The sequence below is a fragment of the Leucoraja erinacea genome, unplaced genomic scaffold (assembly GCF_028641065.1).
Source record: "Leucoraja erinacea ecotype New England unplaced genomic scaffold, Leri_hhj_1 Leri_264S, whole genome shotgun sequence".
Taxonomy (NCBI): Eukaryota; Metazoa; Chordata; class Chondrichthyes; order Rajiformes; family Rajidae; genus Leucoraja; species Leucoraja erinaceus.
The window spans coordinates 58,958-129,939 of NW_026576165.1; the positions used below are offsets into that span (position 1 = coordinate 58,958).

The 70,982-nt window shown below is 51.6% G+C and overlaps 2 protein-coding genes across 2 annotated transcripts in view; one reads left to right on the top strand and one right to left on the bottom strand.

Moving 5' to 3' along the window:
- Positions 1 to 5,693: 5,693 nt before the first annotated feature.
- On the bottom strand, positions 5,694 to 56,194 carry LOC129693332 (serine/threonine-protein kinase WNK3-like). The gene is given in 26 exon segments (XM_055630179.1): positions 5,694 to 5,759; positions 6,491 to 6,657; positions 7,364 to 7,568; positions 9,335 to 9,534; positions 10,750 to 10,949; positions 11,886 to 11,913; positions 11,916 to 12,192; positions 12,248 to 12,262; positions 13,347 to 13,465; positions 15,692 to 15,791; positions 16,395 to 16,909; positions 18,400 to 18,513; positions 19,837 to 19,888; positions 21,635 to 21,775; positions 22,852 to 22,968; positions 23,832 to 23,982; positions 25,980 to 26,041; positions 28,790 to 28,977; positions 30,161 to 30,452; positions 31,647 to 31,866; positions 32,819 to 32,907; positions 33,827 to 33,984; positions 34,652 to 34,872; positions 36,115 to 36,287; positions 47,472 to 48,204; positions 55,805 to 56,194. Coding segments are annotated over 25 exon segments (4,344 nt in total). The 5' UTR covers positions 47,946 to 48,204; positions 55,805 to 56,194.
- Positions 56,195 to 61,826: 5,632 nt separating this feature from the next.
- The window catches only part of tsr2 (TSR2 ribosome maturation factor), a 9,930-nt gene continuing 774 nt past the window's right edge, over positions 61,827 to 70,982 (top strand). Inside the window, exons 1-4 of the mRNA XM_055630177.1 lie at positions 61,827 to 61,983; positions 65,116 to 65,206; positions 67,875 to 67,966; positions 68,917 to 69,117. Of these exons, the coding sequence (XP_055486152.1) occupies positions 61,900 to 61,983; positions 65,116 to 65,206; positions 67,875 to 67,966; positions 68,917 to 69,117 (468 nt within the window). The 5' untranslated portion in view covers positions 61,827 to 61,899. The remainder of the gene's footprint in view (positions 61,984 to 65,115; positions 65,207 to 67,874; positions 67,967 to 68,916; positions 69,118 to 70,982) is intronic.

The following is a 70,982-nucleotide window of genomic DNA, read 5'->3' on the forward strand; positions in this document are numbered from 1 at the left end:
CTCTCAGTCTGGTATGGCAGTTGCTCTGCTGCTGACCAGAAGGCCTTACAGAGAGTGGTGAGGACAGCGGAGAAGATCACCAGATCACCCCAACCAGCAATCCAGGACCTATACCCATCTCGCTGTCGCAAGAGAACAAGCAATATCATCAAAGACACCACCCACCCAGCACACAAACTGTTCACCCTCCTACATTCCGGTAAGCGCTACCGCAGCATGCGGAGCAAAACCACCAGATTCAAAAACAGCTTTTTCCCTCAGGCCATCAGACTACTCAACACATTTAAGAAAATTCCATGAACAGTACCCAAACAAAGACAAACAAACTGTGAAAATAACTTTGGCTCAATGTCTCCAGTACGAAATTTGCACTTTTTCTATATTGCACCTTTCATTGTTGCACCCTTTTTAAAATACCTCAAAGTACCTCAAAGACCTGGGTGTCATGGTACACCAGTCATTGAAGGTAGGCATGCAGGTGCAGCAGGCAGTAAAGAAAGCGAATGGCATGTTGGCTTTCATAGCAAAAGGATTTGAGTATAGGAGCAGGGAGGTTCTACTGCAGTTGTACAGGGTCTTGGTGAGACCACACCTGGAGTATTGCGTACAGTTTTGGTCCCCTAATCTGAGGAAGGTCATTATTGCCATAGAGGCAGTGCAGCGAAGGTTCACCAGACTGATTCCTGGGATGTCAGGACTGTCTTATGAAGAAAGACTGGATAGACTTGGTTTATACTCTCTAGAGTTTAGGAGATTGAGAGGGGATCTTATAGAAACTTACAAAATTCTTAAGGGGTTGGACAGGCTAGATGCAGGAAGATTGTTTCCGATGTTGGGGAAGTCCAGGACAAGGGGTCACAGCTTAAGGATAAGGGGGAAATCCTTTAAAACAGAGATGAGAACTTTTTTCACACAGAGAGTGGTGAATCTCTGGAACTCTCTGCCACAGAGGGTTGTTGAGGCCAGTTCATTGGCTATATTTAAGAGGGAGTTAGATGTGGCCCTTGTGGCCAAGGGGATCAGAGGGTATGGAGAAAAGGCAGGTACGGGATACTGAGTTGGATGATCAGCCATGATCATATTAAATGGCGGTGCAGGCTCGAAGGGCCGAATGGCCTACTCCTGCACCTAATTTCTATGTTTCTATGTTGCTACATTTTGGCACACTGTGAATATTTTAATATTTTAAATAATGTAATGTCTATTGTCTATTTTTATTGGTATGTTGTCTGTCTGTGTTTTTAATATTACTTGCACATTTGGAGTATGGGGAAACGTAATTTCAATCCTCTGTGTAACTACTGTTGCATAATTGAATTGACAATAAAGTTTACTTTGAACTTTGATCTATGTTATTCCTGCACACAATTTACATTGATATCAAGCCAATTAACCTGCAAAAACCTGGTTTAAACCTTAAATGCTGGTGAAACACAGCAGAACATCTCTGGAGGGAAGGGATTGGGTGGCGCTGTGATAGTGGGAGCGAACGAGGGCCGCTCACCGGCGCCACCAGTGGCGTATGGCTGTCACTGCAGAGGGTCTTAGAGTTACATAGACATGAAAATGTCTAAGACTAGAGAGGAGGAGGAAATGTCCTCCTCTCTCTAGGGGAACAGGGGTTCCCCTCTGCCACCATAGATGAGGCTCGCAACACTGCTCTCTCTCCCCATACCCGCTCTCGCAACAAGGGCAGAGTCCCCCTGGTCCTCACCTTTCACCCCAAATACAACACATAATCCTCCACCATTTCCGCCACCTCCAACGTGACCCCACCACTCGTCACATCTTCCCATCTCCCCCCATGCCTGCCTTCCACAAAGACCGCTCCCTCCGCAACTCCCTTGTCAATTCCTCCCATACAACCCCCTCCCCAGGCACTTTCCGTTGCAACCGCAAGAAATGCAACACCTGTCCCTTCACCTCCTCCCCCCTCGACTCCATTCAAGGACCCAAGCAGTCGTTCCAGGTGCGACAGAGGTTCACCTGTATCTCCTCCAACCTCATCGACTGCATCCGCTGCTCTAGCTGTCAGCTGATTTACATCGGTGAGACCAAGCGGAGGCTGGGCGATCGTTTCGCCGAACAACTCGGCTCAGTCTGCAATAACCTACCTGAACTCCCGGCGGCTCAGCACTTCAACTCCCCCTCCCATTCCCAATCCGACCTCTCTGTCCTGGGCCTCCTCCATTGCTAGAGTGAGCAACACTTGAGGAACAGCACCTCATATTCCGCCTGGGTTGCTTGCATCCTGATGGCATGAACGTTGAATTCTCCCAATTTTGCTAGCCCTTGCTGTCTCCCCCCTTCCTTAACCCTCAAGCTGTCTCCTCCCATCCACCCGCCCTCGGGATCCTCCTCCTCCCTTTTTCCTTCCTTCTCCCCCCCCCCCCCCCCCATCAGTCTGAATAAGGGTTTCGGCCCGAACCGTCGCCTATTTCCTTCGCTCCATAGATGCTGCTGCACCCGCTGAGTTTCTCCAGCAATTTTGTGTACCTTCTAAGACTAGAGAGCATAGTTATAAGCAGAGGGGCAAAGTTTAAAGGGGATGCTCGGGGCAAGTTTATATTGACACAGAGAGTGGTGGGTGCCTGGAACATGCTGCAGGGGGTTGGTGGTGGAGGCAGATAGACCCGTGCTGTATAAGAGGCTGTTAGATGGGAATGGAGGGATATGGATCATGTACTTGCAGATGCATCTAGATTAGTTTTAATTTAGAGATACAGCACGGAAACAGGCCCACCGAGCCCACACCGACCAGCGATCCCCGCACACGAACACTATCCTACACACTGGGAACAATTTTTACCGAAGCCAATTTGCCCACATACCTGCACGTCTCTTTTTGTGGGATTTGAGTATAGGAGCAGGGAGGTTCTACTGCAGTTGTACAGGGTCTTGCTGAGACCACACCTGGAGTATTGCGTACAGTTTTGGTCTCCTAATCTGAGGAAAGACATTCTTGCCATAGAGGATTTGAGTCTAGGAGCAGGGAGGTTCTACTGCAGTTGTACAGGGTCTTGGTGAGACCACACCTGGAGTATTGCGTACAGTTTTGGTCTCCTAATCTGAGGAATGACATTCTTGCCATAGAGGGAGTACAGAGAAGGTTCACCAGACTGATTCCTGGGATGTCAGGACTTTCATATGAAGAAAGATTGGATAGACTCGGCTTGTACTCGCTAGAATTTAAAGATTGAGGGGGGGGGGGGGGGGGGGGGGGGGGATCTTAAAGAAACTTACAAAATTCTTAAGGGGGTGGACAGGCTAGATGCAGGAAGATTGTTCCCGATGTTGGGGAAGTCCAGGACGAGGGGTCACAGTTTAAGGATAAAGGGGAAATCCTTTAGGAGCGAGATGAGGAAAACATTTTTCACACAGAGAGTGGTGAATCTGCGGAATTCTCTGCCACAGAAGGTAGTTGAGGCCACACAGTTCATTGGCTATATTTGAGGGAGTTAGATGTGGCCCTTGTGGCTAAAGGGATCAGGGGGTATGGAGAGAAGGCAGGGATGGGATACTGAGTTGGATGATCAGCCATGATCATATTGAATGGCGGTGCAGGCTCGAAGGGCCGAACGGCCTCTACTCCTGCACCTATTGTCTATGTTTCTATGAAACCGGGGCAATCCCACACAGGTCACGGGGAGAACACGCAAACTCCGTACAGACAGCACCCATGGTCAGGATGGAACCCGGGTCTCTGGCGCTGTGAGGCATCAACTCTACCGCTGCGCCCACAGATTAGTTCTTGGCCCGAAGGGCGCGTTCTGTTGCATGGTCTGACTGCAGCAGCTGCTGATGTCCTCATCCACTCTTGTTCCCGCTGGTCTTGATGTGATTCAGAGCTGGATTCGAAGCAGGGGCTCCAGATTTCACTGAGCATGGTCTGATATACACCCTCCCCCCCCCCCCCCCCCCCCCCCCACCATGTTTGTCACGGAGCCAATGTTAGGAGCAGCAAAGTTTAGTTTAGTTTAGATACCACGTGGAAACAGGCCCTTTAGCCCACCGGGTCCGCTCCGACCAGCGACCATGGAGCAAAGAAGTCCTTCTGCAGTTGTACAGGGCCCTAGTGAGACCACACCTGGAGTATTGTGTGCAGTTTTGATCTCCATATTTGAGGAAGGACATTCTTGCTATTGAGGGAGCCCAGCGTAGGTTCACCAGGTTAATTCCCGGGATGGCGGGACTGTCAAATGCTGAGAGAATGGAGCAGCTGGGCTTGTATACTCTGGAGTTTAGAAGGATCAGAGGGTATCTTATTGAAACATATAGGATTATTAAGGGTTTGGACACGCTAGAGGCAGGAAACATGTTCCCGATGTTGGGGGAGTCCAGAACCAGGGGCCACACACACACACACAGTTTAAGAATAAGGGGTCGGCCATTTAGAACGGAGACGAGGAAACACTTTTTCTCACAGAGAGTTGTGAGTCTGTGGAATTCTCTGCCTCAGAGGGCGGTGGAGGCCGGTTCTCTGGATGCTTTCAAGAAAGAGCTAGATAGGGCTCTTAATGATAGTGGAGTCAGGGGATATGGGGAGAAGGCAGGAACGGGGTACTGATTGGGGTTGATCAGCCATGATCACAGTGAATGCCGGTGCTGGCTCCAAGAGTCGGTCACGGCCGAGGGGGGGGGGCTACTGATAGGAAACTATCCGCCTCTTTCCCCCCCCCCCCCCCCCCCCCCCCCCCCGAATATTACTTCCAGTGGCCAGATATCCACGCAGACCTCTCTGGTGCATCTTTACACCACCGTGCATCACCGCTTGCTCTCCCCCCCCCCCCCCCCCCGCAACTCCCCCTTCCCCAACCCCCCTCCCCCTCCCCCCTGTCCCTTCCCTTCCCCTCCCCTCTCTGCTCCCTTCCCCCCTCCCCTCCCCAGCTTCTCCGTTTCCTCCCCAGCCCCTCCCCTCCCCCCCTGGCCCTCCTTACTCCCCTCCCCACCCGCTCCCCTCCACCCCCACCTCCCACCCCGGTGGGAGAGTCTAGGACCAGAGGGCGCAGCCTCAGAATTAAAGGACATTCGTCTCCTCTCTTTTCCTCCACTCTCCTCCCCTCTCCTCCCCTCCTCCCCCCCTCGACCGAGAACAAGTACACAAATAAAACAAGAATCGAGAGAAGAATTAAATACAGATTACAATCAAAAACAGTACAACATGACAGGTGAGCAAGGTGTGGACCCGACTCTCCCTCTCCCGCGGCTGCAGAGTCCACAATGCTCGCTCGCAACAACCCGTTTACAATTATTCACAGTTTTGCTTTCGTTTTTTTGTTTCTTCTTGTTGTTAAAAAAAAATAAATGGAGAAAGGAAATAAAGTCAAGAGCTATTGCGGGAGGCAGAGCCGGGGGCAGGGTAGAGGTTAGGACAGGGCAGGGCAGAACTGGGCTGAGGGCAGGGTAGAGGGCAGAGCAGAGGCAGAGGGTAGGACAGGGCAGAGCTGGGCAGAGTGCAGGGTAGGGGGCAGGGGGTAGGACAGGGCAGAGCTGGGCAGAGGGCAGGGTAGAGGGCAGAGCTGGGCAGAGTGCAGGGTAGGGTGGCAGGGTTAAGGTAGGCAAGGGCAGGCAGGGCAGGGTAAAGGGGGTAAGACAGGGCAGGGCTGGGCAAGGCAAGGCTAGGCAGAGGGCAGGGTAGGGAATGGGGCAAAGCTGGGCAGGGTGGCAGGGTAGAGGTTAGGACAGTGGGTAGGCTAGGGCTGGGCAGGGTGGAGGGCAGAGCAGCGCAGTAGGGCTGGGCAGAACTGGGCTAGGCATGGCTGAGAAGAGGGCAGGGAAGGGTAGAGAGTGGGACAGGGTTGAGGGCTGGGCAGGTCAGGGTGGCAGGGATAAGATTGGCAAGGGCAGGACAGGGCTGGGCAGGTCTAGGCAGGGTGGCAGGATTAGGGCTGGGCAGGGCAGGGTTGAGGGCTACACAGGGACCGGTTGCAGGGCTGGGTAGGACAGGGCAGCTCACGGCAGAACAGGGTGGCAGGGTTAAGGCAGGACTAAGGCAGGCATTTTGTGGGCATGTTGCAGGGGTGGGGGCAGGGACTGGACGGGGGGGGGGGCTGTTATATCTGGTTGGGTGCTGAGTGTGGGAGGGGGTGAATACAGAGGGGTGTATGTACGTATGTAGGCAGGCAGGACAGGAACACGGCACAGACGGGGAGGGGAGGAGGAGAGGGGAGAAGGAGGAGAGAGGAGAGGAAGGGGGAGAGGGGAGTGGGGAGAGGAGAGGGGGGGGAGGGGAGGAGGAGAGGGGGGGAGAAAGAGAAGAGGATAGAATGGAAGAGGAGAGAAGAGGAGGAGAGGAGGGGGGAAGGGGGGAGAGGAGGGGAGGGGGGGGGAGAGAGGAGGAGGGAAGGGAGGAGTTGAGGGATGAAGGAAGGGGGAGAGGAGAGGAGAAGGGGGAGGAGAGGAGAGGAAGGAGGAGAGGAGAGGAAGGGGAAGAGAGGGGAGTGGTCTTGCAGCCCACTGTCGTTCCCCTCCCTCCCCGACCACCACGTACTCTTCCCGTCCCGTCCCGTCTCTGTTCCCTGGCCGTCCCCACCGCAGCTGGGGAGCCGTTCTCTGCCTGTGTATCGGTTTCCGGCCGAGGGCGGCGGCGGTGGCGATCCGAGTCCAGGAACGCTGGAGCGTCGAGCGGGAAGGGTGCGGGTGTCCCGCCGCTCCCGACTGCTCCAGGCAGGCACCCTCAGGGGTATCAAGAGAGGGGTAGAAGGGGGGGGAGGGGGTGGGGGAAACTAGGGGGTTATCCTTGGGGTCAGGACAGGGCAGTTGAGGAGGGGGTTTTACTTGGGGAGGTGGGGGGGGGGGGGGGGGGGGGGGCTTTATGTGAGGATGGGGGCGAGGGGTTTATGGGGGTTCTGGGATGGGGAGAGGGGATTAACTTGGGGGGCAAACTAGAGAGGGTGCATAAGAGGGGAGCCCTTGGGAGGGGGAAGGGCGAGAGGGAGGGGGGGGGGCCGAAGGAGGGGAGGGAAGTTACTTGGGGGCAGGGTCTGTACTATGGGAGGGGGGTTTACTTTGAGCCTGGAGCAGGGGGGGGGGTGGGGTGTGTTACTTGAGGCAGGGGTCTGTACTGTGGGGAAGGGGGTTTACTTTGAGCCTGGAGGCAGAGGCAGGGGGCTCTTGTGAGGAGGTGGGTGTTACTTGTGCGGGGGGGCCGGGGTTGGTCTGTGGGGAGGGGGTTTAATTTGAGCGCCGGGGGGGGGGGGGGGGCTGTATTACTTGAGGCTGGGTCTGTCCTGTGTGTGGGGGGGAGGAACGATTACTTGGGTCGGGCAAGGCCGCGCGTGGGGCGAACCCTGCAGAGAGGGGCCAGGGTAGGGCTGTTGGGGGGGATGGGGGGGGGGGGGTGTGGGTGGCGGGGGAGGAGGACGGGCGGCGGGGGCGGCGGGGGGGGCCAGCGTGAGGGCAGCAGCCGGCGGGCCCCGGGCAGGGGTGCCCGGTGCCGGAGCCGCAACGCCCCGTACTGGCAGGGGAGGGGGGTAGGGGGGCGGGCAGCGGGTTCCAGGGGGGGGCGGGTCGGGGGGGGTGGCAGGGAGGGGGGGCCCAGGCCGGGGCCGTACAGACTGGGACACTCGCTGTGGGAGAGAGAGAGGGGGGGGGGCAGAGAGGTGGAAGAGGGGGGGAGAGGGGTTAATCAGGGAAGTGTCATCATTTTGATCCACATTCCCCACCTCTCCCTTCCCCCCCCCTCCCCACCTCTCCCTTCCCCCCCTCCTCTCCCCACCCCCCCCCCCCCCACCCTCTCCCCAACCCCCCCCCATCACCTCTCCCCCCCCTCTTCCTCTCCCCACCCTGTCCCTCTCCCCCCATCTCCTCTCCCCTCCCCTCTCCCCCTACTAGTCTCCCCCTTGCCTGCTTTGGCCCATATCCCTCCAAACCTGTCCTATCCATGTACCTGTCCACCTGTTTCTTAAATGCCTCAACTACCTCCTCCGGCAGCTCGTTCCATACACCCACCACCCTCTGTGTGGAAAGGTTGCCCCTCAGATTCCTATTAAATCTTTTCCCCTTCACCTTGAACCCGTGTCCTCTGATCCTCGATTCCCCTACTCTGGGCAAGAGACCATGCCCGCCCGATCTATTCCTCTCGTGATTTTGTACGATCGCCCCTCATCCTCCTGCGCTCCAAGGAATAGAGACCCAGCCCGACCCAACCTCTGCCCCAGACAAAAATGCTGGAGAAACACAGTGGGTGAGGCAGCATCTATGGAGCAAAGGAATAGGTGATGTCTCGGGTCTAGACCCTCTCCCTCTCCCTGCAGCTCACACCCTCTAGTCCCAGCAACATCCTCGTAAATCTTCTCTGAACCCTTTCAAGCTTGACAACATCTTTCCTCTAACACGGTGCCCAGAACTGAACACAATACTCTAAATGCGGCCTCTCCAACGTCTTATACAACTGCAACGTGAACTCGCAACTTCTACACTCAATACTCTGACTGATGAAGGCCAAAGTGCCAAAAGCCTTTTTGATCACCGGTGGAGACCGGTTCACTGCATGCTTTCAAGAGAGAGCAAGATAGGGCTCTTAAAGATAGCGGAGTCAGGGGATATGGGGAGGAGGCAGGAACAGGGTACTGATTGGGGAAGATCAGCCGTGATCACATTGAATGGCGAATGGTGCTGGCTCGAAGGGCCGAATGGCCTCTACCCCTGCACCTATTGTCTATTCTTTTCTCCTCTCCTCTCCTCTCGAGCCGAAACATCACGCGACCCTTCCCTCCAGAGATGCTGCCTGTCCACGCCGAATAAACTCTCTTGACTTGACCACCTTTTCTACCTGCGACCCGACCTTCAAGGAACCATGCACCTGTCCTCCTAGATCCCTCTGCTCTACCAACACTACCCAGAGGCCGACTGTTCACCCTGGATGTCGTGCCCAAAGATCCCATAGCGGAGCAAGATAGACCACTCCATCTAAATACAATGGGCTGATGTATAGTATGCAACGGAGTGGAACGGGGGCTTTTTTTGCATCCATTTTAGTAACCCGGACCCGACCCGCAATGTAATCAACGTTGCGGGGGAACAGTTTGTGTTAATAAATTATAATTCTGAAAATGACGAGAAGATTTTTCCCAAATGTTTCCGTAACCGGCTTCCGTCTCCGCACTAGTATCCTGCGGGATCTTTGGCGCGGAGACGGAAGCCGGTTAAGGAAATGGGGTCGAAAATTACCCACGAATCTGCCCATGAACGTACTACGTCTGTTTCGGCGAGTGGACTATCTTGCTCGCTGTAGGATCTTTGGTCCTGCCCTTGTTCGACGTCCACTTCTCTTGACAGGCCCTGCACCCCTCCCACCTCCCCTCCCCTCCCCGAGGCGAGAGGACCTCCTTACGTCACAGAGCTGTTGCCACCCCTCCAGGTCCTGGCGGCACTGGATCTGTTTGATCTCGTTCAGGCTGGGCTTCAGGCAGGCTGCCCCGGCCCTCTCTTTGGCCCAATCATCCACCAGCCGGTGCAGGTCGTCCGTGAAGGTGCCCTTCTTGGCCCCCGCTCCCTGCTGGGGGCTGTGCGACTCCGGGCAGGAGACAGGGCCTGTGCAGGGGAGGGGAGAGGGGGAGAGAGAGGGAGAGAGAGAGAGAGAGAGAGCGAGAGAGAGAGGGAGAGAGAGAGAGAGAGGGAGAGAGAGAGAGAGGGAGAGACGGAGAGAGAGGGAGAGACGGAGAGAGAGGGAGAGAGGAGAGAGAGGGAGAGACGGAGAGAGAGAGAGAGAGAGAGAGAGAGAGAGAGAGGGAGGAGAGAGAGAGAGGGAGAGAGACGAGAGAGAGGAGAGAGGGAGAGAGAGGAGAGGCTCTCCTCTCTCATTCGCTTTCTCCTTCATCCTCTCTTCTTCCACATTCTCTCCCTCTCATTCCTTTTCATACTCTCTCTCTCATTCCCTCCCTCCCCTTCCCCCTCCCATCTTCTCCCCCTCTTTAATTCATCCTCCATTTCTCGTCCCCTACCTCCTCTCTTCCACTTTTCTTCCCTCTCATTCCTCCTCTCGTTCTCTCCTCCTCCTTCATCCCCTCTTCCTCTGCCTTCTCTCCACCTCTCTTGTTCCATCCTCCTCCTTCATTCTCTCTTCCTCCATCTTCTAACCATCTCTCATCCTCATTCTCTCCACCCTTCACCCTCTCTTCCCCCTTCATCCCCTCTTCCTCCACCACCTCATTCTTCCTCTCTTCCTCCATCCTCTCTACCTCCACCTTCTCCCAATCTTCCTTCTTTATCTCTACCTTCACCTTCCCTTTTCCTTCTCCTCTTCCTCTCTCGTTCCCTCTCTTCATCCTCCACCTTCTCTCCATCTCTCATTCTTCCTTTGTTCCTTCAACCTCTTTCTTCACCTCTCCACCTCCCATTCTTCCTCTCTCCCTTCTTCATCCTTTCTTCCTCCACCTTCTCCCAATCTTCCTTCTTTATCTCTACCATCACCTTCTCCTCTTCCTCTCGTTCCCTCCACCTTCTCTCCATATCTCATTCTTCCTTTGTTCCTTCATCCTTTCTTCACCTCTCCACCACCTCATTCTTCCTCTCTTCCCCCTTCATCCCCTCTTCTCTCCACCATCTCTCATCCTCTCTCGTTACCTCTCCCCTTCATCCCCTCTTCCTCCACCACCTCATTCTTCCTCTCTTCCCCCTTCATCCCCTCTTCTTCCACCATCTCTCATTACCTCTCCTCCTCCTTCATCCTCCCTTTCTCCACCACCTCTCATTCTTCCCTCCCTTCCACCCTCTTCTCCCCCCTTCTCTCTCCCCGCTGCCGCCTACCGGTGCTGGCGGGGGTGGTGCCGAGGGAGTGGGTCTTGCTGCCGCGGGCCTTGCTCTTGGCCGCCCTCGAGCGCCTGCCGGGCGGGGAGCAAGCCTGCAGCGGGTCCTCGGATGGAGCGCTGCACATCTGCAGCCTCTCGTACAGCTCCTGCAGCTCCTGCTTCTGCTGCGCCTGCAGATGCACCACCTCCTTAATGTGCCTGAGGCCGGGGGGGTCGGGACAGGGACGGGACGGGAGGAGGGGGGGGGGGAGAGAACAAGAACGTCAGAGGACGGGAGAAGACCACTGGAGTCAAACCCATCCTCCATTAAAACCTATCACCATTTTAAGCCAGGGTCTCGACCCGAAACGTCACCCATTCCTTCTCTCCAGAGATGCCGGCTGTTCCGCTCAGCTACTCCAGCATTTTGTGTCTACATTCGCTTTAAACCAGCATCTGCAGTTCCGTCCTGCACACAACAATGAAACATTGTGGGCTCCATTGTCCCCACAACTAGAGAACAATCCTGAACTACTATCTATCTCATTGGATCTTTGAGGGTGATCTTGCACTGAATGTCATTCACATTATTCTCTCAATCATGTTTTAGTTTTTAGTTTAGCTTCGAGATACAGCGCGGGGGAAACAGGCCCTTCGGCCCCACCGAGTCCGTGCTAGCCCGACCAGCGATCGCCCGTTCACACACTAGTTTAGTTTAGAGATACACAGCGCGGAAACAGGCCCTTCGGCCCCACCGAGTCCGTGCCGACCAGCGGTCCCCGCACATTAACACTGCCCCACGCACACTAGGGACTATTCACACTTATACCATGCCAATTAACATACGAACCTGCACGAACCTCCGCCCCACCCTCACTCACTTCTGCCGTAGTCTCTGCAGCTCCCTCTCTCCCCTCTTCCCTTTCCCTCCCGCCACATCCTCCCTCTCCCCCCTCCCTCCCCTCACCCCCTCTCCCTCAGTCACTTGTCGCAAAGTCTGTGCAGCTCTTCCCCTTCCTCTACCCCCCTCCTCCCCTCACCCTCTCTCCCCCTCCTTCCCCCCCCTCCTTCCCCCCCTCCCTGACCCCCAATCACTTGTCGCGGAGTCTCTGCAGCTCCCCCTCCCCCCCTCCTCCCTCCCACCCCCCCACTCACTTGTCACGTAGCTGCTGCAGTTCCTCTTCAGGTCCTCGTCCTCCACCTCGGACTCGTCATCTCCGCTCATGGGCGAGGAGAGGGAGGGGGAGTGGCACGTGGGGCGCTGGGCGGGGAGACCCTCGGTCTCGGGGGCGCGGTCTGGGACCGGTGCCGGAGCGGCGGGCTGGTGCCGGGGGCCGGGGGGGTCTCCTCCTGGTACCAGCCCGGGGGAGAGGGGGGAAGTGGGACCCTCTGGGCGGGGGGTGGCGGTCTCGGACAGGGGGGGGTCGTCCTTGGGGTCGCGGGGCGGGGCGGGGGAGACCCCCTCACCGGCGGCCCACGGGCTCGGCGGAGGCGGCACCTCATTCGGGGTGGGGGGGGGGTGCAGACGAGATCTGCCCAGTGGGGGGGGGGGGGGGGGAAGAGAGATATTTGTACTACAACTCTCCCTGCTCACTTTTCCGCGCCCCCCCCATCCATCCTCCCAGGTTCATACCCCCTCTCCCCCCCCACGGTTCAAACCCCACCTCCCCCCCCCCCCCCCACGGTTCAAACCCACCCTCCCCTCCCCCCCCCCTCCCTCACGACCTCCTGAGGTGGGGGGAGGATGGGGGAAGTGGAGGGAGGACATGAAAAATGGGGGGGGAGGAAAGGGCAAGGGGGAAAGGGTAGGAGAGGGAGGGAGAGGAGGGGAGGGGGAGGAGAGACTTATTGAAGCATATAAGATTTAGAAGGATGAGAGGGCATCTCAGTGAAACATATATTAAGATTATTAAGGGCTTGGACACACTAGAGGCAGGAAACATGTTCCCGATGTTGGGGGAGTCCAGAACCAGGGGCCACACACACACACAGTTTAAGAATAAGGAGCAAGCCATTTAGAATGGAGACAAGGAAACACTTTTTCTCACAGAGAGTGGTGAGTCTGTGGAATTCTCTGCCTCAGAGGGCGGTGGAGGCCGGTTCTATGGATGCTTTCAAGAGAGAGCTAGATAGGGTTCTTAAAATAATAGCTGGGTCAGGGGATATGGGGGGAAGGCAGGAACGGGGTACTGATTGGGGATGATCAGACATGATCACATTGAATGGCGGTGCTGGCTCGAAGGGCCGAATGGCCTCTACTCCTGCAACTATTGTCTATGGAGAGGGGAGGGAGAGGGGAAGGGGGAGGAGGAAAGGTCCCACTAACCCCCCCCCCCACCTCAACAGGGTGATGCATTCTCTCCCCCACTCTGTTGCCATCACCCTCCCCCTTTAACCCCAGGAGGATGCACGCATCGCGAATGCCCCCCTCTCCCCCCCCCACTTTACTGGCAGCACAAGAGCAGAGGCTTCTTTCTCTCTCTCGCCCCCTTTCCCCTCTCCCCCTTTAACCCGGACCAGGACAACAGCATCTTAACACCCTCTGTCCCCCGTCCTCTCCCCCCCCCCCCCCCCCCTCCACTCCCCACCCCCCCCCGTCCCCTGCCCCACGCATACCTGGAATCGCCCGGCCTGCACACGCACGGGGGACATGTCGTCGAGGAAGACCCCCACTGCTCCGCCCGGCTCCATCCGCGCGCCGTCCTTGCTGCCGTGGGTGGTTTGGCTGTCGCCAGCTGTCAGGGACCACAGACACACACATGCAGCCACAGGCGCACACATGCACAGACAGGTACGCACGCAGACAAGTTACGCGCACAGACATGTACGCACACAGACATACACACACATGCACACACGCACACAGACAAGCATACGCACACACACACACATATGCACACAATCACGTACACACACATGCACACGCACGTACACAGACATGCACACGCACACAATCACACACACGGGCGCACACACAGACATGTATACACACATGCATGCACGCGCATACACGCACGTGGACACGCATACAATCATGCATACGCACCCACACGGGCACACACATGCACGCATGCATGCGCACACACATGCACACAGACGTACGCACGCACACGCACACGCACAGACGCACACACACACACACACACAGACAGAGAGTGAAAAGGACAGGTTAGCATTGTCTCAGAACACACTGTTACCAGTTTGACCGCGTCCACATTCTACACACGCGGTGGCGCAGTTAGTAGAGCTGCTGCCTCACAGCGCTGGAGACCCGGGTTGGATGCTGACCCCGTGTGCTGTTTGTACGGAGTTTGTACGTTCACCCCGTGACCTGCGTGGGTTTTGGCCGTGCGGGTTTGTCGGCTAACTGGCCCCAATGTGTGGGTGTTGCCGGTGCTGATGTAGAGATGGAGTCAATATCACCAACTTCCACAGACGCACCGTGGAAAGCATTTTATAGCGATGCATCACAGTTTGGTTTGGGAACAGCTCCATCCAATAGACAATAGACAATAGGTGCAGGAGTAGAGGTCATTCGGCCCTTCGAGCCTGCACCATTCGCCATTCAATATGATCACGGCTGATCATCCAACTCAGTATCCAGTACCTGCCTTCTCTCCATACCCCCTGATCCCCTTAGCCACAAGGGCCACATCTAACACCCTCTTAAATATAGCCAATGAACTGTGTGGCCTCAACTACCTTCTGTGGCAGAGAATTCCACAGATTCACCACTCTCTGTGTGAAAAATGTTTTCCTCATCTCGGTCCTAAAAGATTTCCCCCTTATCCTTAAACTGTGATCCCTAGTTCTGGACTTCCCCAACATCGGGAACAATCTTCCTGCATCTAGCCTGTCCAACCCCTTAAGAATTTTGTAAGTTTCTATAAGATCCCCCCTCAATCTTCTAAATTCTAGCGAGTACAAACCGAGTCTATCCAGTCTTTCGTCATGTGAAAGTCCTGCCATCCCAGGAATCAGTCTGGTGAACCTTCTCTGTACTCCCTCTATGGCAAGAATTTCTTTCCTCAGATTAGGAGACCAAAACTGTACGCAATACTCCAGGTGTGGTCTCACCAAGACCCTGTAAAACTGCAGTAGACCCTCCCTGCTCCTATACTCAAATCCTCTTGTTATGAAGGCCAACAGGCCAAAACTGTACACAATACTCCAGGTGTGGTCTCACCAAGACCCTGTACAACTGCAGTAGAACCTCCCTGCTCCTATACTCAAATCCTTTTGCTATGAATGCTAACATACCATTTGCTTTCTTCACTGCCTGCTGCACCTGCATGCCTACATTTAATGACTGGTGTACCATAACACCCAGGTCTCCCCTTTTCCTAATCGGCCGCCATTCAGATAATCTGTACACTGTGGACGGCTCGATTGCAATCATGTATTGTCTTTCCGCTGACTGGTTTAGCAGGCAACAAAAGTTTTACACTGTACCTCGGTACATGGGACAATAAACTGAACTTTGTCCGTGCCAACCAGGGATCCCTACGCACTAACACTATCTTACACACTGGGGACAATTTACAATTCTTATCGAAGCCAATTAACCTACAAACCTTTACATCTTTGGAGTGTGGGAGGAAACAGGAGCACCCGGAGAAAACCCACGCAGGTCACGGGGAGAACGTACAAACTCCGTACACACAGCGCCCGTAGTCAGGATCGAACCCGGGTCTCTGGCGCTGTGAGGCAGCAACTCAACCGCTACGTCTTTGGAGAGCGGGAGGAAACCAGGGCACCCGGGGAAAACCCACGTGGTCACCCGTTCCTTCTCCCCAGAGATGCCGCCAGTCCCGCCGAGTTACTCCATGTATAGTCTTTCCGCTGACTGGTTAGCATGCAACAAAAGCTTTTCACTGTACCTCGGTACATGTAACATGTAAATAAACTAAACTGATCTGCGCTGGCGTGAGGGTGAGAATGAGAGAGGCAGTGATACCCACCTCCAGTCTGGTGCGAGGTGACCCCCCCCAGAGGCTGTGGCACCTGGGGCCCAGGTTCGGAGGGCTCCGAGATGTTCTTCTCCAGCTGCTGAGGGGATTGCTGAGAAAAACAAAGAGGGAGATAGATGGAACATCGCAGTACAGTGACGGGCCCTTCAGGCACAGTCTCCGTGCAGAGAGTGCGGGAGGGGAGGGGAGGGGGAGGGGGAGGGTAGGGGAGGGGAGGGGAGGGGAGGAGAGGAGAGGGGAGGGAGGGAGGAGAAGGGAGGGGGGGAAAAGAGGGGGGGGGAGGGGAGGGGAGGGGTGGAGGAGAGCGGTGGAGAGCGGTGGGAGAGCGGTGGAGAGCGGTGGAGTGGGGTCGGTGCGGTTCGGTGTGGTGAGACTCACCGTGCCGGCCAGCCCGGTGGAGGAGAGGCAGCCGATGCGGGGGTGGGGGGGGGGGGGGCGGTGTGGTGGGGTGGGGGACTCACCGTGCCAGCCAGCCCGGTGGAGGAGCAGGCCAGCCGATGCGGGGGGGGGAGTGGGAGGGTCGGTGTGGTGGGACTCACCGTGCCAGCCAGCCCGGTGGAGGAGCAGGCAGCCGATGCGGGGGTGGGAGTGGGAGGGTCGGTGTGGTGAGACTCACCGTGCCGGCCAGCCCGGTGGAGGAGCAGGGCAGCCGATGCGGGGGTGGGGGTGGGAGGGTCGGTGTGGTGGGACTCACCGTGCCAGCCAGCCCGGTGGAGGAGCAGGCAGCCGATGCAGGGGTGGGTGACTCGAGGCAGCGTTCCGGTGAGGCCGGGTCGGGTGCATCGGTGCAGCCGGGCTGCCCGCCGTGCTCCTGGTACAGCAGGGTGCGCAGCTTCTCGTCCAGCGTCTTGATGCGATTGTCAGCGTAGTCCACCTTGGGCGGGCCCTCCCCGTCGGACTCGGGCATGGAGGAGGGCTCGGGCTCCTGGGCGCCACCGCCGCGGCGGGCCGGCGTGCGTGGCGGTGAGCGGGGGGTCGCCGAGCCGCAGTCTTCGCCGCTGGACGACGTGCCGGCGGAGGAGGAGGAAGACGAGGACGAGGTGGAGGAGGAGGAGGAGCTGCGGGGAGTCAGGTCGGGAACGTCGGGAAGGTCCGGAACGTCGGGGAACGCCGCCCCGGATAGCGAGCTGTCCAGCGGGATCGGCTTCACATCTTCCAGGGAGTTGGAGGTGGTCAGGTGGATCGTCTCTTGGCTCTTATTTCCCACGTCTGCGGTGTTGGAAAGAGCAGACGTTCCGTTAGAACTGCAGACGCAGGCTCAAGTGACATTAACCATATAACCATATAACAATTACAGCACAGAAACAGGCCATCTCGGCCCTACAAGTCCATGCCGAACAAATTTTTTCCCCTAGGGAGCAGAATTAGGCCATTCGGCCCGTCAAGTCTACTCCGCCATTCAATCATGGCCGATCTATCTCTCCCTCTCTCAACCCATTTCTCCTGCCTCAGAGAATAGACAATAGGTGCAGGAGTAGGGGCCATTCAGCCCTTCAAGCCAGCACCACAAATCAATATAATCATCCACAATCAGTACCCCGTTCCTGCCTTCTCCCCATATCCCCTGACTCCGCTATCTTTAACATAGAAACATAGAAATTAGGTGCAGGAGTAGGCCATTCGGCCCTTCGAGCCCGCACCGCCATTCAATATGATCATGGCTGATCATCCAACTCAGTATCCCGTACCTGCCTTCTCTCCATACCCCCTGATCCCCTTAGCCACAAGGGCCACATCTAACTCCCTCTTAAATATAGCCAATGAACTGGCCTCGACTACCCTCTGTGGCAGAGAGTTCCAGACATTCACCACTCTGTGTGAAAAAAGTTCTCAAGTTCTTCTTAAGAGCCATATCTAGCTCTCCCTTCAAAGTATCCAGAGAACCGGCCTCCACCGCCCTCTGAGGCAGAGAATTCCACACTCACAACTCGTGTGAAGAAGGGTCTCTACCCGAAACGTTACCTAGTTCAGTCGCTCCATAGATGCTGCCTCAACTGCTGTGTTTCTCCAGCATTTTTGTCTAATTTTGTGTGAAAAAGTGTTTCCTCATCTCCGTTCTAAATGGCTTATCCCTTATTCTTAAACTGTGTGTGGCCCCTGGTTCTGGACTCCCTCAACATCGGGAACATGTTTCCTGCCTCTAGCGTGTCCAAACCCTTAATAATCTTAAACCCTTCTGAAGACCCGAAACGTCACCTAGTTCCTTCGCTCCATAGATGCTCCTCACCCGCTGAGTTTCTCCAGCATTTTTGTCTACCTTAATAATCTTATAGGTTTCAATAAGATGCCCTCTCATCCTTCTCCAGAGTGGGATGGGGGAGAGAGGTGTGGGGGAGGGGGGGGGGGAAGGAGGCAGAGGAGGGAGATGGGGTAGGGGAGGGAGGGGGAAGAGTGTGGAGGAGGGGGGGGGGGGGGGAGAGAGGGGAGAGAGTGGGGTAGGGGGAGAGGTGGAAGAGGGACAGAGGGGTAGGGGGAAGGGGGCGGAAGGAGAGAGGGAAGGGTGTGTGGGGGGAGAGAGGGAAGGGAATATTTTGGAGGACCAAGAAACCAAGAACCAAGAGAACCCTTGATGCCCGTATTAATCATGGACCAGTCTCAACCCCAGTCACTCCCTCTTCTATATTGAGAGTTTTGGCCAGTTTACAATGCTGGATCTCGGAGCTATTTGACAATACACCGATGATGGTGGGAGTCCTTACCCGCTTCGGAGCAGAGGTGCTGGTTGTTCTGCCCTTGCGCCTCGTGCGGCTTGACTTTCTGGTTGATGAAGAACCTCCATCTTCCCACGGATGAGGAGTTCGGGACAGCCTCACCTGAAAGGGCAAAGGGAAGCTTCAAGCACTGGGGACGGATGCAAAAAAGCTGGAGCAACTCGGCGGGGGGGGGCAGGCGGCATCTCTTGGAGAGAAGGAACGGGCGAGGCTTCAGAAGAACCGCTGAAGGGCCTCGACCTGAAACGTCACCCGTTCCTTCTCTCCAGAGATGCTGCCTGTCCCGCTGAGTTACTCCAGCATTTTGTACCTGTCCACGTTCTCCACAGAGATGCTGCCTGTCCCGCTGAGTTACTCCAGCACTCTGTACCTGTCCACGTTCTCCAGAGATGCTGCCTGACCCGTTTATACTGTCCCCGATGACCGTGGCTGACAAGGGACGTCAGGGACAGTATAAAAAGCGAAGAAGTACAACGTAGCAAAGACGAGCGGGAAGCAAGAGGATTGGGTAATGTTTAAAGAATGTTTAACAGAAGATAACCAAAAAGACAATACGGGGAGAAAAGATGAGGTACGAAAGTAAGCTAGCCAAGAATATAAAGCAGGATAGTAAAAGCTAAAAGGAGGGAGAGGGTAAAAGCTTCTTTAGGTATGTGAAGAGGAAAAAAATTAGTTAAGACCAAAGTTGGACCCTTGAAGACCGAAAAAGGTGAATTTATTATGGGGAACAAGGAAATGGCAGATGAGTTGAACAGGTACTTTGGATCTGTCTTCACTAAGGAGGACACAAACAATCTTCCTGATATAGTCGTGGCCAGACAGAGGGGTGACAGAGGAACTGCAGGAAATCCACATTAAGCAGGAAATGGTGTTGGATAGACTGATGGGAATGAAGGCTGGTTTTAAGTTTAAACCAGCATCTGCAGTTGCTTCTTACACTGAAAGCCCTGTCCCACTGTACGAGTTCATTCCAAGAGCTCTCCCGAGTTAAAAAAAAAAAAAAAAAAAATCAAACTCGCGGTAAGCATGTAGAATGTACGTAGCGGGTACGTCAGAGCTCGGGACGTCTCTTAGCGGCTCGTAACGCTAACGGCAGGCACTCGGGAAACGCGGTAAGCTTGTGAAGATTTTTCAACGTGTTGGAAAATGTCCACGAGAGCCCCGAGTACCTACGAGCGGCCATTACCGCATTACCGAGTTCGAATCAGGGCAAACTCGTACAGTGGGACAGGGCTTTTAATGCACTGGGAACGTGTGCGTTGAGACGGGGGTTAAAACTCAGCCAGTCGGCAGATTGAGCGGTGCATCCGAGGAGGGGGATTGTCGACGTTTCGGATTGGGACCCCTACATGGGGTGGAGGGGGGGGGGGGGGGGGGGTTGGAGGCAGATGGTGAGACGGTGAGACTACAACACACGGTACTCACCGCATGTCTGCGTGAGAACTTGGTTCATCTGGAACTGCTCTGCGCCCACGTGCTAAAACCCACAGAGAAGCCAAGATTAACACAAGATGAACACAAGAAGAATCAAGCCTCTTCTGTCAGGCCCCACATGGCCTCCTTCTCTCAAACAGGCAAACGTTTCACCCTATCCACTACTCCCTCCCGCCACGGGTTGTAACTGTGAATCCATTCCCCCTCCGCCACAGGGTGCGACAGTCAATCTATTCCCCTGCCGCCAAAGGGTGCGACGGTCAACCTATTCCCCTGCCGCCAAAGGGGGGGCAATGGTCAACCTTCCCCCAACCCAAGGGGTGTGACAGTCAATCTTCTCCACCCGCCCACCCAAGGGGCGCGACGCTCGACCTATTGGACCCGTTTGAGAAAACGAAAAGAGTCCGATTACGTTCATTAGTTCATCGGTGACTGTAGCAGAATCTGTCCATTCGGCCCATCGAGTCCACTCCGCCATTCAATCACAGCTGATCGATCTCGCCTTCCCAACCCCATTCTCCTGCCTTCTCCCCATAACCCCTGACACCCGCACTGATCAACAATCTATCTATCTCCGCCTTAAAAATATCCACGGACTTGTGGCCTCCACCGCCGTCTGTGTGGCAACAAATCCCACAGATTCACCCCCTCAGGCTAAATAAATTCCTCCTCATCTCCTTCCTAAAGCAACGTCCTTTAATTCTGAGGCTGTGCCCTCTGGTCCTAGACTCTCCCACTGGTGGAAACATCCTCCCCACATCCACTCTATCCGGGTTAATTAAACTATGGCACAAATTCCGATGGGGGAGGAGAGAGGGGGAGAGGGGAGGGAGGGGAGAGGGAGAGGGGGGCGGGGGAGGGAGAGGGGAGGGACGGAGGGGAGGGAGAGGGGGAGGGAGTGGAGGGGGAGAGGGAGAGGGAGGGAGAGGGGAGGGAGAGGGGAGGGAGAGGGGAGGAAAAGGGGGAGAGGGGAAGGGAGGACCAGGGGAGGGGAGAGGGGAGGGGAGAGGGGAGGGAGAGGGGGAGGGAGAGGGGGAGAAAAGGGAGAGGGGGAGGGAAGAGGGAGGAAGGAGGGAGGGCCAGGGGAGGGAGAGGGGAGGGTAGGAGGGGGAGGGAGAGAGGGAGGGAGAGAGATAGGGAGAGGGGGAGAGAGAGAGAGAGATAAAGAGAGAGGAGGGGAGAAAGAGGGAGAGGGAGAGAGATAGATAGAGAGAAAGAGGGAGAGGGAGGGAGAGGGGGAGAGGGGAGGGGAGAGAGGGGGGAGGAGAGGGGAGGGAGAGGGGGAGGGGAGAGGGGAGGGGAGAGGGGAGGGAGAGGGAGAGGAGGGGAGGGAGAGGGGAGGGAGAGGGGAGGGAGAGGGGAGGGAGAGGGGAGGGGAGAGGGGCGGGAGAGGGGAGGGAGAGGGGAGGGAAGGGGAGGGGAGAGGGTGGGATGGAGGGGAGGAGAGGGGAGGGGAGGGGAGGGAGAGGGAAGAGGGGAGGGGAGAGAGGGGAGGGAGAGGGGAGGGGAGGGGGGGAGAGGGGGGGAGAGGGGAGAGAGGGAGGGGAGGAGAGGGGAGGAGAGGGGAGGAGAGGGGAGGAGAGGGGAGAGGGGAGGGAGAGGGTGAGGGGGGGGAGAGAGGGAGGGAGAGGGGAGGGAGAGGAGAGGGGAGGGGAGGGAGGAGGGAGAGGGCGGTGAGAGGGCAGGGGAGTTACCAAGGCTGTGGTCAGGATGGCCGGGATGCTGGTCAGGGGGTGACCCAGATTCCCCTAGGCAGAGGAGGGAGGACGGGGCGGATGTCCGCCCACACGGTGTCGGCCTCCGAGAATTGTCCGACAGGATCTCCATTACGAGGAATCAGGGGACAATGAAGGGGTCCTTCATCCTCCCTCGATCGAATGAATTTCAGCTTCTGTCCATCCACGAGACGAGCATGAAGTTGTTTCTCACCCTAGGCAAACCGAAGGGGCAAGCCAGTTAGCGGGCACCAGAGTACGGAGCCGTATCGCCGCACGTGGCTGGTGGACGATCGCAACTTTTAAGAATCTGTTAGACAAGTACATGGATAGGACAGCTTTGGAGGGATATGGGCCAAACGCGGGCAAGTGGGACTAGGGTGTGTGTTTGTGGTCTCACCAGAGCCCTATACAACTCTGGACAACCCTATACAAAGCGCTGGAGACGGCAAGGGCTACCGGAAATGGGAGAATTCAATGTTTATGCCGCTAGGGTGCAGACTGCCCAAGGTGCTGCTCCTCCAATTTCCGGTGGTCCTCACTCTGACCATGGAGGAGGCCACGGACAGAAAGGTCGGATTGGGATTGCGAAAGGGGGGAGTTGAAGTGCTGAGCCACCGGGAGGATCAGGTATTCACATACAAGGAATTTGCCTTGGTGCTCCGCCCGCAAGTGAGAACATGACGTACAGTGACAGTTAGGAATGACACATAAAACATTAAACATTAATAGTAAAACTATGATTCTATGAAGAGGGGTGGGGGGGGCACCAAAAACGAAAAGGGGCCCAGCCTAGTGGCTGGTGAGAGCTAAGCGGGACTTTGCTGGGGTGGGGGGGGGCACCTGCGGCCAGGTGGGGCGGTTAGCCTGGCTCGCCGCTGCGAGATGACAAGACTGCACTAAGAACTTTGTTGGCAGCAGAGACCTGCCGACTCTTACTGGATTGTATGCATAAATAAAGAATTTCATTGCACAAAGTATTATTGAATTGAAACATTGAAAGGCCGGTGTTTGAAATGCGAGTCTGAAGAAGGATCCCGACCCGAAACATCACCTTGTCCACGTTCTCCACACAGAGACTCTGCCTGCCTGACCCGCTGAGTTACTCCAGCACGCTTGGGCACAGTAAGAGGAGGGAGATGGTCGCACATCGATGGCGATAGGTCCGAGCCTCAGCCCGACTCCCGAGACTTGACCACCCTCGATCCGGTCCTCCTCCCCCGTTCAGGCACGGGAGCGACTGGAGAGCTGGGATAGGAGGGTGCGGGGCATTGAGGAGGTGCGGACTCACCATGTAAACGGCGATGTCTTCAGGGTCGTCTCCGTCCACGTCGAACTTGAAGATCACCATCTTATTGTTGTGCGTCTCCAGCTGGCATTCCACCAGGTTGTCCCCGGTGCTGGACACCTAGACACGCGGAGGGGAGGGGAGGGGAGGGAATCACCGTCACGCAAAACCTTCCCCACACCACCGATCATTCTCCAAAACCTCCTCCGGCCCCATATCCGCCTTACAAGAATATCCACTGACTTGTGGCAAAGAATCCCAAAGTTCTTCCTCACCTCCTTTCTAAAAGTGCCATCAAACCCACTCAACCATTCGTCAACCATTCCGTTTCACCCTCCCTCCTCCCCCCCATCTCCTCATCCCTCTCCTCCCTCTCTCCGCTCCTCCCCCCTCTCCTCACCTCGTCCCTCTCACCTTCTTCACTCTCTCCCACCTCTTCCCTCCCTTCCCTCCCTTCCCTCACCTCTCCTCATCCCTCCCTCTCTGCTCTCTCTCCCCCCCCCCCCCACTCTCTCCTCTCCCTCTCCTCTCCTCCCCTCCCCCTCTTCCCTCCCCCCTCTTCCCTCCATCCCTCTCCTCCACTCCCCCACCTCTACCCTCCTTCCTCTCTTCTCCCCCTCTCTCCTCTCTCTCCTCCCCCCCTCTACCTCCTTCCCACACCCTATTCCCCTCCCACCCTCCTCTCCTCTTCCCACCTCTAACCCTCCCTCTCCTCTCCTCCTCGTTTCCTCTCTATAAGTTTCCTCTCCTCTCCCGGCTCCCCCTTCTACTCCCTCACCACCTCTTCCCTTTCCTCTCCTCTCCCTCTACTCCCTCTCTCCCACTCTCTCTCCTCTCCCACTCTCTCCTCTCCACACTCCCTCACCTCTGGTAGTCTCTGCAGCTTCCTCTTCATGTGCTTGTCCTCCACCTCCCACCTCCCTCCCCTTGTCACCCCGTGCCTCCGCCGGTCCCATCCAACACGTCTGGGTGACACGAATTACCTGCAGGACAGTCAGCTGGAACTTGGTGGGTTTATCCGGCCGCTCCCGGGCGTTGGACGGTCTCCGCTGCTGCGGCTTCAGCGGCTTCTCCGGCTTCCCGTTCCCCAGCTCGCTGCCGTTGGGGGGCTCCTTGGCCGCGTCGGGTGTCCCGCTGGGAAGAGAGGCAAAACCACTCGGTGGGACAAGGCGCCTCGCTGGGACAACGCTGCTCGCTGGCGGGGAGGGTTCAGGGTGACCTTCGGCCCATCCTGCCCATTATGACAGAGATGCCAAGCAGGTCCTACTGTAGTTGTACAGGGCCCTGGTGAGATCACACCTGGAGTATTGTGTGCATTTAAGGATAAGGGGGAAATCTTTTAGGGCCGAGATGAGAAAAACATTTTTTTTCACACACAGAGAGTGGTGAATCTGTGGAATTCTCTGCCACAGAAGGTAGTTGAGGCCACAGTTCCTTGGCTATATTTAAGAGGGAGTTAGATGTGGCCCTTGTGGCTAAAGGGATCAGGGGGTATGGAGAGAAGGCAGGTACAGGATGCGGAGTTGGATGATCAGCCATGATCAGATTGAATGGCGGTGCAGGCTCGAAGGGCCGAATGGCCTACTCCTGCACCTAATTTCTATGTTTCTATGTTTTAGGCAATAGGTGCAGGAGTAGGCCATTCGGCCCTTCGAGCCAGCACCGCCATTCAATGTGATCATGGCTGATCATCCACAATCAGACCTCGTTCCTGCCTTCTCCCCATATCCCCCGACTCTGCTATCTTTAAGAGCCTTATCTAGCTCTCTCTTGAAAGTATCCAGAGAACCGGCCTCCACCGCCCTCCGAGGCAGAGAATTCCACAGATTCGCAACACTCTGGGTGAAAAGGTTTTTCCTCATCTCCGTTCTAAATGGCTTAACCCTTATTCTTAAACTGTGGCCCCTGGTTCTGGACTCCCCCAACATTGGGACCATGTTTCCTGCCTCTAGCGTGTCCAATTTCTTAGTAATCATATATGTTCCCAATTTGAGGAAGGACATTCTTGCTATTGAGGGAGTGAAGCGTTGGTTCACCAGGTTAATTCCCGGGATGGCAGGACTGTCATATGCTGAGAGAATGGAGCGGCTGGGCTTGTACACTCTGGAGTTTAGAAGGATGAGAGGATATCTTAAAGAGAACATATAAAATTCTAGGACAGGCTAGAGGCAAGAAACATGTTCCCCATTTTGGGGGAGTCCAGAACCAGAGGTCACACAGTTTAAGAATGGGCCACTCATTTAGAATTGAGATGAGGAAAAACTTTTCCACCCAGAGTGTTCCGAATCTGTGGAATTCTCTGCCTCAGAGAGCGGTGGAGGCCGGTTCTCTGGATACTTTCAAGAGAGTTAGATAGAGCTCTTAAAGATAGCAGAGTCAGGGGATATGGGGAGAAGGCAGGAACGGGGTACTGATTGTGGATGATCACATTGTGAATCTGTGGAATTCTCTGCCACAGAAGGCAGTGGAGGCCTTCACTGGATGTTTTCAAGAGAGAGTTAGATAGAGCTAGCTCTGAGGGCTAACGGAATCAAGGAAAATGGGAAGAAGGCAGGAATGGGGTACTGAGTGTGACGACCATGATCATATTGAAAGTACCTAGGGAGGGGGTGGTTTTGGTGGGAAGGGGACGAATTGACCAGGGAGTTACGGAGGGAACGGTCTCTGCAGAAAGCAGAAAGGGGGGGAGATGGGAGGATGTGGCCGGTGGTGAGATCCCATTGGAGGTGGCGAAAATGTAGTAGGATTATCCGTCGTTAGCGACGGCTGATGGGGTGGAAGGTGAGGACAAGGGGAACTCTGTCCATGTTACGAATGCGGGGAGGGGGAGGGGAGAGAAAAGGTAGGATTGGGAATGGGAAGTGGGGCGGGGCGGGGGGGGGGGGGGGGGTAGTTGAAGTGCTGGGCACCAGAGTCATGGTTGGAGGTCAGATAGGCTTAAGACGGACTGAGCGGACGTTCAGATAGGTTGAGACGGCAGGCAGAGGAGATCAGTTTAAACTTGGCATTCATGCTCAGCACAGACATAGTGGGTCCCATTCCTACTCTGTGCTGTAGTGTGGTCTACTTGGAAGCGTTCAAATCGGGCAGTGTGATCTTGCCGTGGCATTTGAGATTTTTGGCAACCCTACCTCAAGGTATCGAGCGCCTGTCTTGTCCGCTGAGCATCAAGCACCCCGGGGTGGGACGGAGTCTGCAAATTGTCGGCAACAACGGGAAAAGTTAGCGCTCCAGGAGGAGACGGAGGGAAATCGTATCTTTGCCCCAATTTCAGGTAGTCCCTGCTTTCTCCCTCCTTCCCCTCCCCTTTCCCAGCTCCCTCAACCAGCCCACCGTCTCCGCCTATTCTCTCTCCTTCTTCTCCCCCCCCCCCCCCCCCAACCCCCCCCCCCCCTCATCAGTCTGTAGCAAAGATCCTGTCACAAGCAAGATAGATCACTCAACTAATTTTCTGCCCCATTTCCGTAACCGGCTTCCGTCTCCGCACCAAAGATCCCCTAGGTTACTAGTGCGGAGACCATATAACCATATAACAATTACAGCACGGAAACAGCCATCTCGATCCTTCTAGTCCGTGCCGAACACGTATTCTCCCCTCATATACCTGCGCTCAGACCATAACCCTCCATTCCTTTCTCGTCCATAAAACTATCCAATTTATTTTTAAATGATAAAATCGAACCTGCCTCCACCACCTTCACTGGAAGCTCATTCCACACAGCCACCACTCTCTGAGTAAAGAAGTCCCCCCTCATGTTACCCCTAAACTTCTGTCCCTTAATTCTCAAGTCATGTCCCCTTGTTTGCATCTTCCCTCGTCTCAGTGGGAAAAGCTTATCCACGTCAACTCTGTCTATCCCTCTCATCATTTTAAAGACCTCTATCAAGTCCCCCCCTTAACTTTCTGTGCTCCAAAGAATAAAGCTAACTTGTTCAACCTTTCTCTGTAACTTAGTTGCTGAAACCCAGGCAACATTCTAGTAAATCTCCTCTGTACTCTCTCTACAGACGGAAGCCAGTTACGGAAACATCCTTGTAAAAATAAAAGTTATTTATTAAAAATCTTCTCCTCATTTTCAGAATTATAATTTATTAACACAAACTGGTCCCTCGCAACGTTGATTACACTGCGAGTCGGTCGGGTTACTGAAATGGGCGAAATAGGCCCACGTTCCACGGTGCACGTCAGCCCATTGCATTTAGCAGGAGTGATCTGAAGAAGGGTCTCGACCCGAAACATCACCCATTCCTTCGCTCCATAGATGCTGCCTCACCCGCTGAGTTTCTCCAGCATTTTTGTCTGCCTTCGATTGTTCCAGCATCTGCAGTTCCTTCTTAAACACCGAATCTGGAGGTGTGCGTTTTCACACTTCAGTACCCTCAGTACCTCTTGTCTGACGGGGGGGGGGGGGGGGGGGGGGGGGGGGGGGGTGGCCATCACATATCCTTGTCCAGAGATTCTGCCTGACTTTCGAAGTGATTCCAGCACTTTGCTCCCCCCTAGCCCATGGTGGGCCAAAGGGCCTGTTTCTACCCCGATCTGAAACGTTGCTTGTTTGTTTCCCTCCACAGATGCTGCCTGACCCGCTGAGTTTACTTTACTTTGCTTTCAGGATACAGCATGGAAACAGGCCCTTCGGCCCATCGAGTCCACACCGACCAGCGATGGCCCGTACACTCGCACTATTCCACAACATAGGGACAATTTACAATTCTTTTTTCTGAAGCCAATTAACCTAATGAGTCTGAAGAAGGGTCTCGATCCGAAACGTAAGCAATTCCTCCTCTCCGTAGAGTTTCCCCGGCATTTGTTTGTCTAACCTACAAACCTGTACGTCTTTTGGAGTGTGGGAGGAAACCGGAGCGCCTGGAGAAAAACCCACGCAGTCACAGGGAGAACGGGCAAACTCCGTACAGACAGCATCCGTGGTCAGGGTCGAACCCGGGTTTCTAGCGCTGAGGTACCAACTCTACCGCTGCGCCACCGTGACACTCCATCTTTGGAGTATTGGGGTGCAGTGACGAAAGATAATGGATTGTTGGCCTTCATAACAAGAGGATTAACAAGAGGATTTCAGTATAGGAGTAAAGAGGTTCTTCTGCAGTTGTATAGGGCTCTGGTGAGACCACATCTGGAGTATTGTGTACAGTTTTGGTCTCCTAATTTGAGGAAGGACATCCTTGTGATTGAGGCAGTGCAGCGTAGGTTCACCAGATTGATCCCTGGGATGGCGGGACTGTCATATGAGGAAAGATTGAAAAGACTAGGCTTGGCGTCACTAGAAGGATGAGGGGTGGGATCTTATAGAAACATATAAAATTATAAAAGGACTGGACAAGCTAGATGCAGGAAAAATGTTCCCAATGTTGGGCGAGTCCAGAACCAGGGGCCACACACACAGTCTTAGAATAAAGGGGAGGCCATTTAAGACTGAGGTGAGAAAAAACTTTTTCACCCAGAGAGTTGTGAATCTGTGGAATTCCCTGCCACAGAGGGCAGTGGAGGCCAAGTCACTGGATGGATTTAAGAGAGAGTTAGATAGAGCTCTAGGGGGCTAGTGGAGTCAAGGGATATGGGGAGAAGGCAGGCACAGGTTATTGATTGGGGACGATCAGCCATGATCGTAATGAATGGCGGTGCGGGCTCGAAGGGCCGAATGGCCTCCTCCTGCACCTATTTTCTATGTTTCTATGCGCCACCATGACGCTCCGTATTTGGAGCGTGGGAGGAAGCCGGAGCACCCGGAGAAAACCCACGCTGTTCTCGGGAAGAAGGTACAAACTCCGTAAAGACGGCACCCGTAGTTAGGATTGTCTGGCGCTGTGAGGCGGGCAGCTCTACCCCCCCCCCCCCCCCCCCACCCCCCCCCCCCCCCCCCCCCCCCCCCCCCCCCCACCCCCCCCATCGACACTGACTGTGGCTCCTAGACTGTGTGCTTACCCCCATTGCCTGCTGCTGCTGCGTCGGCGGCTGATGGAGAACGCCCGAGTGGTGGTGGGACTCCACGCTGGAGCCCGAAGAGACTTGCGGCGCGCACGGGCTGGGCTCTGGGACCGCTGGAAAGACCGCTCCCCCCGGAGACTCGGAGCAGGCGGCAGAGGTCAGGCTGCTGTCCGAGACGCTGTCGACTGCGGAGAAGAGGAGGGAGACAGGAGGTTTTGTTTAGTTTCAGGTCAGAGATACAGCGTGGAAACAGGCCCTTCGGCCCACCGAGTCCGCGCCGACCAGCGATCGCCCGTTCACACACTAGTTTAGTTTAGAGATATAGCGCGGAAACAGGCCCTTCGGCCCCACCGAGTCTGCGCCGACCAGCGATCGCATGTTCACACACACTCTAACACACACTCTAACACACACACTCTAACACACACTCTAACACACACACTCTAACACACACACACTCTAACACACACACTCTAACACACACACTCTAACACACACTCTAACACACACACACACACACACACTAACACACACACACTAACACACACACACTAACACACACACACTAACACACACAAGGGACATTTTACATTTACACCAGGCCAATTAACCTACAAACCTGCACGTCTTTGGAGTGCGAGAGGAAACCGAAGATCTCGGTGAAAACCCACGCAGGTCACGGGGAGAACATGCCAACTCCATACAGACAGCACCCATAGTCGGGATGGAACCCGGGTCTCTACCCCGGGAACGTTGGTTATGGGGAGAAGGCAGCAGAATGGGGTTAGGAGGGAGAGATACATCAGCCATGAATGGGTCCCAAAGAATGGGTCGACTGGGCTTGTAGTCACGGGAATTTAGAAGGATGAGAGGGTATCTAATAGAAACATATAACATTCTTAAGGGATTGGACAGGCTAGAAGCAGGAAACATGTTCCCCATGTTTGGGGAGTCCAGAACCAGGGGCCACACACAGTTTAAGAATAAGTGGTCGGCCATTTATGAGTATTGAGGAAAAGCTTTTCCACCAGATATAGCTCTGAGGGCTAACGGATTTAAGGGATATGAGGAGAAAGCAGGGATACTGATTGTGGATGATCAGCCATGATCACAGTGAATGGCGGTGCTGGCTCAAAGGTCCCGGCTTACCCGATGCCCCGAGTACCTACGGCTGGCATTACGAGCCGCTAGGAAATATCCACGGACTCCTACGGACATTCTCAGAGTTTGAATCGAGGGGAAAACTCAGGGGAATTCGTGAGTGACTCGGAAAAGTGGGACAGGCCCTTTATGGTTGCAGTCGTGAGGCTGCCCGGCCAGTTACAAAGCCTCGGCAACGGCTGGATGTGACGAATGAGGGGGACTTACAGGACACAGCGTCGGTGAGCAGCTTGTTCTGCAGGACGTGCTGGTCCACTTCGGGTTCCTCGCTCTCGGTGGGGGGCTGCTGCCAGCTGGTGGTGCCGGCGGCGTTGCCGGCTGCGCTGGGGGGCACCGTGGGCGGGGGGGGCTGGTCCGCCTGCGAGCGCAGCCTCTCCTGCTCCTCCAGCTCCCGCAGCTGCTGCGTCCTCTGCCTCTTCCTCTTGATGAACAACACCCGGTCCCGGATGGACTTGCACAGCAGCTTGGAGTCGTTCTCGTGGAAGAAGCCCGATTTCACCTGGAACCGCGGGGAGCAAGGACAGGTTATTGTCAGCGACGCGCGCGAGTGTGTGCGTGAGCGTGTGCATGTGTGGAGTGCGTGTGAGAGGGTGTCTGTGTGTGTGTGCAACTGAGTGTGCGTACGTGTGTGTGTGTGCGCCCGTGTGTGAGTGTCCATCCATCCATCTATCTCTGAGTGCGAGTGTGTGGATGTGGAGAGAGTGGATGTGGAGAGTGTCTGAGTGTGAGCAACTGAGCGGGCGTGTGTGTCTGAGCGTGTCTGAGCGTGTGTGTGGGTGTGCGCGTGTGTGTGCGCGTGCGTGTGTGTGCGTCTGAGCGTGTGTGTGTGTGTGTGCGCCCGTGTGTGCGTCCGTGTGTAAGTGTCCATCCGTCCATCTATCTCTGAGTGTGTGGATGTGGAGAGTGGATGTGGAGTGTCTGAGTGTGCAACTGAGCGTGTGTGTGTGTGTGTGAGCGTGCGTGTGTGTGTGTGTGCGTGCGTGTGTGTGTGTGTCTGAGCGTGCGTGTGTGTGTGTGTGTCTGAGCGTGCGTGTGTGTGTGTGTGTGTGTGTGTGTGTCTGAGTGTGTGTGTGTGTGTGTGTGTGTGTGTGTGTGTGTGTCTGAGTGTGCGTGTGTGTGTGTGTGTCTGTGTCTGTGCGTGTGTGTGTGTGTGTCTGAGCGTGCGTGTGTGTGTGTGTGTCTGAGCGTGCGTGTGTGTGTGTGTGTCTGAGCGTGCGTGTGTGTGTGTGTGTGTGTCTGAGCGTGCGTGTGTGTGTGTGTGTGTGTGTCTGAGCGTGCGTGTGTGTGTGTCTGAGCGTGCGTGTGTGTGTGTGTGTCTGAGCGTGCGTGTGTGTGTGTGTGTCTGAGCGTGCGTGCGTGTGTGTGAGTCTGAGCGTGCGTGTGTGTGTGTGTGTGTGTGTGTGTGTCTGAGCGTGCGTGTGTGTGTGTGTGTGTCTGAGCGTGCGTGGGTATGTGCGCGTGTCCGCATAATAAACATGAAATTACCCGTAAAATTCCACAAGACTGTAAAACACCAGGGGGGGGGGGGGAGGAGGGAGGGGAGGAGGGAGGGGAGGAGGGAGGGGAGGAGGGAGGGGGAGGAGGGGAGGGGAGGAGGGAGGGGAGGAGGGAGGGGAGGGGAGGAGGGGGAGGAGGGAGGGGGAGGAGGGAGGGGAGAGGAGGGAGGGGGGAGCAGGGAGATGAGATGACTTGCCATTTCTTGGGCCACCTCTTCAGGAGTGTCTCGCTCCAAGTCGAAGCTGAACTCCAGCGCCTCGTTGTCTTTGTGCTTCCCCTTCAGCTTCTTGGGGTCTTCCACCCAGATGCGCAGCGCCAGTGAAGATTCCTGCCCGCTGTCCTCCTTGGCCAGCTCGATCCGTAGCCCCGTGTCCTCCGCGAAGAACGCGTAGCTCAGGAGGTCCTTTATGGCCAGCCTGTGTGTGTGGGGGGCGAGGGCAGAGGTCAGGAGGGGCACAAAATGGTGGAGTCACTCCGCGGGACAGGCAGCATCTCTGGAGAGAAGGAATGGGCGACGTTTCGGGTCGAGACCCTTCTTCAGACTGATGTCAGGGGAGGGGGGAGGGACAGAGATAGAATGTAGTCGGAGACAGTAAGACTGGTGGGAGAACTGGGAAGGGGAAGAGGATGGAGAGAGAAAGCTATCTGAAGTTGGAGAAGTCAATGTTCATACCGCTGGGGTCAAGCCAAGTCAGGTTTATTCGTCACATACACATAGGAGATGTGCAGTGAAATTAAAAGTGGCGATGCTTGGGGATTGTGCAAAAATAGTGTAAACTACACAAGCGAAATATGAGGTCCTGCTCCTCCAATTTGCGCTGGGCCTCACTCTGACAATGGAGGAGGCCCAGGACAGAAAGGTCGGATTGGGAATGGGAAAGGGAGTTGAAGTGCTGAGCCACCGGGAGATCAAGTAGGTTAATGCGGACCGAGCGGAGGTGTTGGGCGAAACGATCGCCGAGCCTGCGCTTGGCCTCACCGATATAGAGCAGCTGACACCTGGAACAGCGGATACAGTAGATGAGGCTGGAGGAGGTGCAGGTGAACCTCTGCCTCACCTGGAAAGACTGTTTGGCTCCTCGGTTGGAGTCGAGGGGGGGGGGGGGGGGGGGGGAGGCAAAGCGACAGGAGATGCAAAGGGCCGATTCAAGCCCCACGATTCGGGGGGGAAGGACGAAGCTGATGTCGCTGGAGTTCGGAGTCGGTCACCAACCGGGTCAGCTCCTGATGTTACCGTCCACAGGGGCCGATGGCCGAAGCCTTGCGTGTGTGCGCATACACGTGTGCTCAGCTGCCAAATAATTGTGGTTCCCCCCCCCCGATGTTATGATAGCGGTTTCCATGCCTGCCCCCCACCCTGACACCCACCTTTCCGTTTTGTTCTGCCGGATGCATCCTTCAATGATTTCCTTAATCTCGGGATCGCTCACTTTGTTGAAGCTGGCGGGTTTGATGCCCTAAGGACAAGACACAGATGAGCAGTCACGATGGAGCCGCGGTAGAGTTGCTGCCTTACCGCGCCGGAGACCCAGGTTCCATCCCGACTACGGGCGCTGTCTGTACGGAGTTTGTACGTCCCCCCCCCCCCCCCCCCCCCCCCCCGTGGGTTCTCTCCGAGATCTTCGGTTTCCTCCCACACTCCAAAGAGGAACAGGTACATAGGTTAATTGGCTTGGTAAATGTGAAAATTGTCCCGAGTGTAGGATAGCGTTAATGCGCGGGGATCACTGGCCGGCGCAGACCCGGTGGGCCGAAGGGCCTGTTTCCGCTCTGTATCTCTGAACTAAACACCCTACTGTGTTCCCAAAAATGTTCCCAATGTTGGGCGAGTCATTGATATTGATAGAAACATATAAAATTATAAAAGGACTGGACAAGCTAGGTGCAGGAAAAATGTTCCCAATGTTGGGCGAGTCCAGAGCCAGGGGCCACACACACAGTCTTAGAATAAAGGGGAGGTCATTTAAGACTGAGGTGAGAAAAAACTTTTTCACGCAGAGAGTTGTGAATTTGTGGAATTCCCTGCCACAGAGGGCAGTGGAGGCCAAGTCACTGGATGGATTTCAGAGAGAGTTAGATAAAACTCTAGGGGCTAGTGGAGTCAAGGGATATGGGGAGAAGGCAGGCACGGGTTATTGATAGGGGACGATAGGAACGGGGTACTGATTGGGGACGATCAGCCATGATCACATTGAATGGCGGTGCTGGCTCGAAAGGGCCAAATGGCCTACTCTTGCACCTATTGTCTATTGTTTATTGACTGAATGGCAGAGTAGACTCGATAGGCTGAATGGCCTAATTCTGCTCCTATGACTTGTGGCTTGTGTCCAAAATACAAAGAGTACTCGACAATCAATAGGAGTGGACCACACTTACACTAGTTACTTTGCGGTATATCTGGGCAGCGTTCTGGCATTCGGAGTAAGGGTATTCTGAGGTAGCCATCTCCAACATGCACATCCCAAAGGCATAGACGTCAACCGACTCGTCATAATGTTCTTCATACATTTCCGGAGCCATGAATTCTGGAGTTCCTGCGTGGGGGGGGGGGGAAGAAAGGTAGAATGTAGAACAGTACAGCACAGGAACAGACCCTACAGCCTGCAATGTCTGTGCTAAACATGACGCCAAGATGAACTAAAGGCCGAGACTTTTTCTAAATGGGGAGACTATTTTGAATCCAGAAATCGGACGTGCAAAGGGACTTTAAAAAAAAATATATACAAATACTTTTATTCAGAAAACAGATAAAAATACTAAAGGTAGACAAAAATGTGGAGAAACTCAGAGGGTGAGGCAGCATGTATGGAGCGAAGGAAATAGGCAACATTTCTGGCCAAAACCCTTCAGCAGATTTCAGTCTGAAGAGGGCAGTGGAGGCCAATGTCAGGGGAATTTGTGGAATTCCCTGCCACAGAGGGCAGTGGAGGCCAAGTCACTGGATGGATTTAAGAGAGAGTTAGATAGAGCTCTAGGGGCCAATGGAATCAAGGGATACGGGGAGAAGGCAGGCACGGGTTATTGATTGGGGACGATCAGCCATGATCGCAATGAATGGCGGTGCTGGCTCAAAGGGCCGAATGGCCTCCTCCTGCACCTATTTTCTATGTTTCTATGCTAATGCGGCATTCCAACATGGTTCCCCACCCCTGGTCTAAACTAATCTGCGTCAAAGCACAAAAGGGCAATTTTTAAAGTTACCTATCACACTCTTTGCGAAGGAAGTGCGCATCAGTGTCGCGAGTCCCAGGTCCCCGATCTTGACGGATCCGGTGGGGCCGGTGATGAAGATGTTGTCGCATTTGAGGTCGCGGTGGACGATGGGCGGCGTGCGGGTGTGCAGGAACTGCAGGCCCTTCAGGATCTGCCTGCACCAGCTGCGAAGGACCTTGGGTTTCATCACCTTGAACCGCTTCAAGTACCTGAGGAGGAGGCAAGTCCACGCTGGTGAACACGCGTCTTGCCCCGTCATAGTCGTAGAGTCGTGTGGCGCGGGCACAGGCCCTTCGGCCCACGCCGACCAGCATGCCCCGTCTACACCAGTCATAGAGTCGCATGGCCTACCTTGCCCAGGCCGACCAACATGCCCCGTCTACACCAGTCATAGAGTCGCATGGCACGGAAACAGGCCCTTCGCTCCCACATGCCCCGGTTTAGAAGAATGAGGGGGGAGTCATTGAAACGAGATTGATCCCTGGGATGGCGGGACTGACATATGGGGAAAGATTGAAAAGACTAGGCTTGTATTCACTGGAGTTTAGAAGGATGAGGGGATATCTTATAGAAACATATTAAATTATAAAAGGACTGGACAAGCTAGATGCAGGAAAAATGTTCCCAATGTTGGGCGAGTCCAGAACCAGGAGCCACGCACCGTCTTAGAATAAAAGGGAGGTCATTTAAGACTGAGGTGAGAAAAAACTTTTTCACCCAGAGAGTTGTGAATTTGTGGAATTCCCTGCCACAGAGGGCAGTGGTGGCCAGGTCACTGGATGGATTTAAGAGAGCTAGATAGAGCTCTCGGGGCTAGTGGAGTCAAGGGATATGGGGAGAAGGCAGGCACGGGTTATTGATAGGGGACAATCAGCCATGATCACAATGAATGGAGGTGCTGGCTCGAAGGGCCAAATGGCCTCCTCCTGCATCTATTGTCTATGTTTCTATGAAACCTACCGGATAATAAAAGGCCTGGATAGAGTAGATGTGGGGAGAATGTGGGAGAGTTTAGGTCCAGAGGCCATTGCCAGGCAACCCCCAACTGCGCAGGCGCGGCTGACGGGTCCCCTCTTGTGACGCCAGAGATTCCCGTTGCGACGCCACTCAAAATGGCGATCTGAAAATGGCGGCGGACCCGGCATCCCTCCCACAACTACGCAGGCGCTGCTGACGGGGCCGGTAAGTGGGAGCGCAGTGCCATTCACGGCATAAAGTTAATTAAAGTTTTTTAAAGGGAATTACTTTGTCAAATCGAATGAAACTTGCTACTGCACACCCCAGGCGAATGGCGAGTAAGGTGGGCCTGAAATTGTAGCGCTATCGTGTGCCGTTTTGGCTGTACGTCGGGAACATACATAGATACAAGATGAAACTTTTAGTTATATATAGATGGTGTGATGATCGCATAGCCATGAGAACGAGGTCCAGGAGGGAAGACTCTTACTCACGTCTTCAGGGTCCCGGACGTCATCAGTTCCGTCACCAGCACGATGCACTTCTTCCCCTTTAGCGTCGACTCCCACGAGTCGTAGAAGCGCACGATGTTGGGGTGCTGCAGGCCCTTCAGCATCTCCGCCTCCTCTTTGAAACGCTGCTGCTCTGCTTTGGTGAGCTTCCTGTCCTACAACACACAAAGTTCAGGTTCAGCTATGTTCATTTTTTCTCTTTTTTAATTAAACCTACATGTCTTTGGAATGTGAGGAACCTGAAGCACCCGGAGAAACATAGACAATAGGTGCAGGAGTAGGCCATTCGGCCCTTCGAGCCAGCACCACCATTCAATGTGATCATATTGAAAGCCTAATTTAATCAATAATGTTTTATTAATAATGTTTCATGTTTTATGTGTCTTTCCTAACTGTCACTGTATGTCGTTGACACTTGCGGGCGGAGCACTAAGGCAAATTCCTTGTATGTGAATATACTTGGCCAATAAACTTATTCATAAATGTAGTCATTCATTCATTCATTCATCATCCAGAATCAGCATCCCATTACTGATTTATCTCCATATCCTTTGATTCCGTCAGCCCAAAGAGCTAAATCCAACTCTCACTTGAAAACCAAGGCGTTATGGTTACATATTCTGTTGTGCTGCAGCAAGTAACAATTTCATTGTTCTATCTGGGACATATGACAATAAAACACTTGACTTCACGGGGAGAATGTATAAACTCTGTACAGACAGCACCTGAGGTCAGGATCGAACCTGGTTCTCTGGTGCGAAAGGGGGAGACAAATGGAAGAGGGGTTAATGCTGCCTGACCCGCTGAGTTACTACAGGACTTGGTGTGTTTTTTTAATAGGAATGGGTGCCACTAGTCAACACAAGGGGGCAGTGCTACTCTCTTCCTCTCTCTCTCTCTCACACACACACACACACACACACACACATGGACTAAGGTAGACAAAAATGCTGGAGAAACTCAGCGGGTGAGGCAGCATCTATGGAGCGAAGGAAATAGGCGACGTTTCTGGCCGAAACCCTTCTTCAGACTTAACAATGTTAAGTTTTCTTCAGACTCCAGTCTTCTTCAGACTTAACAATAAGTGTGAAACATAGAAGATAGGTGCAGGTGTAGGCCATTCGGCCCTTCGAGCCTGCACCGCCATTCAATATGATCATGGCTGATCATCCAACTCAGTATCCTGTACCTGCCTTCTCTCCATACCCCCCCCGATCCCTTTAGCCACAAGGGCCACATCTAACTCCCTTTTAAACATAGCCAATGAACCGGCCTCAACTAACTTCTGTGGCAGAGAATTCCACAGATTCACCACTCTCTGTGTGTGAAAAAAAAATGTTTTTCTCATCTCGGTCCTAAAAGACTTCCCCCTTATCCTTAAACTGTGTGGCCCCTTGTTCTGGACTTCCCCAACATCGGGAACAATCTTCCTGCATGTAGCCTGTCCAACCCCTTAAGAGTTTTGTAAGTTTCAATAAGATCCCCCCACCTCTAAATCTTCTAAATTCTAGCGCGTACAAGCCGAGTCTATCCAGTCTTTCTTCATATGGAAGTCCTGCCATCCCAGGAATCAGTCTGGTTAATCAGTTCAGACTTAACAAATAAGTCTGAAGAAGGGTCTCGACCCGAAACATCGCCCATTTCCTTCGCTCCATAGATGCCGTCTTACCCGCTGAGTTTCTCCAGCATTTTTGTCTACGCACACAGGGACTGAAGTCACTGGAGCCAGAATTTGAGGGGCTAACACACCAAGACTCTGCTTTATCAAACACCGATGTACATAGTAGGCATTTACTACAAAACCGGTAAGTGTGTCCATATACCATTATATAAATATATACACACACGAATAAATGAACTGATAAAGTGCAAATAACAGATTATGGGTTATTAATGTTCAGAGTTTTGTCCGAGCCAAGTTTAATAGCCTGATGGCTGTGGGGATGTAGCTATTCCTGAACATGGTCGTTGCAGTCTTCAGGCTCCTGTACCTTCTACCTGAAGGCAGCGGGGTGATGAGTGTGTGGCCAGGATGGTGTGGGTCCTTGATGATTTTGAGGCAGCGACTGCAATAAATCCCCTCAATGGAAGGGAGGTCAGAGCCGATGATGGACTGGGCAGTGTTTACTACTTTTTGTAGTCTTTTCGTGCGGATCTACATTAAATGGCCCTCTGTAAATTGCCCCGAGTTAGACGGATACAAACGGGGATGAACGGAGAACAAGTGTGAACGGGTGATCGATGGTCGGCGTGGACGAGCTGGGCCGAAGGGCTTGTTTTGTACGCTGTATCTCTCAACTAAACTAAACTAGTGAGGCGAGGGAGGCAAGGAAGAAGGAGATGCGTGTGTCTATATATACACACACACACACACACACACACACATAAACACACATACAAAAATAAACAAACAATAAGAGTGCAAAGGGACAAAACCAATACCCCTAATGTCCCACATAGGCGACTTTTAGGCGACTGCCGATGACGGTCATAGTCGTAGCAGGTCGCTGAAAAACCAGCGACGTTAGGCAATTTTTTAGGCGACTGCCGCCGAATACGACAATGGAATTCATCAAATTCAGCACCGGCGACAACCTACGTCAAGCTACGCTCGTTGGCGTCAAACCCACGGTCGCCACAGTCGTCGAAAGATTTTCAACATGTTGAAAATCCAGCGGCGGCCAGTAAGACGCTACGACTCTTTGGACGACTGATACAGGCGACACCCAGGCGATCATGTGGCAACAGCCCAGTCCGCCTGTAGTCGCCTAAATTTTTTTAAATCGCCTAAGTGGGACAGACCCATAAGTCTATGTAGTTTACCGAGATGAGAAGAATTAAAACCGAGATGAGAAGAACTTTTTTCACACAGAGAGTGGTGAATCTCTGGAATTCTCTGCCACAGAGGGTAGTTGAGGCCAGTTCATTGGCTATATTTAAGAGGGAGTTAGATGTGGCCCTTGTGGCTAAGGGGATCAGGGGGTATGGAGAGAAGGCAGGTACGGGATACTGAGTTGGGTGATCAGCCATGATCATATTGAATGGCGGTGCAGGCTCGAAGGGCCGAATGGCCTACTCCTGCACCTAATTTCTATGTTTCTATGTTTCTAGAAAGTAGTTGAGGCTATATTTAAGAGGCAGTTAGATGTGGCCCTTGTGGCTAAAGGGATCAGGGGGTATGGAGAGAAGGCAGGTACGGGATACTGAGTTGGATGATCAGCCATGATCATATTGAATGGCGGTGTAGCCTCGAAGGGCCGAATGGCCTACTCCTGCACCTATTTTTCTATGTTTCTATGTTTCTAGTTCAGAGCTTATTTAAGGTTGTTGTGTTTAATAACCCGATGGCTGTAGGGAAGAAGCTGTTCCTGAACCTGGACGTTACAGTTTTCAGGCTCCTGCACCTTCTTCCCGAAAGGCAGATGAGAATTTTTAAAAGCCGATTGTCGCACTAAGACATGACTCATGACACATGGGAGCGTGCCAAGGGTGAGACTGTAGAGACTTTCAAGGCAGCAGCAGAGTTAAGGGCCTGTCCCACTTGGCTGTCATTTGCGCCTCATTTACACGTCATATGTAAAATTGGTCGATTTCGTAGTGTAACAAAATCCTTGCCCGCCACCTGCGTGACATATCGCTGACGCATTGGCTACGCACGCTGGCATCCCGATGTCTAACGTATATCACGTGGTGACGCATGGTTACGTCACCATGTATCGACTCCCGTCACCGTGTGTCGCCGTGCGCCGCTGGGTATTCTAATGACCTCACGCGCACCAGGCGGCTGCGCTGACACGTGATTTGCACGCGACGTCGCACATCACGACGCGTCGACCTATTTTACATATGACACATAAATGAGGCGCAAATGACAGCCAAGTGGGACAGGCCCTTTAGTTTTGGACTGCTACCACACTATCAAACGAAGAAAGGTTTGTGTACACAGCCACAATGAAGCACCAATCAGCCGTAATCATAACCCGATATATACAAAGCATATATCATTAACTTCGCCGATAACAAGGCTATAAAAGTTAACACACATTAAGCTCGCTGTGACAAATTACAGACCCTGATAACGTGCTGGGGTAAACAACGGATTGTAATTTTATTATAGAACAGTGTTATACAATGACAGACCCGTCCCCACCGGTACTGTACCCCAGTGCTATACACACACCCCCGTGGCCCCTGGTTCTGGACTCCCCCAACATTGGGAACATGTTTCCTGCCTCTAGCGTGTCCAAACCCTTAACAATCTTATACGTTTCAATAAGATCCCCTCTCATCCTTCTAAACTCCAGAGTGTACAAGCCCAGCTGCTCCATTCTCTCAGCATATGACAGTCCCGCCATCCCGGGGATTAACCTGGTGAATTTACGCTGCACTCCCTCAATAGCAAGAATGTCCTTCCTCAAATTAGGGGACACAAGAGACTCAAAGTGCTGGAGTAACTCAACTGGTCAGGCAGCATCTCCGGAGAGAACGGGCAGGCGGGAGGGAGCCTTCTTCAGGCTGATCAAAACCCTTTCAAGTTCTGACCCCTGACGCAAACAACCTTGGAAGAGGTGAAAGCTGCCTTCAAATCCTTGTCAGTAATTCTCCCTCTAACCAGTGCAGCAGGTAGAGCTTGACTCATCACTCATCTCTTTGCTATTTGCAGCATCTTGATGAATGCGTTCCAGCTTTGCTTACGCAACAGCAGCCTCACTTTGAAAATAATTCTTTTAACGTCAGAACCTTTTTATTTTTTAAACAGATGCATCACGTTAAGGCACAAGGTGCACGCACAATTGTTGACAACGCGTTTATTGCGCGTGACTGGATTCCCACGTTTCACGAACGGACGATATATCACGTTCAAGAAGGAACTGCAGATGCTGGAAAATCAAAGGTAGACAAAATTGCTGGAGAAACTCAGCGAGTACGGCAGCATCTGTGGAGCGAAGGAAATAGGCAACGTTTCGGGCCGAAACCCTTCATAGAATGATACAGTGTGGAAACAGGCCCTTCAGCCCAACTCACCCACACCGACCAACAATGTCCCAGCTACCCTAGTCCCACTTGCCTGCGCTTGGTCCATAACCCTCCAAACCTGTCCTATCCCTGTACCTGTCCAACTGTTTCCTAAACGATGGGATAGTCTCAGACTCAACTACCTCCTCTGGCAGCTCGTTCCATACACCCACCACCCTCTGTGTGTGAAAATGTTACCCCTCGGATTCCTATTAAATCTTTTCCCCTTCACCTTGAACCTGTGTCCTCTGGTCCTCGATTCCCCTACTCTGGGCAAGCGACTCTGTGAGTCTACCCGATCTATTCCTCTCATGATTTTGTACACACCTATAGGATTGCCCCTCATCCTCCTACGCTTCGTGGAATAGAGACCCAGCCTACTCAACCCCTCCCTATAGCACACATATACTATACACGTCAACCCCTCCCTATAGCACACATATACTATACCCCTCCCTATAGCACTCTATACTATACACGAGGGACAATTTACAATCTTTACCAAATTAACCTACAAACCTGCACGTCTTTGGAGTGCGGGAGAAAACCAGAGATCACGGCAAAAATCAAACACGGGTGACAGGGAGCACATACAAACTCCGTTCAGACTGCACCCGTAGTCAGGATCGAACCTGGGTCTCTGGCGCTGTGAAGCAGCAACTCCACCGCTGTGGCATTACACTAAATTTTTAGATTTCCTGTTTTCGATGCCTCTCTCAAACTTCTACAGGTGCACAGTAGAGAGCATACCGACTGGTTGCATCGTGGCTTGGTTCGGCAACTTGGGCGTCCAGGAGCGGAAAAGGATGCAGAAAGTTGTAACCACTGCCCAGTCCATCATCGGCTCTGACCCCCCACCACCGAAGGGATCTATCGCAGTCGCTGCCTCAAAAAGGCTGACAGCATCATCAAGGACCCACACCATCCTGGCCACACACTCATCCCCCTGTTGCCATCGGGAAGATCTATGGTATATAGACACACTGAACTTTTATCTCCTGTTCCGTATTATGTTTTTTGTGCTGCAGCAAGCAAGAATTTCATTGTCCTATCTGGGACACATGACAATAAAACCCTTGACTCGACACCAGCAGAGAATAATACGCCTTCCATTGATCAGCTAGCCGACAGATGGGTTCAGAATTTTGCGTATCGATTAACGCAACTTTGTGAAGGGAAAAAACCCCCCCAAAAAAACAGGCCTCTCCCGACCCAACAATGGAAACTCCAAACAAGGAACTGAAGCCGTGTCATTCACCGCACTCTGAATAACAATAACATGGTGAACTTCCTACTCAAAGCCACACTTACTTATTTTGACAAACAATCATTGTGCTGGATTGGGGGGATTTGAGGGGAAAAGAGGGGGGAGGAGGGGGGGGTGAGTTCCCATTTCTTCAACCCACAAAAAGACTTCCCGATGTTTCTGACAAAGAGGAACTGGGGATTTCGAAGGGCCGAATGGCCTACTCCTGCACCTATTGTCTATTGGGACCAGAGGACATTGGTACAAGCTGAAGCGGAAAAAAGATTTAATAGGAATCAGAGTGGTACCTTTTTCCACAGAGGGTGGTGGGTGCATGGAACGAGCTGCCAGAGGAGGTCGTTCAGGCTGGGACTATCGCACCGTTTAAGAAGCATTTGGACAGGTAGGTGGATAGGACAGGTTTAGAGGGATATGGACCAAACGCAGGCAGGTGGGACTAGTGTAGCTGGGACATGTTGGTCGGCGTGGGCAAGTTGGGCCAAGGCTTTCCAAGCTGTATGACATGACTCCATTCCCTCCACAGATGCCGCCTGACCCGCAGTGTTCCTCCCTTTAGCTCTTTGAGGCATCCAGAAATTGAGTCATCCGAGAGGTAGCGGTAAAGCACGGCACACAGAAGGTTAATGCTTCTTGTGGGCGAGTGAGCAAACTTGAAATGGAAACAGGAAATAGAAGTGTCACACACAGCAAAAAAAAAAACAAAGTTCTCTTCACAAAGTTAGCTCATGCCCACGAGTGATCCGGCTTGGGCTGAGAAGTGGCAAGTAGAGTCACACAGCGTGGAACAGGCCCTATGGCCCAACTTGCCCATGCCGACCAACATGTCCCATCTACACTAGACCCACCAGCCACATCGCTCCAAGATCTTCCTAGCCACGTACCCGTCGAATTATGAGATGCTGCGTGACCCACTGAGTTAGTGCTAACTAATGCTCGTGCGCGGGGTGATCACAGTTCGGGACAGACTCAGTGGGCCGAAGGGCCCATTTCCACACCATCTCTGGAGTCTAAAGATCGAGCCAGCAGAGCAAATAGTTGAGGCAGGTGCCATAACAGTATTTAAAAGACATTTGGATAACAGACAATAGACAATAGGTGCAGGAGTAGGCCATTTGGCCCTTCGAGCCAGCACCGCCATTCAATGTGATCATGGCTGATCATCCCCAATCAGTCCCCGTTCCTGCCTTCTCCCCATATCCCCCGACTCCACTATTTTTAAGAGCCCTATCTAGCTCTCTCTTGGAAGCATCCAGAGAACCGGCCTCCACCGCCCTCCGAGGCAGAGATTTCCACAGATTCACCACTGTGAGAAAAAGTGTTTCCTTGTCTCCGTTCTAAATGGCTTACTCCTTATTCTTAAACTGTGGCCCCTGGTTCTGGACTCCCCAACATCGGGAACATGTTTCCTGCCTCTAGGGTGTCCAAGCCCTTAACAAGCTTATATGTTATATAATGGAGTAGGCAATTTGGCCCTTCAAGCCAGCACCGCCATTCAATATGATGACGGTTGATCATCTAAAATCAGTACCCCATCACTGCTTCCCCCCCCCCCCCCCATGTCCCTTGATTCCGTTAGCCGTGAGGTTAGGAAAGGTTCAGAGCGCTATTGGTCAAACGCGGACAGATGGGACTAGCTTAGATGGGGCACTTTGGTCTACATGGACAAGTTGTGCCCCAAGGGCTTGCTTCTGTGCAACTCGATAACATCATCAGTTTATCTTCTCGCCAGCTTCAGCGTGGAATTTCCCCAGGAACCTTCACGGCATTCCCCACATTCCAGATACCAGGGGTGTGGTACCAAACGCAAACTGCACTGGTTTGTCAGCTGCTCTGCAGGAGTTGTCCTCCCAACAGCAACAATGCAATCAGTGACCAAAAAAAACCTGTTGGACCAACTAGGGATACGGAAGGATATCTTCCTTTTGGTTCTAATTTGAGGAAGGACATTCTTGCTATTGAGGGGAGCCCAGCGTAGGCTCACCAGGTTAATTCCCGGGGTGGCAGGACTGTCATATGCTGAGAGAATGGAGCGGCTGGGCTTGTACACTCTGGAGTTTAGAAGGATGAGAGGGGATCTCATTGAAACATATGAGATTGTTAAAGGTTTGGACACGGGAGAGGCAGGAAACATGTTCCCAATATTGGGGGAGTCCAGAACCAGGGGCCATACACAGTTCAAGAATAAGTAGTAAGTCATTTAGAACGGAGACGAGGAAATACTTTTTCCTCACAGAGAGTGGCGAGTCTGTGGAATTCTCTGCCTCAGAGGGCGGTGGAGGCAGGTTCTCTGGATACTTTCAAGAGAGAGCTAGATGGGGCTCTTAAAAATAGCGGAGTCAGGGGATATGGGGAGAAGGCAGGAACGGGGTACTGATTGGGGATGATTAGCCATGATCACATTGAATGGCGGTGCTGGCTTGAAGGGCCGAATGGCCTACTCCTGCACGTATTGTCTATTGTTCTTCAAAGCTGGAGGAACCCAGCAGGGCACAGTGGCACAGCGGTAGAGTTGCTGCCTAACAGCGCCAGAGACCCGGTCTCAATCCTGATTACATGCGCTCTCTGAACTGAGTTTGTCCGGTCCAGCCAAGGCACGTGGGCACCAAGTGTCACTATCTGCTGAGGTTCTACCTGTCCCCGGTGTTGCGAAGGATGGGCCTGGCGCAGATGCCATACAATGTGCCAGTCAGCTGCACATTGCCGCACCATCTGTCATTTGTGGAAAGGTTCTTCCGGACCAACATCTTTAACGACATGTCCATCGGGCAGTGGTCAGCACGGAATGTCCTGCAGGGCAATGATCCGGTGGCGTGGTTCCCAGAGCAGACTGCCCAGTTTGTCTGGCAAAATGCCTCATTGCCAGAACTCACCAACAAGCACCAAGACCTGGCTTGGCTGGCGGCGAGGGGAGCCCTCCCAGTCAGATCCTTCCGACAGTCGGAACCTCAATACCAGCGCATGTTGCCCTCGGGATGGCTGCTATGGAGAGGAGACGGTTGCCCACCTCTTTGCAGAGTGTGGATTCGCAAAGAGAGTCTGGAGAGGTCTGCAGGGGTCCCTGTCACGGTTTATTCCGAACAGCTCCATCACAGAGGACTCTGTGATTTACAGACTGTTCCCAGGGACGCATTCAGAGACTGACATCGAGTGCTGCTGGAAGGTCAGCATTTTTATCTACCTTGAAAGATCAGGGAGGATTGTTTAAAAAAAACTAAAATTTATTTCCCAACCAGCACCTACTGCCTTCAGGATGCTGCAGGTAGCAGCGCGTGGAGAATGCAAAATGCGTAATATAAATGCAGGTCTGCCTTCATCGATCAATGCATGCCACACATGCAAACATTCTTGTCATCAGGTGTAGCAGGTGATAGCACCAGCTGCTTTTTGAGAGTCTGTTATCCAAGGGTAAAAATAAATTGTGTGCTAATCCAATTCATTTTTCCCCCTTCTTCGATTACTGCTTTGATTGATCAGGGATACATTTTCAATGTGGAACCTGATGAAGGGTCCAGACCCAGGCACGAAAAGGGTCTTCACCCCTTAGAAAGCGTCTGATAAAGTCCGGAGTACAAAACATAGGGGGGGGGCGGTAATTGTCCCCACCTCTCAAAGCATGGGTGGGACGTGAGGAATGGAGGGAGCCCAGCGTAGGTTCACCAGTTTAATTCCCGGGATGGCGGGACTGTCATATGCTGAGAGAATGGAGCGGCTGGGCTTGTAAACTCTGGAGTTTAGAAGGATGAGAGGGGATCTCATTGAAACATATAAGATTGTTGAGGGCTTGGACACACTAGAGGCAGGAAACATGTTCCTGATGTTGGGGGAGTCCAGAAACAGGGGCCACACACAGTTTAAGAATAAGGAGCAAGCCATTTAGAACGGATATGAGGAAACACTTTTTCTCAGAGAGTGGCGAGTCTGTGGAATTCCCTGCCTCAGAGGGCAGTGGAGGCTGGTTCTCTGGATGCTTTCAAGAGAGAGCTAGATAGGGCTCTTAAAAATAGCGGAGTCAGGGGATATGGGGAGGAGGCAGGAACGGGGTACTGATTGTGGATGATCAGCCGTGATCACATTGAATGGCGGTGCTGGCTCGAAGGGCCAAATGGCCTCTACTCCTGCACCGATTGTCTATTGTGTCCCCACCCCCACAGGATTTCCGCCCCATGAGGCAGCAGCTCTACCTGCTGCGCCACTGAATCACCTGGTTCGACCGTGTTCTACCCTCTGCTCTCAGAGCTATAACAATTAAACACTCCTGACTCATGCCAGACATTTCTGACGCAAGCTCTTTGAATTCCTTCTCTTTATTTAATTACCTCGAGTTGCCGTGATGGGATATGAACTAGTTTCTCTGAGCCGATAATCCCAAATTTATCGGAATGTTAATTAATCAACTAATTTACACAGTGCCCCTTTCCCTCCCCCCCCCACCCCCCCCCACCCCACCCCCCCACTCCCAAATGGTACAAAACTGAAAATCAAAACAATACTTGGATCAAAAGAGATTTAAAAAAAATGTAATCACAGGTAGATAGTGTGAAGGAGTCCCGACTAGAAACATAATCTATCCATGTTCTCCAGAGATGCTGCCTGACCCGACTTATACATGATTATAAGTTTAAGAAAGAACTGCAGATGCTGGAAAAAAATCGGAGGTAGACAAAAATGCTGGAGAAACTCAGCGGATGAGGCATCTTCTATGGAGCGAAGGAATAGGTGACATTTCGGGTCGAGATCCTGCGTTAGACGTGATTGTAATAAAGCCATTCACAGGGTACAGATAAAGAGAATAACGTTTAGTGAGTCAGAGTAAGAAATGCTGCTGTTGGAGTAGAGGTTTAAAAGAGTGTTGCGATTGTAATGAACGATTGCAGGTCCATTTATTGGGACCAACACACACACACACAGTCGCCTGGTTTGGGAGCCATTTTGGTGCTTGCTGAAGAAGGGTCCCAACCCAAAACGCCGCCTATGCACGTGCCCTAACCGTCCAGTTACTCCAGCGTTTTGCGTCTATCTGTATCGTTTTACGTCATATTAGCAAAGAGGTACTGACCTGCAGTTCGCACCAAGCAACTTCCACCCAGGTCTCGGTATCCAGCCCTTTGTAGACGGTTTTGAAGGCTCCCCTTCCAAGCTCAATGTCGAACTTCAAGAAGCGGCCTCCGGGCGAGGTCGCGACTGCCTTCATCTCGGCCTCCTCTTCGTTCTCCTTCTCGGTCCTGTCCTTGAGCGAGTCCCTGGCGCCGTCGGCGTTGCCGGGGGCCCTGGGGGCCGGCGCAGCCGGGTCGGTCTTGCCGTCGAACGCCGGCAGCCGTGCCGCCCCCTCCCGCTCCACCAGCTCCAGGCTGCGGCGGACGAAGCGGTGGTTCTCGGCGCCCTTGTCCCGGGGCTGGGACGGGGGAGGGGGCGAGGGGCTGCCCGCTTTCGCCGGCGAGGCGCTGGCTGGGGGCTGGCCGGCACCGGAGGACATGCCGCCTGGTTTGCTGGGGTCCCCCGGGGCCGCGGGCTCTCCTGGGTCCGTGGCCATCTTAGGGAGCGTGGGTGGTGGTGGGTGGGAGAACTTCCTATGCCCCCCACAGCTTCTCCATCACAGGGAGAAACAAACAAAAAACACTCCCTCTCTTCAGATCACCCAATCTTCAAAGCACCTAGGACATGATGAGCCGATGGTTCCTTTGGCACTCAGGCAGACAAATAGAAACCGTGCCCTTCACAGTGGAAGCCAAGTGCGGCTCCCCTCTTCAATTCTCAATCGGACGATGGACACCCACAGGACACCGGATCTTCTGCAAGAACAAAAAATATATAAATTAGGGAGGAAAAGCAAAAAAGGCAACTAAAACCAGTCTCGCAAACCTTCGTGCAACAGAGCAGCGTGAGACAGAGCAACAGATTGGTTCGTTAAGGAGACAAGGATTGATTTGTTAAGTAGACACACTCTCTGTGTGAAGAAGTGTTTCCTCACCATTTAGAACAGGAGGGGGGCGGGAAGTGGGATACTGGTACCACCCCATTGCTTGTTTTTTTTTTTTTAATTGCTGTTTTTTTTCCCCTTTTTCCTTCCGCCCACCATATTTAATATGAAAAGGAATATGTGATTCTGTTAAATTCTGTTTGTAGTTTGTTTGGTTGTTTGTTTGTTTGTCTTTTTGCACAAAGTCCGCGAGCATTGCCACTTTTCATTTCACTGCACATCTCGTATGTGTATGTGACAAATAAACTTGACTTGACTAACATCTGAGATGGTAAAACTGCTCAATTTTGTCCCATCTGATACCAATTCTAAAAGCCTTGTCATCATAAGTAAGTAAGTGTATTCACTTACAAGGAATTTGCCTTGGTGCTCTGCCCACAAGTAACAACATGACATATAGTGACAGTTACAAATTACTCAGAAAACACTAAACACTAATAATAATAAAACATTAATGATAAAACACCATTGATCAAGGATGTGAACCAACAAAATACCAGATCAAAGGGAGTTGGGACTTGGAATTTTGCCAACCTTTGCATCTCAGAGATCTTGAGCACCTCACTCCCTGCTGCCAGGCAAGGTGAAGAGTCACTCCCAAGGCTCTACAATGATCCCCCACAAGAACCTTTCCCCATTAGCACCAGCTCTCCCCAGTGCAACAAATGAAAACATTACTCTGCAAGGACCTATTTAAAAAAAAGAAGCCACAAGCCAAATGACAAGCCCAGACACATCACAAAACTAATCCAATCCAAAACCTAATTACCCAGGGTGTAATTGACATTCCCAAAATAGATAATTAGTGAATGACTAACTCAGACGTCTTTAACTATTTCATTAACAGGCTTCTAACATCGTAAAAGAGTTTAAGAAGGAACTGCAGATGCTGGAAAATCGTAGGTGGACAAAAGTGCTGGAGAAACTCAGCGGGTGCAGCAGCATCTATGGAGCGAAGGAAATAGGCAACGTTTCGGGCCGAAACGTTGTCCATTTCCTTCGCTCCATAGATGCTGCTCCACCCGCTGAGTTTCTCCAGCACTTTTGTCTACCTAACATCGTAAAAGATGTCGACACACGAGTTTTACAGACTTTCGAATATAGATACTACAGCAAAAAAAAAAGAAAAAAGAAAAACATTTTGCCCGTCTCTTCTCATATCACTCAATTCCCGATCATTTCATTTCAAATCCTTATTTAATTTTGTTATGAAGCAAATCATTCTTCCAGCCAAGGATCGGGACAGTGGCACAGCGGTAGAGTTGCTGCCTCACAAACCCAGGGAACGGAGTTTGATCTTGACTACGGGTGCAGAGTTTATACAGTCTCCCTGTAACCAGGGGGGTTTTCACCAGGTGCCCCCGTTTCCTCCGACACTCCGAGGACGTACAGCACACAAACAGGCCCTTCGGCCCACGATGTCACACCAAATATGGATTTAAGAGACAGTTAGATAGAGCTCTAGGGGCTAGTGGAGTCAAGGGATATGGGGAGAAGGCAGGCATGGGTTATTGATAGGGGACGATCAGCCATGATCACAATGAATGGCGGTGCTGGCTCGAAGGGTCGAATAGCCTCCTCCTGCACCTATTTTCTATATTTCTATGATACTGTTAAACTAAAGGGGCTGTCCCACTTTCACAACCTCTGCTGAGTTTGCCCTTGACTCATACTCGCAGCATGGTCGTCACGAGGTCGTAGGTAGGTCGTAGCAGGCCGTGATGCGAGTCGTAGATACTCGTGGCATCAAATAGGTCGGGCATTTTTTCTAGCACGAGTAAAAAAGGTAGGTTGTGAATTAGGTGGTGAAAGTGGGACAGGCCCTTAATAGCCTCTACCAGCAATGTGATCCACATCCATTGGCCTATCTAAGACGACTCAAACACCACTATCGTATCTGCCTCCACCACCACCAATGGCAGAAAAGTTCCGGGCACCCAGCATACTCGGTCTAAAAATATACTTCCCCGCATATCTCCTTTTAAAAAAATCACATGCAGTTAAAGTGCACATTGTCAGATTTTATTAAAGGGTATTTTTATACATTTTGATTTCACCATGTAGAAATTACGGCTGTGTTTATACATAGTACCCCCATTTCAGGGCACCATAATGTTTGGGGCACATGGCTTCACGGGCGTTTGTAATTGCTCAGGCGTGTTTAATTGTCTCCTTAATGCAGGTATAGGAGAGCTCTCAGCACCTAGTCTTTCCATCACCTTTGGAAACGTTTATTGCTGTTTATCAAAATGAGGACCAAAGTTGTGCCAATGAAAGTCAAAGAAGGCGTTACGAGACTGAGAAACAAGAATAAAACTGTTAGAGACATCAGCCAAACCTTAGGCTTACCAAAATCAACTGTTTGGAACACCATTAAGAAGAAAGAGAGCACTGATGAGCTTACAAATTACAAAGGGACTGACAGGCCAAGGAAGACCTCAACAGCTGAGGACAGAAGAATTCTCTCTAAAATAAAGAGAAAAACCCCAAACACCTGCCCGTTGAAGACTTCATGATCAGATATACAGAGGCTACACTGCAAGATGCAAACCACTGGTTAGCCGCTAAAATAGGATGGCCAGGTTACAGTTTACCAAGAGGTTCTGGAAAAAGGTCTTGTGGACAGATGAGATGAAGATTAACTTATATCAGATTGATGGCAAGAGCAAAGTATGGACCTCATCTGTGAAACACAGTGGTGGGGATGTTATGGCCTGGGCATGTATGGCTGCTGAAGGTACTGGCTCACTTCTTCATTGATGAAACAACTGTTGATGGTAGTTGCATAATGAATTCTGAAGTGCATAGACACATCCTATATGCTCAAGTTCAAACAAATGCCTCAAAACTCATTGGCTGGCGGTTCATTCTACAGCAAGACAATGATCCCAAACATACTGCTAAAGCAACAAAGCAGTTTTTCAAAGCTAAAAAATGGTTAATTCTTGAGTGGCCATGTCAGTCACCCGATCTGAACCTCGGTACACGAGACAATAAACTCAACTAACATTTCCACCATAGGGAAAAAGGTTCTGACTGTCCACCATCCATGGTAGAGAAAAATGCTGGAGAAACTCAGCAGGGTGAGGCAGCATCTATGGAGCGAAGGAAATAGGTGATGTTTCTGAAGAAGGGTCTTGACTGCACTCAATACTCCAAAATGCAGTCTGTCCAAAATCCTACAAAAGCTGCAATGTGACCTCCTGACTTGCAATCAATGACCCAATCGATGAAAGCAAGTTCAACTGGAAGCAATGCAAATAGAAACATAGAAAATAGGTGCAGGAGTAGGCCATTCGGCCCTTCGAGCCTGCACTGCCATTCAATATGATCATGGCTGATCATCCAACTCAGTATCCTGTACCTGCCTTCTCTCCATACCCCCTGATCCCTTTAGCCACAAGGGCCACATCTAACTCCCTCTTAAATATAGCCAATGAACTGTGTGGCCTCAACTACCTTCTGTGGCAGAGAATTCCACAGATTCACCACTCTCTGTGTGAAAAATGTTTTTCTCATCTCGGTCCTAAAAGACTTCTCCTTTATCCTTAAACTGTGACCCCTTGTTCTGGACTTCCGCAACATCGGGAACAATCTTCCTGCATCTAGCCTGTCCAACCCCTTAAGAATATTGTAAGTTTCTATAAGATCCCATCTCATTCTTCTAAATTCTAGCAAGTACAAGCCGAGTCTATCCAGTCTTTCTTCATATGAAAGTCCTGCCATCCCAGGAATCAGTCTGGTGAACCTTCTCTGTACTCCCTCTATGGCAAGAATGTCCTTCCTCAGATTAGGAGACCAAAACTGTACACAATACTCCAGGTGTGGTCTCACTAAGTGGTACAACTGATGCCAGGGAGTGGGGTTAACAAAAAACAGACAGTTATTGCTTTAAACACACAGCTCCAAAAGCACCTTCCCTCAATTAGTGTTAGGTCAGGCATCAGCAGCTGCTCCTTGTAAGCACCTTGCCGCTTCTTCATACAAGACCCAAAATATCCACCAGATATTTGCATTTAACCTCGTGGTTACTGCAATAACTAGTCATTCCAGTCCAGGAGGGAATCTGGCTACTTTAACAAACTATTCGGCTGCCCGTCCCTCTCTGCATTAGCCTTGAAGGCATTTGAGAAGCTTTAAAAAGCGATTTTAAAAGCACATTACCACTTGGTAATGGGGTGGCGCAGTGGGAGAGTTGCTGCCTTCCAGCACCAGAGGCCCGGGTTCGAGACTGGCCTCGGGTGCTTTTACTGTGGAGTCTGCAGGTTTTCTCCGGGTGCTCCGGTCTCCTCCCCACACTCCAAAGACATACAAGTTTGTAGGTTAATTCGCTTCTGTAATTTATGAGGATAGTATTAGTCTATGGGGTGATCACTGGACTCGGTGGGCCGAAGGGCCAGTTTTAATGCCGTATCTCTGAAGTAAAATACTAGAATAAATATTAAATACTGGCGGGAAAGGTTTTGAGGGATACAAGCCAATGAAGCTAGAAGATAGACTCAAAAAGCTGGAGTAACTCAGCAGGTCAGACAGCATCTCTGGAGAAAAGGAATAGGTGACATTTTGGGTCGAGACCCTGCTTCAGATGAAACTAGGCCAAAGGCGGAAAAAAAAGACAGTGTTGAAGTAACTTAACAAGTCAGGTAGCATCCCTGCAGAACATGGATAGGTGATGTTTCAGGTTGGGAATTTCTTTAGCCAACGGGTGGTGAGTCTGTGGAATTCACTGCCACAGACGGCAGTGGAGACCAAGTCATTGGGTTTTTTTTTTTTTTAAAGTGAAGATTGATAAGTTCTTGATTACTAAGGACTTCAAAGGTTACAGAGAGGAGAGAAGAAGGAGAATGGGGTGAAGAGGGGCAAAAATAGATCAGCCATGACCTAATGGCTTAATTCAGTTCCTATGTAGAAACAAGGAACTGCAAATGCTGGTTAATACACGAAAGGACACAAAATGCTCGAGTAACTCAGCAGGTCAGACAGCATCTCTGGAGAATTTGGATTGGTGATGTTTTGAGTCTGATGACGGGTCTTGACCCGACATGTCACCTATCCATGTTCTCCAGAGATGCTGCCTGGCCCACTCAGTTACTCAAGCATTTTACATCTCATTTTGTTAACCAGCATCTGTAGTTCCTGGTTTCCACATTGGGCCAAAGGACCCGTTTCTGTGCTGCAATTAATTAATTGCATTGAAATAATTAAGTCTGAAGAAGGGTCTCGACCTGAAGCATCACCTATTCCTTTGCTCTATAGGTGCTGCCTCAACCGCTGAGTTTCTCCAGCATTTTTTGTCTACTTACATTGAATTAACTGGTCAGTTACACAATGTCTGTGCATTGTGTAAAAGAGAATGAATGTTTTACACCAAAACCCTGTTTGGTTCCGCTGTTAACAGGAAGGCCAAAGCGAGAGGTTTCAGGTTCGAGTGTTTTAAAAATAGTTTAGTTTAGTGATACAGCGTGAAAACGGATCCTTTGGCCCACGGAGTCCACACCGACCAATAAGCACAATGTTATTGCAGTTTCACATCCTACACACCAAGGACAATTCATGGAAGCCAATTAGCCTACAAAGCTGCACGTCTTTGGAGGAAACCGGAGCACCTGGAGAAAACCCATGCAGGCATGACCTCCCAACTTCTATACTCAATAGGCCCAAAACGTTGCCTATTTCCTTCGCTCCATAGATGTTGCTGCACCAGCTGAGTTTCTCCAGAATTTTTGTGTACCTTCGATTTTCCAGCATCTGCAGTTCCTTCTTAAACATTCTATACTCAATACTCGGACTGATGCGCCGAAAGCCTTCTTGATCACCCTATCTACCTGTGACGACATGCAACGCTCTGGAGTTACTTGCTAGCAAGCAAGCAGCTTGTGGCTGTTGCACTGTTCGAAAGCCCATCGCTTCTCTGTGATCACAATATTGGGGAGATTCCAAAATGCCTTGCCACAACAGAGGTTTAGGGGTTCCACGTTCATGAGCAGCACACTAATTCAACAAAAGGCATTCGTTTAGACGAGAGGGGGAAAAAAATTCCTGTCACAAGTACTGCCAAGTAAAGTGGAAGGAAGCAATAGCAATGGTCTTAAATCAAACAAAAATAAACCATCAGAGAACAATGTAGAATGGATTACACAAGGCCAGGAGTACCATCTGTCTAAACTATATGGGACACACAAGGAAATGCAGATGTTGGTTTACAAAAAAAGAGAAAGTGCTGGAGTAACTCAGCAGGTCAACTCTGCCCCCCTCCACTACCCGTTCCAGCTTACTACTCTCCCTCCCCCACAACACAATCAGCCTGAAGGTGGTTTCAGCCGTGAAACATCGCCTATCCATGTTCTACAGTGATGCTGCCCGACCTACTGAGTTACTCGAACAATAAAAAGACAAAGTGCTGGAGTAACTCAGCGGGGTCAGGCAGCACCTTTGGGGAACATAGATAAGTGACGTTTCATGTCAGGACCCTACTTCAGACAATCAACATCTGTAGTTCCTTGTCATTATGAGTTACTCCAGCGCTTTTTGTTTTATTATCCAAACTAAATCTTTGCTCTATCATGAATCAGCAAAGGCCTTCAGCTAAACGACACTAAACACCGAGACTCTCTCATTCATTCATCATTTTGCCGGTACCAACTCCAACTTGACAGCTGCTCTTTTTTTTTTTAAAGACAGCCAACACACCACAGGGCAAATGCACGCATACACGCAAAAAAAGAGAAATAAAAATCGAGAGACAGCTTCAATTTGACATATACTTACAGCCTTACAAGACAACCTTGGCCATTCTATTAACCCAGCCATTGCTCTTGAGAACGGAGAAGGTTTAAAAGCAGAGGAGGCAAAGCACAAAAACGAAACCAGCACACTTAGAACAGCTCCTCTCCCTGCAGTTCGTGACATTGGTGCAACAAATCAGAATCCACATCCTCCTCTTTTGCAAACGCTCTTCCTCAAGCAAGACTACACTTCACTTACAAAGCAGACATTGCAAAAAAAAATATTTAAAGGAGAATAACGACCCTGTTGAGAAACACTTTTCAACTGCATTGCAAAATATCAAACATTAGAAATTTGGAAACATACAGAGAGGTCAGGGCAAAAAAAAAAAGCAAGATTGGAAGAAAGGTAAGACTACATTAAACTTTTCAATTGAGACTGAACACTAAAAACATGACTGCAAACCCAGAAGATGACATTTGTAGACCTTATATGCGACAGATTTTTAAAAAATGTTTAATTTACAAGAGAAAATATTAAATATACAGCCTCGTGACGTACAAGATGATCACAAACGATATATAGTCACTACACAACTGATGCACAGTGACAGAACTTAATCCCAACAGTACAAATAAAAGTGGAAAAAGACTCGAGAACGTATATATTTTTGTTGTTTTACTTACTAAAGGAGAGGACATGCTCAACCAGCTTTGGACTAGCAAGGAGGAGGCATCCTTGCCTGTATCCATGGTATTAAAAAAAAAAGAAACTGTAGACTGCAGGTTGAAGATCACCTAATTAAAAGTTTTTAAACACCCCTCTCTCCCTGGATTGAGCCCCTCTGAGCTATTAAACCATGGAAAAGACCCTCTTCACATCAGGATTTTAACAGGTTACGTTATTTTAAACCCTCCCTACCTAAAGACTTACACATCAAAGAAATTAAGGGGAAAAAAGATTTGTATCCCCAAATTTAAACCCTTCTTACCCCACTTGCCCGAGGGATTTCACTGGATTATTTTCTTTTAAACCCTCTCTATCTAAAGACATTCACATCAAAGAAATGAAGGGGGAAAAAAGTTAAACCCTCCTACTTCTTCTTACCCCACTTGCCTGAGGGATTTCACCGGGTTATTTTCCTTTAAACCCTCTCTACCGAAAAACATTCCCATCAAAGAGGGAAAAGAAAAATGATAAGTGTAGGTTTAAATAAAAAGATTTTAGCCCCAAAATTTAAAGACACTCCCAATTCTTCTTACCCCACTTGCCCGAGGGAATACACCAGGTTATATTCTTTCTATCCCTCTCTACCGAAAGACATTCACATCAAAGAGGGAAAAGAAAAATGATAAGTGTAGGTTTAAATAAAAAGATTTTAGCCCCAAAATTTAAAGACACTCCCAATTCTTCTTACCCCACTTGCCTGAGTTTTTCACCAAGTGATTTATTTGAAACACCCTCTGCTTAAAGACATTTCCACCAAAGAAAAAAAGAGAAATTAAGGTATATATTAACAAAAAGATGATTTCCCCCAAATTTAGACCCTTCCTCCCCACTTGCCTGAGGAATCTCACCAAGTTATTTTCCTTTTTATCTCTCTGCCTAAAGACATTTTCCACCACAGAAAAGAACAGAAAAGATAAATTATAAGGTAATATTTAAAAAAAAAGATGATTTTCCCCAAATTTAGACCCTCCCACCTCCTCTTACCCCCTTTTTCTCTGAGGATTTCAGCAGCTCATGCTTTTTAAAAGCTTCAAAATGCTCAATTGCGTGAGGGGAGAGAAAATAAAGGTGGATTAAAAGGTAAAAAATAAATTTTATCCCCAATTTTCTACAGAAAACCCCCTCAAAGGGGAGAAATTTAAATTTTTTTTTTTTTTTTGGGGGGGAGGGGGTCGGTTTTATAGATTATGTATTAATTGTCTCATCAAACAAGCTGCCCATTCTCTCCACTTCGTCCCATTTGGTCTGTTTTCTTGTATAATAAATATGATTTTTAAATCGGTTGCGAAGCCGCCGCCTCCTCCTGCGCGCTCGAGCTCAGAGCTCGCGGCTGCGCGCGCACCCGGAAGCTGGCCGCAAAGCCCGCCGGGATTTGTAGTCCTACCTCCCCATCCACTCACCCACACACATCCGGTTAGTCACTAAATCACTATTTCTAAAGCGCCCCCTTTTCAACATTTTTCTCGTTCAATCAAAATTTCTTTCAAGTTCAGATTTAAAATGACGCGTTGGGACACGATAAGAGGCTTTTTTTAAAGGTTTTAAGGAGAGACACAGTCACGTGGTCACACACAGGTCACGTGGGGAGGGCCGTTTGGGTCACATCCAGGTCACGTGGGGAGGGCCGTTTGGGTCACGTGGGGAGGGCCGTTTGGGTCACATCCAGGTCACGTGGGGAGGGCCGTTTGGGTCACGTGGGGAGGGCCGTTTGGGTCACGTGGGGAGGGCCGTTTGGCTTCGCTATAAGATCTTTCGTTTGGGTCACATTCCAGGTCACGTGGGGAGGGCCGTTTGGGTCACGTGGGGAGGGCCGTTTGGGTCACACTCAGGTCACGTGGGGAGGGCCGTTTGGGTCACACTCAGGTCACGTGGGGAGGGCCGTTTGGGTCAAAGATCCTACAGCTCTTTGGTTTGGGTTACACCCAGGTCACGTGGGGAGGGTCGTTTGGGTCACAACCTGGGCTCCAATTTACCACCATTTGTCATTTATATTGTTCTGGAGCAAGATTTGAAAGTTAATGCGGTGTCTAAATTAAAAAAATAAACGTGAAAGGAATAAATTCAGCAGAGGACTACATCTCCCAGGGTGCTCTGGTGTCTTCCCATGTCCCAAGGTTCAAGTCAAGTCAAGTTTATTTGTCACATACAAAGATTCAGATTCAGATTCAGATTCAATTTTAATTGTCATTGTCAGTGTATACAGTACAGAGACAACGAAATGCATTTAGCATCTCCCTGGAAGAGCGACATAGCAAATGATTTGATTCAGATTCAGATTCAGATTCAATTTTAATTGTCATTGTCAGTGTATACAGTACAGAGACAACGAAATGCATTTAGCATCTCCCTGGAAGAGCGACATAGCAAATGATTTGAATAAATAATAATAAGTGTCCGGGGGTGTGGTGATTGGCAGTCACCGAGGTACGTTGTTGTGGTACATTACAAACGCACCAAGGTACGTTACAAAGATCTTAGAGCTCTGCAGGGGGATGAACGAATAGCTGTACACATCTGTCTTTGTAGCTGGGATCACAAATTGGATCGTCTGCTCATAATTTGTTTGGGTTTGGTGTAGGTCTTGTAATCTATGTCGAGTTGACCATTTAACATTTTGTAAAAACAGGTCAAACGGTGAGCTTCACGTCTGTCTTGGAGAGGGTTCCACCCCAGAGAATTCAGAAGTTTGGTGACACTCGCTTCTCTCTCATAGGTGTTAGTAATTCTGTATTCATGCCTACTATGTTCTGTTGTGCTGAAGCAAAGCAAGAATTTCATTATCCTATCAGGGAGACATGACAATAAACTCTCTTGAACTTGAGTTCATAAGTGATAGGAGCAGACTTGGGCCATTCGGCCCATCAAGTCTACTCAGCCGGTCTGGTTCTGGTTCACCTCACAACTGGTTATCCCGCGCAGGTCGGAGTGAGTAGAGTAGCGATTACATTTTGAAGTGGGCCTTTTTGACCAAGTTGAGGAGATCTAGAGGTAGCTCGGTGGCTTAGGGGTAGAGTTGCTACCTTACAATGCGTACAGCGCCAGAGACCCGGGTTTGATCCTGACTGCAGGTGCTGTCTGTACGGGGTTTGTACATTCTCCCCGTGACCTGTGTGGGTTTTCAGGGGATAATGGGAGAAGGCAGGAACTGAGTGGGGATGTTCAGCAATGCTAACATTGAATGGCGGTGCTGGCTCGAAGGGCCGACTTAAAAATATCCATTGACTTATGCGGTTATGGGGTGCTTTCAAACTAGTAAAAAATCATGACAGCATTACAATAGACAATAGACAATAGGTGCAGGAGGAGGCCATTTGGCCCTTCGAGCCAGCACCTCCATTCAATGTGATCATGGCTGATCATCCACAATCAGTACCCCGTTCCTGCCTTCTCCCCATATCCCCTGACTCCGCTAGTTTTAAGAGCCCTATCTAGCTCTCTCTCTTGAAAGCATCCAGAGAACCGGCCTCCACTGCCGTCTGAGGCAGAGAATTCCACAGACTCACCACTCTCTGTGAGAAAAAGTGTTTCCTCGTCTGCGTTCTAAATGGCTTACTCCTTATTCTTAAAATGTGGCCCCTGGTTCTGGACTCCCCCAACATCGGGAACATGTTTCCTGCCTCTATTGTGACCAAGCCCTTAACAATCTTACATGTTACATTGAAAACTGATTGGTAAGTCGTAGAAACTCACACTAATCTTGCTTTCCCACTCCCAAACTTTTCCCTAATGGGAATTATGAAGAAATTAGGAAAGGGGAATTGTATGCTGTCATTTCTGTAATTTCTGCATGGTGAAACCAAAATGTATAAAAATGGCCTTTATTATAATCTGACAATGTGCACTTTAACCACATGTGATTTTTTTTTCTATTACAAGTCTCAAATTGTAGAGTGCAGAGTCAAATAAATAAATGATGGGTCTTTGTCCCAGACATTATGGAGGGTGCAGTATGACAATTCTCCAGAGAAGCTGTCGAACCTGCTGAGTTACTTCAGCTTTTTTTTCCTATCTGACAATAAAACTGGTTTGTTTATTGTCACGTGTACCGAGATACAGGGAGAAGTCGTTGGAGCGTGCTAAGTAGCCAGCAGAAAGGCAAAACACGATTACAATCGAGCCATTTACAGTGCATAGATACATGATCAGGGTATAACCTATAGTGAACCTTTAATAAAACAATTCCTCCAGTTTGATGACCTCGAAAAGATCATCTCATCTCCTCCCGCCTCGATTACTGCAACTCCCTCTACACTGGCATCAGCCAATCTTCCCTGTCCCGCCTGCAACTGGTCCAAAACGTCGCAGCGAGACTCCTGACGGGCACCCGAAAAAGGGACCACATCACCTCGATCTTGGCCTCTCTCCACTGGCTCCCTGTGCAGTTCCGAATAAATTTCAAGATGCTTCTTTATGTCTACAAAGGCCTTAACGGGCTTGCCCCCTCCTACATTAAAAGTCTTCTCACCCACCACTCCACCTCCAGGTCCCTCAGATCGGCCGACTTGGGGTTGCTGAATATCCCGCGTTCTAGGCATAAGCAAGGATTTTGAGCATAAGCTCAAGGGCGACCTCACCTTTGAGGTTGTAGCTCCTAGACTGTGGAACAGCCTCCCTATAATGTTCAGAGATTTGTTTGAATTGAGTTTAATAGCCTGATGGCTGTGGGGAAGTAGCTATTCCTGAACCTGGTCATTGCAGTCTTCAGGCTCCTGTACCTTCTACCTGAAGGTAGCGGGGAGATGAGTGTGTGGCCTGGATGGTGTGGGTCCTTAATGATGCTGCCAGCATTTTTGAGGCAGCTCCTCGACTAAAAATGTATCTATACTCCCAAGCCTTTCTTGATGTCCACTGAGCGAGGGCTATATGTATATATGTATGTAGTTTGTTTGTTTATACTATTCTTATAACAAATGTAAAGAACTTTGGCGAACAAGAGTTGTTTTTTAAATGTGCTTTAGAAATAAATGTGACTTGGCTCAGGAAGGCCGTCAGCATCCATAAAGACTCCTCACACCTTTGTAATGGACTGTTCGAACTACATCCCTCCGGCAGACGTTACAAGGCCTTCTACACCTGAACCTCCAGACTCAGGAACAGCTTCATTCCCAGATCTATTGCGGCTCTGAACCGGCCCTGCTGAGTGCCCCCCACCCCCCATGGACTGTCTCCCTCGGATGGTCATGTCGCACAGACACATCTGCACTTTGTTTAAGAAGGAACTGCAGATGCTGGAAAATCGCAGGTACACAAACAGGCCATTTGCTTTCTTCACTGCCTGCTGTACATGCATGCTTACTTTCATAGAAACATAGAAACATAGAAATTAGGTGCAGGAGTAGGCCATTCGGCCCTTCGAGCCTGCACCACCATTCAATATGATCATGGCTGATCATCCAACTCAGTATCCCGTACCTGCCTTCTCTCCATACCCCCTGATCCCCTTAGCCACAAGGGCCACATCTAACTCCCTCTTAAATATAGCCAATGAACTGGCCTCAACTACCCTCTGTGGCAGAGAGTTCCAGAGATTCACCACTCTGCGTGAAAAAAGTTCTTCTCATCTCGGTTTTAAAGGATTTCCCCTTTATCCTTAAGCTGTGACCCCTTGTCCTGGACTTCCCTAACATCGGGAACAATCTTCCTGCATCTAGCCTGTCCAACCCCTTAAGAATTTTGTAAGTTTCTATAAGATCCCCTCTCAATCTTCTAAATTCTAGAGAGTATAAACCAATTTCATTTTTGGAGGTCCAAGAGATAAAAATGTGATCAAGTGGACAGTCAGGCAGACTGGTGAGAGAAGTAGGAAGGGAGGGGGAAGAGAAATATAGGGTGGGTTTAAATTCTGCCCCTCTGACTGATGAGGAACAGCAGGGATGAGGCCACTTCCTGGTCGATTTGCCCCGCTCCCCAGTCGTCACTTCCGCGCGCTCCTTGCAGATGCTCCTCCGCGGCGCCAGGGGGCAGCAGAGGCCGGTCCTCCCAACCAGCCCATGGGGCTCCACCGCGCATGCTCACCCGAGGGAGTGAGTGAGGGAGGGGAAGACGAGCTGTCATGGCGGCGCCGAGGCCTCCAGCAGCCGGCGGGCTGTTCGCCGAGAGCGTCGCGGCTGCTCTGGGCTCATGGCCGGCCTTGCAGGTGAAGCGACGCCCGGGACCGCGCGTTTATTACCGGGTTGGGGGGGCCGGGAGGGCCCGGCGGGCGCGGTCGCAGGGGAAGAAGAGCCGGGGAGCGAGAGGCGGACAACATGGCGGCCTCCGGGACCGCGTTGCCAGGAAGTGACGCGTGCCCGCGGGCGGAAATGACGGCTGGGGAGCGGGGCAAATCGACTAGGAAGTGATGATATGATATGCCATTTATTGTCACTATACATGTACAGTGAAACTGAAAGCTGCTCGTACTCAGTGCATACATACAATTAGCACAAAAAACAAGAAACAGAAAAACAAAACAGAAGGGAGATGGGGGGGGGGGGGGGAATAGGTGCACAAATTCTACGGCGCTACATACATATATACATATATACAGATGGAAGTCCGTGTTGGGCGGTGTAGTCAGTGCATGTGTGGATTTGAATTTATGGTAGATATAATTCTCGGGAAGCAGCTATTCCTGAGTCTGTTTGTCCTGGATTTGATGCGCCTATAGCGCCTTCCAGAGGGCAGCAGGTCGAACAGTCCAAACGCAGGATGGGAGCTGTCTTTGGTGATCTTCTTTGCCCTGCTAAGGCAGCGGGAGGTGTAGATGTCCATCAGGGAGGGGAGAGGGCAACCAATGATCCTCTGCGCTGTCCTGGTTACCCTCTGAAGCCTCTCCCTGTCTGCCATGGTGCAGCTGCCATACCATGCTGTAATGCAGTATGTCAGCAGGCTCTCGATGGACGAGCGGTAGAAGGTCAGCAGCAGGTTAGAGTCCAGGTTGTGCTTCCTGAGGACCCTCAGGAAGTGCAGCCGCTGCTGAGCCTTCTTGATGACCGCCGTCGTGTTGTCCGTCCAGGAGATGTCAGCAGCGATATGGACGCCGAGAAGTGACCTCATCCCCTGCTGTTCCCCATCAGTCAGAGGGGCAGGATTTAAACCCACCCTATATTTCTCTTCCCTCTTCTCCCCCTCTACTCCCCCACTCTTCTCCCCCCCCCTCTTCTCCCCCCCCCTCTTCTCCCCCCCCCCTCTTCTCCCCCCCCCCTCTTCTCCCCCCCCCCCCCCTCTTCTCCCCCCCCTCTACTCCCCCCTCTCTTCTTCCCACCCCCCCTCTACTCCCCCTCTGCTTCCCACCAATGCCCCCCCCCCCCTCTCTCCCCCCCCCCTCTTCTCCCCCCCCTTTCTTCTCCCCCCTCTTCTCCCTCCCCCCCTCTTCTCCCCCCCCCCCCCCCCTTCTTCCCCCCCCCTCTTCTCTCCCCCCCCTCTTCTCCCCCCCTCTTCTCCTCCCCCCCCTCTTCTTCCCCCCCCTTCTCCCCCCCCCCCTCTTCTTCCCCCCCTTCTCTTCCCCCCCTCTTCTTCTCCCCCTTCTCTCCCCCCCTCTTATCCCCCCCTCTTCTCCCCCCCCTTCTCTTCCCCCCCTTCTCGTCCCCCCCCCCCCCCTTCTCCCCCCCCCTCTCTTCTCCCCCCCCTCTTCTTCTCCCCCTTCTCTCCCCCCCTCTTCTCCCCCCCCCTTCCCCCCCTTTCTCTTTCCCCCCCTTTTCTTTCCCCCCCTTTTCTTCCCCCCTTCTCTTCCCCCCCCCCTCTCTCCCCCCCCCCACTCTTCTCCCCCCCTCTCTTCTCCCCCTTCCCCCTCTTCTCCCCTCCACCTTTTCTCCCCCTCCACCTTTTCCCTCTTCTTCGCCCCCTCCCCCTTTTCCCCCCCCCCCCCCCCACTCCTAGTTCTCTCACCAGTCTGCCTATTATGTTCTGTGTGCTGAAGCAAAGCAAGAATTTAATTGTCCTATCTGGGACACATGACAATGAACTTGAACTTGACTGTCCACTTGATCACATTTTTGTCTCTTGGTCCTCCTAAAATGAAAGTAAGCATGCAGGTACAGCAGGCAGTGAAGAAAGCGAATGGCATGTTGGCCTTCATAATGAGAGGAGTTGAGTATAGAAACATAGAAAATAGGTGCAGGAGTAGGCCATTCGGCCCTTCGAGCCTGCACCGCCATTCAATATGATCATGGCTGATCATCCAACTCGGTATCCCATCCCTGTCTTCTCTCCATACCCCCTGATCCCATTAGCCACAAGGGCCACATCTAACTCCCTCTTAAATATAGCCAATGAACTGTGGCCTCAACTACCATCTGTGGCAGAGAATTCCAGAGATTCACCAGAGATTCATAACAAGAGGAGTTGAGTATAGGAGCAAAGAGGTCCTTCTGCAGTTGTACAGGGCCCTAGTGAGACCACACCTGGAGTATTATGTACAGTTTTGGTCTCCAAATTTGTGGAAGGACATTCTTGCTATTAGAAACATAGAAAATAGGAGCAGGAGGAGGCCATTCGGCCCTTCGAGCCGGCACCGCCATTCATTGTGATCATGGCTGATCGTCCCCAATCAATAACCCGTGCCTGCCTTCTCCCCATATCCCTTGACTACTTGCCCCTAGAGCTCTATCTAACTCTCTCTTCTCTAAATCCATCCAGTGACTGCCCTCTGTGGCCGGGAATTCCACAAATTCACAACTCTCTGGGTGAAAACGTTTTTTCTCACCTCAGTCTTAAATGGCCTCCCCTTTATTCTAAGACTGTGTGTGGCCCCTGGTTCTAGACTCGCCCAACATTGGGAACATTTTTCCTGCATCTAGCTTGTGTTGTTACTTGCGAGCAGAGCACCAAGGCAAATTCAGATTCAGATTCAGATTCAATTTTAATTGTCATTGTCAGTGTACAGTACAGAGACAACGAAATGCATTTAGCATCTCCCTTGAAGAGCGACATAGCAAACGATTTGAATAAAAAAAAAATAATAATAAGTGTCCGGGGGGGGGGGGGTGATTGGCAGTCAGTCACCGAGGTACGTTGTTTAGTAGAGTGACAGCGGCCGGAAAGAAGCTGTTCCTCGACCTGCTGGTTCGGCAACGGAGAGACCTGTAGCGCCTCCCAGATGGTAGGAGGGTAAACAGTCCATGGTTGGGGTGAGAGCAGTCCTTGGCGATGCTGAGCGCCCTCCGCAGACAGCGCTTGCTTTGGACAGACTCAATGGAGGGGAGCGTGGAACCGGTGATGCGTTGGGCAAATTCCTTGTATGTGCACGTATTTGGCCAATAAAATCTATTCAATTGTTCCCAATCCGCAGATCGCACTGGAGAACGGGTTTGGGGGAGTCTACGGGCAGCAGAAGGCGGACTGGATGGTGACGGCTGTGGAGCGGTACTTTCTGGACAACGGTGAGAAATGTCTGAAACGGTGCAGGCTCTTCGGCCCACGATACCCATGCCAAATCTAATGTCAAGTCGATCTCATGGATATACATTCAAGCTGAAGAAGGGGGTACTGTCCGAGGGGGTACTGCATTAGCATTGTTAGCATTCATAGCAAAAGGATTTGAATATAGGAGCAGGGAGGTTCTACTGCAGTTGTACAGGGTCTTGGTGAGACCACACCTGGAGTATTGCGTGCAGTTTTGGTCCCCAAATCTGAGGAAAGACATTCTTGCCATAGAGGGAGTACAGAGAAGGTTCACCAGACTGATTCCTGGGATGTCAGGACTTTCATATGAAGAAAGACTGGATAGACTCGGCTTGTACTCGCTGGAATTTAGAAGATTGAGGGGGGAATCTTATAGAAACTTACAAAATTCTTCAGGGGTTGGACAGGCTAGATGCAGGAAGATTGTTCCCGATGTTGGGGAAGTCCAGGACAAGGGGTCACAGCTTAAGGATAAGGGGGAAATCCTTTAAAACCGAGATGAGAAGAACTTTTTTCACACAGAGAGTGGTGAATCTCTGGAACTCTCTGCCACAGAGGGTAGTTGAGGCCAGTTCATTGGCTATATTTAAGAGGGAGTTAGATGTGGCCCTTGTGGCTAAAGGGATCAGGGGGTATGGAGAGAAGGCAGCTACAGGATACTGAGTTGGATGATCAGCCGTGATCATATTGAATGGCGGTGCAGGCTCAAAGGGCCGAAGGGCCTACTCCTGCACCTATTTTCTATGTTTCTACCTTCCTTCCATCGAGTGGATTTATCGCAGTCGCTGCCTCAAAAAGACTGGCAGTATCATCAAAGACCCACACACCATCCTGGCCACACACTCATCTCCCTGCTACCTTCAGGTAGAAGGTACAGGAGCCTGAAGACTGCAACGTCCAGGTTCAGGAATAGCTACTTCCCCACAGCCATCAGGCTATTAAACCTGGCTCGGACAAAACTCTGATTATTAATAACCACTTTCTGTTATTTGCACTTTATCAGTTTATTTATTTATTCATGTGTGTATATCTTTATATCATGGTATATGGACACACTGATCTGTTCTGTAGTAAATGCCTACTATGTTCTGTGTGCTGAAGCAAAGCAAGAATTTCATTGTCCTATACAGGGACACATGACAATAAACTCACGTGAACTTGAACTTATTTACTATCGCCCGCCGGGGGCTTTGACTCTGACATCGGGAGGAGAACGAGGAGTGCAGGGGAGAGATAAGACTTTGCCTTCCATCACAGTGAGGCGGAGATTCACTGTGATGCATGTCTGTGTAAATTGTGTTGTGTCTTGGTTCTTCTTCTTGTTTGTATGACTGCGGAAACCAAATTTCGTTTGAACCTCTGCGTTCAAATGACAACAAATAAATTGTATTGTATTGTATTGAGATGCGTTTTTATGTTGTTGATCATCTTTCACCCGTATCTGAAACATTTAATTTTTAAGATACTGTTGCACATTATGTTAGGGAGTTAAAACGGGAGTTGCACATTGTGTTAGGGAGTAAAACAGCTGTTATGACGAGAGGTACCATTGTCTGATACCACAGGATATTAGCCCCGATCATTGGTATGTCTATTCTTTGATTAAGAACTGAAAAACAAGTTCTTATCTGTGTTTCTCTCGTATCATGACGGCTGATCTGCAACGCCTGTTTTTAATAGCGCATTGTGCCTTAAAATGTCTGCCATGGGTAAAATAAAATGTCTACTACAGCGTTAACCGGAAGTGTTGGAGCTAGAGGCGGTCACAGACAATAGACGATAGGTGCAGGAATAGAGGCCATTCGGCCCTTTGAGCCAGCACCGCCATTCAATGTGATCACGGCTGATCATCCCCAATCAGTCCCCCTTCCTGCCTTCTCCCCATATCCCCTGACTCCGCTATTTTTAAGAGCCCTATCCAGCTCTCTCATGAAAGCATCCAGAGAACTGGCCTCCACCGCCCTCTGAGGCAGAGGATTCCACACTCACAACTCTGTGTGTGGAAAAAGTGTTTCCTCGTCTCCGTTCTAAATGGCCAACCCCTTATTCTTAAACTGTGTGTGTGTGTGTGTGTGTGTGTGGCCCCTGGTTTTGGAGTCCCCCAACATCGGGAACATGTTTCCTGCCTCTAGCGTGTCCAAATCCTTAATAATCTTATATATGTTTCAATGAGATATCCTCTCATTCTTCCAAGAGTGAGTGTACAAGCCCAGCCGCTCCATTCTCTCAGTATATGACAGTCCCGCCATCCCGGGAATTAACCTGGTGAACCTATGCTGCACTCCCTCAATAGCACGAATGTTATTCCCCAAATTAGGGGATCAAAACTAACAACAATACTCCAGGTGTGGTCTCACCAGGGCCCTGTACAACTGCAGAAGGACCTCTTTGCTCCTATACTCAATTCCTCTTGTTATAAAGGCCAACATGACATTGGCTTTCTTCACTGCCTGCTGTACCTGCATGCTTACTTTCATAGACTGATGAACAAGGACCCCCAGATCCCGTTGTACTTCCCCTTTTCCCAACGACGCCATTTAGACAGGGAGGGGTGTGGGAATGGCGCACTCTCCTGCCGAGCCAGTCCCCAGCTGGACCCCACGCTTCAGCCATGCTCACCCTCTGACCGTCCTATCCTCCCCACAGCGGACCTGGACAGAGTGGAGGTGGAGGAGCTGCTGGCCGAGCTGCTGGACAACGAGTTTGACACGGTGGTGGAGGACGGCAGCGTGTCGGAGGTACGAGGGGTCACTGTGAGGGGCGTAGGTGCCCGAGGGAGGTGGGCTGCAGAGGGGGAGGAGTGCGGGGGCCAGTGGGAGAGGAGGGTGGTAGAGTGACAGCCGCAGGGAAGAAGCTGTTCCTGGACCTGCTGGTTCAGCAACGGAGAGACCTGTAGCGCCTCCCGGATGGTAGGAGGGTAAACAGTCCATGGTTGGGGTGAGAGCAGTCCTTGGCGATGCTGAGCGCCCTCCGCAGACAGCGCTTGCTTTGGACAGACTCAATGGAGGGGAGCGTGGAACCGGTGATGCGTTGGGCAATTTTCACCACCCTCTGCAATGCCTTCCGGTCGGAGACAGAGCAGTTGCCGTACCATACTGTGATGATATATATATACACAATAAATAAATAAATAGATAAAGAACAATGGCCCGTTATAGTTCAGAGTTTGATGGTGAGTTTAATAGGCTGTGGGGAAGTAGCTATTCCTGAACCTGGACGTTGCAGTCTTCAGGCTCCTGTACCTTCCACCTGATGGCAGCGGGGAGATGAGTGTGTGGCCAGGATGGTGTGTGGGTCCTTGATGATGCGGCCAGCCTCTTTGAGGCAGCGACTGCGATAGATCCCCTTGATGGTGGGGAGGTCAGAGCCATTGCTGCACTGGGCAGTGGTCACAACTTTCTGTTCCGCTCTAGGGCAGGGCGCTCAAGTTGCCGAACCAAGCCACGATGCAACCGGTCAGCATGCTCTCTGCCGTGCACCTGTAGAAGTTCGAGAGAGTCCTCCTTGACAAACCGACTCTCCGTAATCTTCTCGGGGGGTAGAGGCGCTGATGTGCTATCTTTATGATTGCACCAGTGTTCTCGGACCAGGAAAGATCTTTGAAGGGCAGGTGTAAGGGCCGGGGGGGGGGGGGGGGGGGGGGGGGGGGGGTAGGGGCTGTTGTGACCCCGTTGTTTGCCGTTGCCAGGTGGCGGAGGAGATCTGGACGACCTTTGCCCTGTGCCGGAGGGGTCAGGAGGAGGAGGTGAGAGGTCGCATCCAGAGGCTGGTCCAGAGGAGGCGCAGCGTCAGGGTGGAGGTGGTGGCGGGGACGAGCGGGGCCGAGGGAGCCGGGGATGAAGATAGCGAGGAGGAGGAGGAGGAGGAGGAGGAAGATGGCGGAGCAGAGGTGAGGCCTTTGAGTCGGAGAACTACCAACCTAACGTCCACTGAGGCTGAGTCGTAGAGAGATACAGCGTGGCCCAACTTGGCCCACAACGGCCAACGACACCCGACCCAGCTACACGAGTCCCACCTGCCCGCGTTTGGCCCATATCCCTCCAAACCTGTCCTATCCATGTACGAGATTGATCCCTGGGATGGCGGGACTGTCATATGAGGAAAGATTGAAAAGACGAGGCTTGTATTCGCTGGAGTTTAGAAGGATGAGGGGGCATCTTATAGAAACATATAAAATTATAAAAGGACTGGACAAGCTAGATGCAGGAAAAATGTTCCCAATGTTGGGCGAGTCCAAAACCAGGGGCCACACACACAGTCTTAGAATAAAGGGGAGGCCATTTAAGACTGAGGTGAGAAAAAACTTTTCCACCCAGAGAGTTGTGTGAATTTGTGGAATTCCCTGCCACAGAGGGCAGTGGAGGCCAAGTCACTGGATGGATTTAAGAGAGAGTTAGATAGAGCTCTCGGGGCTAGTGGAGTCAAGGGATATGGGGAGAAGGCAGGCACGGGTTATTGATAGGGGACGATTCAAGCCAGCACCGCCATTCAATGTGATCACGGCTGATCATCCCCAATCAGTACCTCGTTCCTGCCTTCTCCCCATATCCCCTGACTCCGCTATCTTTAAGAGCCCTATCTAGCTCTCTCTTGAAAGCATCCAGAGAACCGGCCTCTGAGGCAGAGAATTCCACAGACTCACAACTCTGTGAGAAAAAGTGTTTCCTCATCTCCGTTCTAAATCGCCGACCCCTTATTCTTAAACTGTGTGTGTGTGTGTGTGTGGCCCCTGATTCTGGACTCCCCCAACATCGGGAACATGCCTCTAGCGTGTCCAAACCCTTAATAATCTTATATGTTTCAATAAGATGCCCTCTCATCCTTCTATATTCCAGTGTACAAGCCCACAGCCGCTCCATTCTCTCAGCATATGACAGTCCCGCCATCCCGGGAATTAACCTGTGCTGCATGATCACAGTGAATGGCGATGCTGGCTCGAAGGGCCGAATGGCCTCTACTCCTGCACCTGTCGTCTATTGCCCGTAAACGTACGTTACCGCGGTGTTAAGGGCGGGCTGGAGGGGCAAGGGTATCAGGCCCCTCATAGAAACATAGAAATTAGGTGCAGGAGTAGAGGCCATTTGGCCCTTCGAGCCTGCACCATTCGCCATTCAATATGATCATGGCTGATCATCCAACTCAGTATCCCGTACCTGCCTTCTCTCCATACCCCCTGATCCCCTTAGCCACATCTAACTCCCTCTTAAATATAGCCAATGAACTGTGCCTCGACTACCCTCTGCGGCAGAGAGTTCCAGAGATTCACCTCTCTCTGTGTGAAAAAAGTTCTTCTCATCTCGGTTTTAAAGGATTTCCCCCTTATCCTTAAGCTGTGACCCCTTGTCCTGGACTTCCCCAACATCGGGAGCAATCTTCCTGCATCTAGCCTGTCCAACCCCTTAAGAATTTTGTAAGTTTCTATAAGATCCCCTCTCAATCTCCTAAATTCTAGAGAGTATAAACCAAGTCTATCCAGTCTTTCTTCATAAGACAGTCCTGACATCCCAGGAATCAGTCTGGTGAACCTTCTCTACACTCCCTCTATGGCAAGAATGACCTTCCTCAGATTTGGAGACCAAAACTGAACGCAATACTCCAGGTGTGGTCTCACCAAGACCCTGTACAACTGCAGTAGAACCCCCCTGCTCCTATACTCAAATCCTTTTGCTATGAATGCAAGTCAAGTCAAGTTTATTTGTCACATACACATACGAGATGTGCAGTGAAATGAAAGTGGCAATGCTCGCGGACTTT